The sequence below is a fragment of the Erythranthe guttata genome, chromosome 6 (assembly GCF_056151865.1).
Source record: "Erythranthe guttata isolate IM_541 chromosome 6, IM_541, whole genome shotgun sequence".
NCBI classification, from domain to species: domain Eukaryota; kingdom Viridiplantae; phylum Streptophyta; class Magnoliopsida; order Lamiales; family Phrymaceae; genus Erythranthe; species Erythranthe guttata.
The window spans coordinates 13,723,643-13,795,731 of record NC_142538.1 but is presented as its reverse complement, the minus strand read 5'-3'; the positions used below and the strand labels follow the sequence as shown (position 1 = coordinate 13,795,731).

Sequence of the window (72,089 nt, the reverse complement as noted above, 5' to 3'; positions counted from 1 at the left end):
TTCTTTAACAATAATAATTAACATAAAAAAAATAAAAGATAAACTCATTTTTTTTATTAAAATCCCAACTTTTATTTTGATTTATTAAAAAAAAAAAAAAACCGATTTTTTGCCGATTTTTGCCACCGAAGTTTGACCCGCCTAAAAGGTTTGACCGCCTCGGACCGCCTCAGACCGCCTCAAACCGCCTCACATGCAAAAATTGATTTTTCAAACCTTTCCACTAAAATCGTAAAGGTTTTGGACCCCCTCCGCCTCGGCGACCGATTAATTGGCCGCCTCGGCCGATTTTTAGAACACTGCTCTTATTGCGTACTTTGATGCCGATTGGGGTGGATGCCCTGACACTCGCCGATCCACTTCGGGCTATTGTGTCTTTCTAGGCGACAACCTTATCTCCTGGTCCTCTAAACGACAAGTGACAATTTCCCGCTCAAGTGCGGAGGCCGAATACCGGGCTGTAGATAATGCCATTGCTGAAACGACATGGGTGTGTAAGCTCCTAACCGAACTACTATGTCCACCGGCGAAAGCAACCATTGTCTATTGCGACAATATCAGTGCTGTCTATCTGTCCAACAACCCGGTTCAACATGCGTGCACCAAACACGTGGAACTTGACATACACTTTGTCCGGGACAAAGTTGCCTTGGGACATGTTCGTGTCCTCCACGTCCCGTCCGCATATCAGTTCGCTGACATCTTCACCAAAGGACTTCTGGCCCCTCTCTTTCGAGAATTTGTCTCCAGTCTGCACGTTCGCCCATCTCCCGTTTCGACTGCGGGGGTGTATTAGCCGTATATTTACTAATATATATATTATAGATAAATATTGTATTAAATATTGTATTATTGGTATGTATATCTCCTAGTTCCCTTGTGTAAAGGGTTAGGATTTTCACACATGTAATATATATATCACAATAAACGTGAGAGATAAGGATTCTCTCTTCTCTCCAAATATTCATCTTCTATCAATATCCATTCTCAACACATTGCTTTTTGGCCGTCCATTCATCATGGTATTTTTCGTCTACGTAATATTTTTTTTTTCAGCATAATATCTATGGTTTTTTTTTTTTTTTAAATTTAGTTGTTTCTCGAACCTACCAAAAATAATTTCGCTTTCTTTTCTTCCAAAAAAATTCTTTTAGTGGATATTTATAAGTATGAAAACAATTATACAACTACATTCTTTGAAAGATTCAAATTTCTTTCCTCACGCAAATGTTTTTTTGGTTTCGTTGCTTTTGTTTTCTCATGCAACTATTGGCTTGGATTGGTTATATATACATTTAATCTTAATCTTACTTCAATGTCATCAATGTGTTATGTTTTGGTTTCCCTCCTAATTCATGTAATTTTGGTGAATTAGCTCTATAAATAGGTGCTGATATAATACATTGTTTGTAATATTATTGTATCTCATGCGGCAATTCTTTTTTTTCTCTATCAAAATATAAGTCACAACGATTAAGAATCTATCCACTTCTTATTTTGTTTCAAAAGAAATTTATGACTTTAATCGAATGCAGGAAAAATAAAATTATAAAAGAAATCATAGGATATCAATAAAAAAAAAAAAAAAAAAAGACAGAAACACGCACTAATTTCTCAAAATCTCAATTAACACCAAACTAACATATTTGAGAATTTTGAGTTAGATAATGAGTTACGACTTAAAAGCAATATTTTTTATTAGAGCTTATACCTATTACTATATATTACTAAGACATAAAGTTGTTGAAAGAGTAGTATCTGCAAATAAAACTTAATATCTTATATTAGAAATTTTTTGGTATAGTTGAGTTCGAAAAGGTTGTTGTTTTCCTTTGACATTTTCTGAGCGGCTGAATTGAGATCGCTAAGTATTAGAAGCAACAATGTGCATTCTATTGGTGACAATTTGTAATATTATTTCTCCTATCTAATATATGTGTTTATTATTATATGCTTTCATTGAAATATGTAAACCCTAATTCATGTGTTTGTTATTGTATGCTTTCATTGAAATATGTAAATTTAATTAGTTGTGTAATTAAATAGAAAAAAATATCTAAATTTAATTAAGAGAATAGAGAAAAAAATAGAAATGAGTCAAAAACACATATTTAGAAAATGCTAGTACTTCACCCGTGCGATGTACGTGGATCAATTTTAAAATGAGAAAACAATAATAGTATATGTAATAAACTATATTATTTTAACAAATCGAATTCAAGTACACTATAATTTAAAAAAGATAAAATTTATCTGTTGATCCAGATTTATAACATATGAAGTGCAATTATATATTACAAAAAGAAAACAAAATCCCAAAACTTGAAACCACATGACATTATTTACAACAAATGGTACAAATATTCCTTGTAATGCAATTAAATCCACCACGTGAATCTTATGCAAAATAGCCGACTTTAGCAACGAACATTATAGCGGATAATTCAAGCAAAATAACTTGCAAGTTTATCATTAATATCATCACATCAGTGATGCACACTACTTAAATTAAATTAAAACTAGATTGCATATTTATTCATTAAAAAAAAAGTAATGTAAAAAATGGAAAAAAAAATCTTGGAGGGGCGGCTGCCCCCTACCCCTCGTTTGCTACGCCATTGGTCAAGCCGTTAACCAATTCCTAATATATAAATGGTTTTTATGGGATCATGAATAATGTTCCCTACCAATATAAACGGTATCAATTGGGGAAGAAATCAGATGAAATGTTAAGCCAAAATTACGTCCTACTAGAGTTGCTCTAATTGGTTGAAATTGAAATATAAGGGAAGCTATTAATTTGGACTTTGGAGTATACAAATTAAGTCTTTGTGTAAAGAAAAATGTGTATCAATTTTTTTTTTTTTTATATTTACTTTATTGTTTTTTTTCTGCACTAAATTTTATTTTTCGTTAATAATTATAGGATGATGTTTCGTGCAGAGAAAATGAAAACATAAAAGGATCATTGTGCAATTGTTTGTAATATATTGGAGCGAGACTCGACGCATATTTTGTTTCAACACATACAAAAGGACTTATGCAAGTTCTTTCTAAACTTAAACTCAGTCGGGCATTTGTCGTCTTAATTGACACCGGTAAAAAATCGACGGATGGGCAAAGAAAAATAAAACACATGGCAATTTTAAAACAATTAAATGAACATAAATAAAATTTGGTAGTTCTCCTTTAACACATGGGTTTGTGCTGGTTAACCAATTTAATTGTACTTGTGTCAAACAAATGCCAATTCCTTCTTCTTGTTTCTTCTTTTTTCAATAATAGTTATTTTACCAGAGTCAATTTTAGACCCAAATTTAAATATAATTTATTAAGTCGTCAAAGATTATACTTATGCCAAACAAATTGACTTTATCTTATGAATCTTTATGAGTTAAATTATGAACCTCATGTGACCACACTAAGTAGTAAAGACAAAACAAAAATAATGAAATTATATAATTGATATTGTTCGTTGGAAATTTCCAAATTTTTATTTTTTATTTTTTATTTTTTATTTTTTTTGTGTGTGTGTGTATTTTCGATTAGAAGTGTGGTCAAATGTCGATTAAAATATAATTTCAAAGTCACCTTAATCTTCCCGGCCTAATTACATATGCAAAACCACTTTATAGAGTGGTTGGGTTTTCACTATGCTCAGGGGCGGACCCAAGGTATGCCTTGGGGGGGCCTCCGCCCCTGCAGAAATTTTTTTTTTACCTTTTTTTTATGAAATTTTTAATATTTTATGTTATTTATCTATTAATTTATACCATTTAGCCCCCCCAAAGTTTAAATTTAGTAGCATTTTAGTCCAAAAAAAAAATTCTAGCCCCCCCACCCAATACTCCCTAGGTCCGCCCCTGACTATGCTAATGGAGTAGTTATTATGCCAACCTCATCTAGTCATCTAGACTCTTTAATTTCTTTTATTTATATATATACATATATAAATAAAATCTTGTGCTTCACATTCAGAATCATTGTATTTTTACATAGGAAATATTTAAAAAAAAAAAAAAGAAAAAAAAAGATGGGGTCTTTGATGCAAGATTTGAAGAGACAAGCTTCATTCTTCTTGAAGGAGAAAATAAAGACAGCAAGATTGGTTCTCACAGACGTTACGCCTATGCAGCTGTAAGCTCGTCTCCGATTAATCCAATTTTTTTTTATATATACGTAATAGTTTTATATATGTTAATAAAATTTTATTGAATTTTTTTTTTTGGAACAAGAAGATTGACGGAAGAAGTAACAAATGGAGATTCATTAGCACCGGATGCTCATGCCATGCGGCTCATATCTCGTGCCGCCTTTGAAGTCGATGATTACGAGAGGATTGTGCAAATTCTGCATCACAGGTTTGCTTCTCTTAATATATTTTTAAAAAGAATTTATTTCACACACAAAAAAAAAACAGTCGAAAGTTTTTAAATTTATTGAGTTTGTTTGAAGTCGAATTTTGAAGTTGATTGTTGAATGACCACTTCATCTAAAAGATTAAGCTGTCATTTATATTTGTATCTCCACTAGATATTCTAATTACATTCCAAATTCAAACACAAATATTTTCTATAAGATATATATTTTAAAAGGCAAATTACGGCCACCCCCGAGGTATGGCCAAGTTACGAAAAAAACCATGTTGTTTGGGTAATTATAGTCACCCCCTCCTTTTAAATATTTTTACATGAAATTTATGTAATTCGGTTATTTACTTAACCGAATCGTATATTTAGTTCAGTAAACGATATGAAATGTTGGCGAACCAAAATTTTTTGGTTCGATTTTACCGAATTAACATCCCTATATTTACCTTTGGAGGAGTCTTTTCGTAAGATAATACATAGTTGATGGGGGCGACTGTAATTACCCAAACAGGAGGGGGTTTTCGTAATTTGACCATAATTCAAGGCTGACCGTAATTTATCCTATATTTTTAAATGTGGTGATATAATAACATATATAAGATATATAGATGGTGTGTAATATTAATTAATTAATTAATTAATTAATTAATATGGTGTTGTAAACTAATTTGTACTGTTTGGTTAATAAGGTTGTCAAAGTTTGATGCATGGAACTGGAGAGGATGTTACAATGGTGTAGTGTTATTGGAGAATCTATTGACACATGGACCACAACGAATTGCAGAGGAATTTCAAAGTGATAGAGATACTATTCAAGACATGACAACTTTCCATTTTGTTGATCACAAAGGGTACGGTTGGTAATTCTTTCTTTCGGGCCGGGCCGGGCCGGGCCGGGCCGGGCTTGGCTTGAGAGTTGTTTCGTTTACCTCTTTAGAAGCTTCTCTTCCAAGTTAATTTTTTGGTCTAATGGTGAAGTGTATTTATTGTTGTATAAACAGGTTCAACTGGGGATTGAGTGTAAAGTTGAAAGCAGAAAGAGTAATGAAGCTTCTAGAAGATAAGACGTATCTGAAAGAAGAGAGAGCGAGAGCTAGAAAAATCACGGTTGGGATCAAAGGGTTTGGGAGTTTTAGCCAGCAGAGGAAAAATGATGTTGTGACTTCGGACGACGAAAATAGCGATAGATTTTTCAGATCAAAATCTATGTTTTTTGGTGCTCAGCATCAGCATCAGCGTCATGATTATGGATTGGAGAGTAAGCTATTGACATCAAATGACGACCAATTTAGCAACAAGATGATAGCTCAAGGTGACGATTTCAAAGGTTGGTCACATAAATACAATACTCATGAGTTTGTGATGGAGGATGATCATCCCTTTTGGGACAAGGACCAAAACACCAGAATCTCACTTCTATCATCCTAATACACACACACACACACACACACACACACACACACACACACACACACACAGAGTGTCATATATATATATATATATATATATATATATATATATATATATATATATATATATATATATATATATTATATTATATGTATAATAGTTTGTAAAGTTTGTCACATATATAACAATATTACTTTGATTTGAAGAATATAAATGATGGATAAAAAATGCTCACTACAGAGTTCAATCATCACACAAGGCAAAATGTAAAAGTAATTTAATAAAAGCTAAAGAAATGTTGTATAAAAAATGTTGTATAATTTAATAAAAAATGCTCACTACAGAGTTCAATCATCACATAGGTAAATATTGTAGCTAATGAGAAAATGCTTCAATATTTCTATACTGCACAATCTATGTAATGAAATACGCGTATATTCCTCATACGCAGCACATGGAAAAGTCGAAATATTGCGCTTGTTTTTATGCCAAAGGCTTCCAAGACAAACCGAACAAAATAAAATCATATGGCACAGTAATTCATAAGAATCAACACTCTTCTGCTGTTCTCGTTTCGAACATTCTTTATGTACTACAAACATGGTTTATTCATTCATTCAACTCAAAATATGTGAAGCACAATGAAAAACGAAAAGAAGAAAAAATGTTCAAAACCTATTAATCAATCAATTAAAAGTATAGAATAAGAACATCAAGAAACCAAACTTCTAGCCCCCCTCAAACTCATCAATCGAACACGAAAAAACAACAGATATCGGGAAAAAGATCGAGCTACAACTAAGGGAAGTACATTATGTTTCACAAGGGTTTTCGTCACTGCCCGATTAGAAGCACTTTCTATGCACAATCGACGGACCTGACTCATCGTATTCCGCCTTAGCAATCCACATCTGCACACCAAAAAAAAAACCATAAAAAAAAAATTAAATTTCTCGAAATAGTAAGAGCATCATCTTCAATACGAAAAATCAAGAAACGGACCTGTTGGAAAGTGCTGAGAGATGCCAAGATAGAACCTCCAATCCAGACACTGTACTTCCTCTCAGGCGGAGCAACAACCTTAATCTTCATGCTACTCGGGGCTAAAGCCGTAATTTCCTTACTCATTCGATCAGCAATACCGGGGAACATAGTGGACCCACCACTGAGCACAATATTACCGTAAAGATCCTTCCTAATATCCACGTCACACTTCATTATAGAGTTGTACGTAGTCTCGTGAACTCCAGCCGCTTCCATTCCAACCATTGAAGGCTGGAATAGAACCTCCGGGCATCGGAATCGCTCGTTGCCGATGGTAATGACCTGTCCGTCTGGCAATTCGTAGCTCTTCTCCACAGAGGAACTTGTTTTTGAAGTCTCGATTTCTTGCTCGTAGTCGAGAGCTATGTAGGATAATTTTTCCTTCACGTCTCTCACGATTTCTCGCTCCGCTGACGTGGTGAAGGAGTAACCACGCTCGGTGAGAATCTTCATTAGGTAGTCGGTGAGGTCGCGCCCAGCTAAGTCGAGACGGAGAATGGCGTGTGGGAGGGAGTACCCTTCGTAAATTGGGACTGTGTGACTAACTCCATCACCGGAATCCAACACAATACCTAATCAAGAACAGGATTAGTGAATAGTAATTAACATTAAAATTGGATTGTTAACTGAATTAGTGAGAAATTAGTAGCTGAGGATATCAATGGCAGTTTCGAGTATAGGGTCTTTGTAAGAAACACTTTCTTTAAACTACAATTTTTGGAATTTGTAAAAGCATAGCAGTGAAATTAGTTTGTGATTTCATTAACTTATAAGCTTCTAAATGTTGGGCACCAACAATCAAATTTAGGTGTGAAAAAAAGAAGGATTGGAAGGGAAGTATCACTTTCGAAAAAAAATCCGTATATTTCGTAAGTGAAAAACTAATTCCAATTCCGTTCAAAATACATTTGGGAAACCCGGAAATCGGAATTTCGAAAATTGCAATGAAAAAACTTGTTCCGGAATTGGAAATTTTTTTGTGTTCGATTTCGGAATAAGATCCATAATAATTTTGATATTACACATGCAATTTTCAGAAAAAATCGAAATTTTTGGAAATATTGTTTTAAATTAAAATCGGATAGGGAACCAGAATCTAATATGTATTCCAATTTTGTTCCAAAAATTTGGGAATAATTGGAAATCGGAATTAAAAATGTTTTCAAAAAAATTGGAATTTGGAATCAAAATTGGCGGAAATAGGAAATGTCGTTCAAATTGACACCCCTAGTCAAATAACTCGAATATTTGGAAATTTGAAATCGGAATTTTCCGAGATATCTTCAGAAGTTAAATGAGATCGGAAATCGGAATCAAACATGTATTCCAATTTCTTTCCAAAAAAAAATCGGAATTCGGGAATGAAAAATGTTATTCCAAAATTGGGATTATTCGGATCAAAATTAGCTTTACATCCCAAATCAAACAACTCGAATATATGGAAATAACAAAACAATTGACGTATAACAGAATGCTCACCAGTAGTACGGCCACTGGCATAGAGGGAAAGAACGGCCTGAATAGCAACATACATAGCCGGAGTATTGAATGTCTCGAACATAATCTGAGTCATCTTCTCCCTATTAGCCTTTGGGTTAAGCGGCGCTTCAGTCAAAAGTACAGGATGCTCTTCCGGTGCAACACGAAGCTCGTTATAGAAAGTGTGATGCCATATCTTTTCCATGTCGTCCCAGTTGCTCACAATCCCATGCTCGATTGGGTACTTCAGTGTTAAAATACCACGCTTCGATTGAGCTTCATCACCTACGTACGCATCCTTTTGGCCCATACCCACCATCACACCCGTGTGGCGTGGCCGCCCGACAATGCTTGGAAATACAGCTCTTGGAGCATCGTCTCCAGCAAATCCAGCCTGTAATAAATACGAGAAAAAAGTTTCTATTAAATTCGACAATTTTTAGAGATGGATTGTATAATTTGTGAACAAGGGATTTTTTTTATTTTATTTTTTTTATTTATACCTTCACCATTCCTGTGCCATTGTCGCACACGAGTGGCTGAATGTCCTCTGTTTCGGCCATCTTATATCAGTTCCTGCAGTGAAAATATAGCTTCGTTAAGCAAACGATTTTATTATTATTTTTATTTTACCGAGCTCGATAATGTTTTGGTTTGGCATTCAGATTTGTATCACAGCGTTTAACATGTAGCAAACTAGAAATCCGAGATCAGAATAGAGAACCACGATTTTGTAAAGATCTAAAAACATAAGCCAGCTATGATGGTATGGCAATGATGAAATTTTTCCCAATAAACATTCACAGATTTGCAATTTGGCTTTGGAAGCCTCAACTAGCCATTGGAAAAGGACACGACTCAAATAAAAAATCGCCAAGTACCGAAAACATGAAACGAAATAAATATTTAATGATCAAGATTACGTTTTCTTGGAAAAGTGCAAGTCAGCATTGGAAAATAGATGAACACCCTTAGTCGTCGGCACACTTGTTTAAATAATCTCTAACTATGAGTTTCTTGTAATTACAGAACACCTAGAAACACCGCACCAATCTACCATGCATGCTTATATTTTCTTTAGTTTATATAGCACCAATCATTAAATCATCAGAGATCAACAAACTAAAAACGAGGTACGCAACCGCATACACCAATCCATCTCGAATAGACATCATGTTAATTTACCCAAAAATAAATTAATTGACATCACAAATGACTATCAAAAAGGGTGTTCCCTAATCAATAACCGGTAAATGCGACGAACACGAAGCGTGTGAAGGCCTAAAAAGAAGTGAAAGAGTCCAATTTCAAACGTGGGAATTCAATGCAATTTATCAACAAAAAACAAAATCAAATTAAAAGTTCCATAAAAACAGCTAGCCCAAATCCAACTGGCGGTAAAATGCAGATCCGAACATAATTGCACCACCCAATTTCATTGATAACACAATGTACAGAATTATTCAGCATTTCCAAATTTCTTAATACATACACATTCATCGTAAGCACATAGCTCCAGTAATCCACACCAAAAAAAAAAAAGCAAACGAAATCAACAACATAGAAAATGGCGGGCAAATCAAACGAATAATTCAACAAAGAGATCCACAGAAAAATCGAAATTTAAATTCCGAGAACAGAATATTTTCAGAGAGAGAAGGAAAGAGAGAGAGAGAGAGAGAGAGAGAGAGAGAGAGAGAGAGAGAGAGAGAGAGAGAGACCTTTCGTTCTTCCTTCCAGGCTCAACTCTTTGGCTGAGTTTTTGTTTTGTGAATGGGTTTCAGTCTTCCAAATGGGAGATTGAAATGGGGGATTAAATGAAGGAGTTGGGGAGATCTGGACCGTTGGATTGAACCAGTCTGGATGTACGGTGGAGGGTGACACGTTGTGGGCCTCATCATTTCCTCTTTATATTTTCAATTTGTGCTGGCCACTCCAGTACACTCCTTCCCCTCTCTTTTCGCTTTTCCTCTCATTTTCTCTTCAATTAGGTAATTAATCCTTTTTTTTTTTTTTTTTTTTTATTATTATAATTTTTCTTGTTATAAACTTTGTTTGTAAGTAAAAAATCTAGGCCATTGATTTTTTTTTTTTTACTTGTGTGATCATAGTTCATGTATATTAATCTTGTGTAAGTTTTACTTTTCAATCTGCATTACAGTTTTTTACGACGCAATACAATTTTCAAAACCTCTAAAAATAAGAGTAAATAAAGTTTAAATACTTTTTAATAACTTCTAAGCAACAAACAAATTGTCTCAATCTTGGTAAATTTTACATTGTAATGTACATTGCGTAGATTTAGGAATTTGAAAAATCAAAAAAGTGAAACTCGAAAATTTGATCCGGTTCCCAACTATGAAGCCCCTAAACAACTATTTTCTTTATTTTTAAAATTTGGAAAAGATATATTTTTACAATTATAGACTCCGGCAACAATACTCGAATACTAGATCCGATAATGGGATACGAAACGATTAATAACTTGCTTACGCTAATGTTTGTTGTTTAATTAGTGTGTTGAAATGTTGTTGATTTATTAATGCAATTGTGTTATAGACAACTAATGAGGATTCAAAGATATCTGAGTTAATTTTGTTGATTTTACATTTGTATCAAACAAAATTATTTTGTAGGACCTCATACGTTATCAGTTGTCCTAAAATTAATTGATGTCAGGAAATGCGCACACTATAGTCTTATAGTGCATTCAACACACACAAACGCCCGCAACATTTCATTGTGGGGCGCCCATACCCGAGCCGCCCCACGTGGACAATTGCATAAATTGTTTTCTTTTAAAGGATGCATAAAATATTTTGTTAAAGGATGCATAAAATATATTTTTTTTGTTTTTTTTTTTTGTTTTTTTGTTTTTTGTTTATTTGGTGCATGATGAAAAAATAAAACTAGAGCAATGAATTTTATTTTTTCCAAGTAGTAAAAGGGGCTTGACGTGATTTTCTTTGAATCCAAGTAGTATAAGAAGCTTCACTTTCGGCAAATTATTTCATCTTGTAATAATGCTACTTAAAGATTTTAGGTAGCATAAAAACAAATTTGGGGAATACATCAACTTGACTTGTACGTCAAACTTTCGGTTTCTTATTTACTTTTTAATTTGGATTTTTATTCATCTATACTTTTCCCAATTATTAGTCTATCTATTGGCGCCTACCATTTTCTTTCCATCCAATTTTGCATACTTTACTTTAGATTTGAGACTTAGATATTCACGGTTGCATTTATTTTTAAGAATATGGGTTTCCATCCAATCTTCTAAGCTTTTATATTAGAGACCGTCCCCAAAAATCATTTGTAGCGATTTACAAAGGAAAATGAGTGAATCGAACGAGGATTAAAATACACGATCTAATGATGTAACATTTGTTCGTTTTTGTTCTATAAATCGGGAAAATGTGGCTCACGACCAAAATGGGTGCAGAATAATGATTTCCACGCCCCAACTGGACGCGCAAAAGACTGATCACGCCCGGTTTGTGCGCCCAACATTGTTTTCCGCGCCCGGTATGGGCGTGGACCACTTCTGCACTGTTTTTTTTTTTACTCTTGAACTTTATTTTGTTTTGTAATTATTTCAAGAAGAGCAACAAAAAAATTCTTCTACATTTGAAGTTGAACATAGTGAGCATTTTGTAATAAGAAAACTATTTAACTCGAGTGATGAGTTGATCAATTTGGACGATGCATTGGCGGGTAGACGTCGGGCGTGTGACATTCTAAGTAGTAGTTGATATATTTTCTTTGTATGTAGTTCTTGTGTTGTTTGATGTTTATTCCCACTCCCAAAATATGCGTGTGAAAGGGTAATTAAAATGGTGTTGTTTTGCAGGTGGTAATCAAATTGGGGTTGAGCGCCACTCCCCACGGCGGCACCGACAGGAGGCGCCACCTCCACTGGCGCCTTCAATCTAATTTTAATATTTTTATATATTTTAATATTTTAACGGTGTAGATACCCCAACCCAGTGGATGATCTGACGGCCAGAAGTGGAGCCAGCCGCTTCGGTGACCGTGCATTTAACCTGAAGACGCCACCACCACTGGCGCCTCCTGAAGAAGCACAAGCACGTTGGAGGAGAGAGAAAGGAGGCGCCAATGGTGGTGGCGTCTTCAGGAGGCGCTAGTGGTGGTGGCGTCTTCAGGTCAAATGCAAGGTCACCGAGGCGGCTGGTTCCACTTCTGGCCGTCAGATTATACACTGGGTTGGCCATCTACACCGTTAAAATATTAAAATATTAAAGTATTAAAATATAAAAATATTAAAATTAGATTGAAGGCTCTAGTGGAGGTGGCGCCTCCTGCCGGTGCCGCCGTGGGGAGTGGCGCTCAACTACAATCAAAACAACCCCATTTTAATTACCCGTTTCCAAAACAACACCAAAAAAAAATTGCCACCCTCTTTTCATATCCTCTCTTCTCTCCCTCTTCTCTCTCACACACATCTTAACAATAAATTATTAAATTATATTAATATTCACAATTTGTTTTTTCTTTTTTCTTAACATAACAGTTGTTTTTTTTTTAAATATTTTTTACGTCTTTGATAGAAAATAAAATTACTTCATGTAATAATTCATTGTTATTTTCAACTTTTTTTCTTAGAAACTAAACAAAAGTAAGGAAAATAATTTTCCACAAAGCCATTTCCATCACCATTTAATTTTACTTAGGAACCAAACACAAGTGAGATTTTAAAAGTCTTTGATTTTCTTTTCCTTTACATTTTCATTTTTCTTATTTTGAAATCCATGAACCAATCAGAGCCTAGTGTTTCATGTCCTACGTAGCTACAACAAATTCTTCCATCGATCTCACCTATAAATATATATGTGATTTAATTCACATGTAAATGTGTGTATTTTGTAAACAATTCTATAAATAATTTCAAAATATAATTAGTATTTGATTTATTGTTTTCTCTTTTTTCTTCTTAATTTTTGTTTTTTCTTTATCTTTCTTAGAAATCAAATATCTAAACACCAAATCTTCAAATCCTACTGACAATGAAAGAAATGTTGACGAAGAAGTGTAGACGACAATTGAAATATTGAATCACTTGAAAGCGACTAATATGGTAGTTTTTTTAGCGCACAAATTACTTATACAATACTACTCGGTGTACCGCTATGTACAATATAATTGTCTCCACACAAAGAAGTTTCTAAAAAGTTGATGTCAATTAAGTTTTACATTAAATTGATTTGTTATATTATATATTGAAAAATATTTGATGAAAAAATTGATTATATTGCACTAGTTTTAGTAGTAATTTAAGTTGTGCCTGAGAAATTAAAGTTGAAAGAGTAAAATTTCAATAAAGTCAAAGTGTACTATACATTTTAGGAGTCCGAGTAGTCATAATTTCAAATATCAATTATATATATTAAGTTCGACATAATTTATACTTACTCTTTTTACTTATCAAAAATAAAAAATTTATACTTACTCTAGATGCATTTTATACTTATTTCTGTGTTTGATGTGTATTAGTTACGTTGTCTCAATGAAATTAACATGCACTTGTTTTTACGTTGTAGCTCAAAATAACTTAGATCGACCAACTTATGCTTTCTAGTTGTGTTATATGCTAGCTTCTTGATACTTGCAATAATGAGTAAGTATACATTTCATAATTATTATCTTGAATAAAAATTAATTTTATTTCGATACAAAATTTATGAGGGCGTCCGTTTTGACCCCCTACGTTTTTAAAGTTTGCATTTGCTACTCAAAACCTTAAGAATGAGCCCAGTTCTAAAAATATTATGTTTTCAATAATACTAAAAGAGTTCCAGCACCAAATATTTATTTTTTCTTGCAAATTATTCATTTTTTTTAAATTTATTTATTTATTTTTGTTGATTTTATTTTATTTTTGTAGCAAAAACCCCTACAATTAACTAAATATGTGTATTGGATAAACCTTCACTCTCGAGAGGTGAAGTTAACCACATTAACATATACGTTACTTAGTGTCTTGTTTCAACTATTTCTCTTTGTATATACTTTTAATTGAATATTTGTTTGTTTTTCTTTTTAAGAATGTTTTGCATGATATATATCATCTAGTTATATTGAACTAATAAGTAAAAAATGTGATGAATATATAAAATATATTTCAACAATATATATGTTTTTTTTATTCTTTTAATTCTCATGTTTGTAGATCCAACTTATTTTTATTTAGCGATCCAACTTTTTTTTGCTTTTAAAGAAATGATGAAAATAAAGTAAATACGAGAGTGCAAATTTAAAAAAAAATCCAGATATCTAATTTTTATTTTACTAGAAAAAACCATCATTTCATTACGACTTCAAAACGAGCGACTTAGTACAAAGTTTAAAGGTACAACGTAACGATCAAAAGAATACAAAAGATCCTGCAGAAGGAGTTCACGCAAAAACATCCAAATACAAATATTTGAAAATGAATTGTGAAAATGAATTGAATTGCTCATCAAACAAATATTTGAAAATAAAAGAGTGATAATGATCTGAAAAGCTAATAAAAATATAACCTAAACTTTTGAATCAGTTATTCTTTTAGAAATTAAAAGTCCCAAACATATAAAATAAATTAATTAATCAATAATAAATTGTAAGTTGTATGAGTTGTCTTCTAGATCATATTAAGAGCTTTATGAGATTGAGATCATAAAGATTAATTGAAGCCATGTGTAGTGTGTGAAAAATAGATCCCCTTTTGGCTGGAAAATGTTCTTTACAAGCTATTATTTTACCCCACCACCTACATACAACATCTCATGCATGTGGAGCATCTATTACTACCTAAATTAATTAACCCTAACCTTTAAATTATTTAATTTGGGACCATTATGTTCAGCTTTTAGATTTATTAATGACATGATCACAATTATTAGATAATTATTAAATTATCGAGTTAATAATTTAACATGTTTTCATCGAGTCGGGACCGAGAGAAACTATTATTTAATCGAGGTTCTACTGTATGTTACAATGTATCCGGAAGCACATCTAGTAGAGTTTCTCCGGTACAAGCACACTCGCAGCTAAAGGCAACATTTTTCTACGAATGAAATGATAACCAAGACCTAATCGTAAAATTACTATGCATCATATGCCTGCAAAATGCCTAATATTGGAACGACAAGGATCGATTTAATCTCGATCAATTGGCCATAAGTGTCATTAGTTAAACGTATGTTCCAAGTGTAGGTCGAGTTGTGTATAAGGTCCAAAACTCAGTCCGAAAAGGCAGATGAAATTTGAAAAGCTGAGTTAAGGTCATAAGTGTCATTAGTTAATTAGACGTACATTGTAATAAAATCTATGTAACAAGTAAACATGATTAGTGTATTTAATTACTTTAAACCATTTTTTGACGAATGAGGAGTTAAGGTCCTAAGTATGGTATTTAAAATTAGAAATGTGGAGTAATAGAAGTGTCCACTTTGGAAAATGTTTTAGATTGACTATAATTAGCTTAATCATAGGGATAGCTTGAAAATAGAGATAGCTTAACTATAGGGATAGTAACTTGATTATTGTAGATTGATTTATATAATGGGGCAATTTGCTATAGGTTTTCCTATAAGAGATGTATGTGTATAAATTTAACTACTAATTTATTATTTTTATTAAATTTATTATTTTTTATTGAGTCTAAAATACCCTAACAAAATATGAATTATAAAAATCTCCAAATAATAGTCCACTTTATAGAGGTTTTAATCCCACTTTTTTTCTCCCGAAAAAACATCGTTGCAAATCTTCGAATCCCAAATTACGATTTTACATTCCTTTCATCTTTTCCTAAACGCAAAGGCAGAAAACGACAAAAATTGTTGTGCATTTGCTGTTTGTTTATTGTTCCTTTACTGTTTTGTCGCTTTTTAATTGAAATAAAAAAACTCTAGGTTTTTTTGTTTGTTGTTCGAATCACCACATAGGGTTCCAACAAAATCCTAGATTAAAAGTTTAGCTACTCATGTTCTCTACGAAAAACATAATAAAAATACGAAAATTCACAAGAGTCGAAAAGAAAAGTAAAGGAAGAACTATGATGAAGATTCGAGAAGTCTTCGTCTTCGTTTCTCCGTTCTCTTGCTCTATATTAGGGATAACCCCCTTGTTCATATTTTCTAATGAGGTAGATCCAATTTTTTTTCCCCTTTTTGAGATCGACCCAATTTTGCCAACTTGGCAAAATATATTATATAATTTTCCTTTAATACCCCTGTTTTATTTTTAAACGACATTTATTTCCTTTACTACGTGATTTGAGATTTACTGATACGTTGCGTAAAATCACGGAATAAAATTACGTGAGATCATTGGCCGTTATACCAAATCGTGTATAATATTTTTCGAAGGTTCTCTTCAGCGTTCCAGCGGTTTTTTATCGTCTTTGAAGATTTCTGCACCGTCGTGGAAATAGGATCGAATTTGAGCGTTCGTTGTTGGACGTTGTTAACCGGGTATGAATGTGTTATTCGTTTTTATTTTTCGCTCAATGTCTAGGATTGTCGATTACGGTGGTTAGAAATTTTTAAGAGTTGTGTTGATACTTGATTATATTAAGTAGAACGTTTTTTAACAAAATTATTCCGTCATATATACATCGTTATTTTTGGCGGATGATGTTTGTTTGGAAGAGGATTGACAGAGTTAGATGAGGATGGTTCACGCATATCGGACCAGAGTTGTTTTATATGAACATCGTAGTTGGTTTACGCATTAATTGAAATAACTGTCCGCTGTCGTGGAGTTCATGAGTCTGATCCCGGTCGATAGTTGGTTTATTTGTTTATAACAACGGATTTTAGGACGCTGGGTAGTACATTAAAATATACTTCGTAGTCTTTTTTAAGTTATCGTATGAATTTTGCATTTTAAGTTTATTTTTGATCATATTAATATATTTTTTAGTATTCTGCATTTTTAATGTCGTATCATGATTCAAGGTTTTTATCGATGGCGAATTTTGTATGGATTTTGTTGAGATTTGGTGGGTTGGTTGCTATAAAGAGGTGTTCGAATGGGTTTACTCGCGTTTCATTGGTTGCATTTGTTATTTCAAAGTGGCCACAACTCGATGGGTGGGATATAAGCATGACATATAGGCTGGAAGGCGTTGGTGAATGTATCTTGGCTGACGATGAGGACATGATTTCAATGTTTGAAATGTTGGCAGACCTCTCGTTGGATTGTATTGATGTTAACATTGATGGAAAACCAGTAGGGTTGCCTCGACCGAATGTATTATCTGCGGAGGTTGGTGGCTTCCCATTGGTGTTGTATGATGAAGGTGTGGTTGTTAATGAAGGCAATGTAGAGGGAGTGCGGGATAAGGTGAAAGGCAGAAGATTGATGAGTGCGGATTGGGCATATTTGATCAAGGATGTAGGTCAGGTTTTTGAAGGCGGTGTTAGTGAGTTCAGGAAATCGCTTATCAAATACTCTATTGAGATGGGATTCGAATTCTCGTATGTTAAGAATGAGACATCGAGAGTTACAGCGGTGTGTCGTTTCAAAAATGCTAGCCAATGTTCGTGGAGGATACACGCATCGGTGGATAAATCAAATGATCACTGCTATATTCGGTCGTTCAACAAACATCATCAATGTGGAATGTTTTTTGGAACAGCTAGTAAGAGAAGATTGAATTCAGTTGTCATTCTTGACCTGATTGAAAATGATATTCGTGCAATGCCGGCTATAACACCTGGAGAAATTCAGAACCAAGTGAAGGATAAATTTGGTGTTGACATAAGCTATTGGGTTGCGTGGATGGCTACTGATGCGGGAAGAAGAAGGATATTTGGGGACGAGACTTCTTCATATTCGTACCTTCCATCTTATCTTGATGAAGCGGGGAAGACAAATCCCGGTAGTATATTTCATCTTGATGTCGAGGCGGAGAAGCAGATTTTCCGACGGTGTTTTTTTGCATTTGCAGCGTGTTTAGATGGATTTAAGTTTTGTCGTCCTGTTGTCATGTTGGACGGCACCTTTTTGAAAGGTAGATACAAGGGAGTGTTTCTTAGTGCAGTGGGTAAAGATGCTGATGAAGGTAATGATAGTATAGCATTTGTGTTTAATAGTATCTTAACAGTTATGCCATAGTTAATTAAATGTCATATGATAGTACAATTGAGTTATTAGTAACTTGAACGGTTCAGATTACTGAAACAGTAAAAAAATGTTGTAGTGATTTTGGTTAAATTCGTATATGTGCAGGTCTGTTCCCTATTGCATTTGCAATTGTAAGTGAGGAGACTGATTCGAATTGGGCTTGGTTCTTGAGTAATTTTAGGGATGCTATTGGAAACGATAGGACGCTCAATTTCGTTTCGGATCGAAACCACGGTATCATTGAGGGTGTTAGGAACATTTTTCCTGACTATTTGCACACATATTGTTACAAACATTTGCAGAACAATTTGAAATACAGGTTCAGGGGTGTTCCAGCTGGCTTTCGTGAGACGGTGGTGCAACAATTTGCGGCGTGTGCTTATGCGACAACTAAGGAAGAATTTGATCGATGTCTTGACAAGCTGAAGACTACGGGTGGGACGAAAGTTTGCAATTTCTTAGATGATCTTCCAGAAGAGAAGTGGTCCAACGTTTACTGCGAGGGTCATAGGTACGGACAGATGACTTCTAATGGATGTGAGTCGTGGAATCATCAAATAAAGAAGCAACGTCACTTGCCGATAACTAGTCTGATTGATGACATAAGGTTGTTGTTAATGACGCAAATCTGTAACCGGCTATGTGATGGCAATAGATGGACTACTGTGCTGTGTGAAAAGACTGAGAAGAGATTGAAGGAGGCTGTTGACAAGGGGCGTTCATGGATATGCAAAAGATCGTCTATGCACGTGTTTGAAGTTTTTTCGTCGCCAAACGCTGTTCTTGATCTTCGAGAAAGGACATGCTCTTGTAGGCTGTGGCAAATCAACGGGTTTCCATGCGCACATGCTGCTGCTGTTATTTTTGTTGAACTTCGTTGTGGGCTTGCTGCGTATGATTATATCGATAGATGGTACCACAGATCAACATTTGAGGAGAGTTATTCGGGCTCAATTATACCATTTGTGAGACAAGTGTCAGATCTTCATGTTGCTGTAATTGGACCTCCTGAAGTTAAACCAACACGTGGTCGCCCAAAGAGGAAAAGGATTCCATCTCAGGGTGAGTGTGTCCCCCGGAAAATGACTTGTAGTCGTTGCAAAGCTCAAGGAAATCATAACAAGAAGACTTGTAGGAAGTGACTGTTTTAATTTATGTTTTTCCAGTACTTTTTAAGTTTGATGTCTTTTTCTTAAAATGATTTTATTTTCTGTTTTCGTACAATATTCTGGTTTTATTGGATTTTTCGAACGGCATGTTTAATATTCAGTTTTTAAGGGTTGTTGTTTATATTATCAAGCTTAGTATATTATGAGAACGTTATAGTTATTTACAATGATGCCAATAGTCGAATAAAATCTATGCAATAGTATATTGCTCCATGAAGTTGTGTTGTAGACTTTCATATCGTGTTGTCAGATTTTGACAAGATTTTCATTGTTAATCAATGTAACATTCAAGGATGGGGTCTATTAACACGTGGTTCTATAATTTCACAAAAAATGCCGAAATACGATGCGTAGTATAATTAGTTATAAACCGTAGTATAATAGTATCTAATCGATAGCAATCTAGTGTAGCTTACATAGTCAAATAGTTGTACGGTTTTTTTTTTTATATAACTGAAGAGTCGTACGTTTGATGAGTCGTCTGTATTCAAACCGCATAAGTTGAAAAGGCATGTATATGTAACGATGCGTTTGTAATTCGGGGAGACGCATCATATTGATCATAGGGTTTCATGATTATTTTTTTTTCACCTATATAAGCATATCAATGGAACGATACTTGTATATCTATAACATACTTTTATTAATAAAATAAGTTTTAGACAATATGGACAGAAAGTTGTGGATATAAACTGAGAGGGTTTTCGCTGAAGCAGACTGGAGGAGTGTTTTCGGAGATATTGCAATTCCAAGGTACGAGGAGGCATGGGCAATTATTGATGGGGATGATGGTGGTGTGGAGAACAGTGACAATTGTCGTAGGTCGAGGCACACGATGAAGTTTTACGATCTAATAGGCTGCAACATGTGTTGGTTTTGTTTGTATGTCGAGAATAACGGGTCGCCCCGAGTTCGTAATAGTAACGAAGGTGATGTTGCTCGTGACGCTGGAAGAGATGTCGTGGGTGAACGAGGTGGAGTCGTTGATGCCAGTGGAAGTGGGGCAGTGAATTCAGGCGTTGCGCAGGTTTCCGATGAAGAAGTGGATTGCATACCAGATGATAGCGACGAGGACATAAACTCAGTGAATTCAATTGATTCTGACGGGTGTTATTTTCCAAACTCTCCCTAAGAATTGATATGCTTGATTAATGCCGTGATTACTTAGTAATGGCAATGTAATAGTAGTTCAATTTGTAATAAATTTAGTTCACTATTTTGAATAATATGTGGTACTACCATTATCATATTAATTTACTATGATGTGATTATTAATGTACTAGAGTGTACTGAGTTAGTATCAGTAAATTGGTACGATGAATTTGAAGTTTTTATTTGATCATGTTGGAATTATTGTGCGTTAGTTTTGTTGTAAACGTTATTATTATGTTATCTTCACATATAGGTTTGTAGTATTATATTGATATGTTGTCTGTAAGGCATGTGCATACTACTTCAAGTGCCGTAATATGCTGTCACGGCATATACAATATACTATAATGAAGTAACTAATATACTATGATAAGAGTTGGTGTTCAATAATACGTTCGATTTGTTGTATGAGTTTTTTTATGTGAACTAATGTCATATGATAACCTTTGTGATAATTATTTCACGGATTGAAGTAATATGTTGTTTATCACATGGTTGTTGTTGGAGTGTTTTAAGTGTTGCACACAATTCCGTGATATAGGATGTACAATTCACTACTACATATATATTTGGGTACTATTGTTATGAACATAATATACTATTGGCATGCATGTAATATACTATGTGCTCATAACTTCATAAAATTCAAAAAATAAGTAGTGTGAATAAGTTAATACTAAAAACATCATATTACACATAATATTCAAAAATAAGTTTTGATTGGCCTACGCACACAGAAAATTAGTTGATATCATATCATCAGAAGGGTCACTGTCTTATGCATCATATTCATTGTTACCCCATTCCAAGAAAGTCTCCACGACTTCTCTGCGCATATTAGCCAAGTCATCACTTGCGCTGCTTGGGTCTATGGGTTGTTGGTGAAATATTTGCTTTATGCAGTACAGTACATGGACACCACAGTCGCGGCCATTGGTTTGTTGTGGGCAATCCTTGACGACTTCAATGTCAAAATCGAAATTGATGTCGATGTTGTATCTACTTGCAGTAGCTTGCATTGTTGTTTTCTGTTGTCATGGTAGCAAGGCAAATGTTATTAGTTATGTATGATTTTTATTTGAAGCTGGTGTGTTGGTCAAGAGTTTTATCATATCATGTGCATCGACCAAGTACTTGTCTGTTATATTCTCCCTTGGCAACAGCGAGTTGTAGAACTTCCAGCTCTCCTCTAACCGATCGAAAACACCGAGGGTGAAATGGTCTGCCACTTTGTTGGGATTTCTATCAAAATGGAGCGGGAACAACAGATAGCGATATGCATTTATGTTTGCAGGAGGATGGAAGGACCTGTCGGTGCTTTTTGGGTTCCTCGTTGCACTCTGCTCAGAATCAATGTGATTACATTAGTTTCAGGAGGTCAGCATTGCGAGAATGTAATACCTACTATTATTCACTTACCAGCAGCATGCATGGAAAACCATAGCTCGTTCCCTTCAACTCAGAATACTGCGTCTTGTTGAATTCTTTCATGGACTGTCTTATCATTAAGATCTCACAATATGCGTCAATTGTCTGTATAAGTATTGCCATTAAAGAGTAATGAATATTTGTAGACTTACAAGCGAGGATAATTCTCTGTGTGTAATGCTCTGCACCAAATCCTTGACACACACAAATTTTCTGCCATCTGGGCTTGTCCAAACTTTGGTGCTGCGGGCAAATTAGGGTAAATAAAATGTTTAGTTGGGGGCAAGTTAATTATATTAGTATTAAACAAAATATGGTGAAAGGATTTTTGTTGAAACTTAATATTCTTTGTTTGCAGCAGCCTCCACTGTGATGTCCAGTAGAGACCTGTTACTCTCCGACATGTTGCGATAGTTTTTGAATTTCCTGTACTTCCTTACAACCTTGGATACAGTTGTTGGTGTTACAGCAGGACGCTTAGACCGTGTTCTATCAAATATGGGTAGTATTTTTTCGATGCTCTCGGCATGTTCCGTGTTGGCATGCGGTAAGATCAATTTGTCAGCAGATATGTCCTCTGAGCCCTCATGACCTTCGTTGTTGGAGTCCATGATCCCCCCATCAATCTCGAAGGATACATTCATTTGTTCAGCTGAAATTTGAGGACAATTGCTAGTCTTTTTGGTACTAGATATTGTGTGCTTCAGCTGTTTGATTAATTCGCTTTGGTGGAGTATCGTCTGACTCTTCTCCTTATTGATGTCTTTCAGCAAGGTTACATCAGTAATGAGATCAACGAGCCGTATCTCAGTCTTGTCAACGTACGTCAGAGGTAAAGGATCATCGCGCTCTGCAGCTGTTTCATTAGGGTCAGGCTGCGTTTGTGAAAGCAATCGGAAAGATGGCATACTGTCTTCTGTGGGAGTTTTTGGAGTTGAGCCTGTCACTATGGAAGTGGTTGCCTTGCCAGCTGATTCGTGCAATTTGGTATTTGGTTCGTCACCGGAGTTCTGGAGTCCTGTTTTCGACTTCTTGCGGCTATTGTTGTCAGCGGTCAGGGCCTCTACATGTAGCTTCAACAGTGTTGTTGTTGCTTCCAAGTCATCGTACGACTGTTTCATAACTATCAGCTGTTCTTCGAGTGCGGCGCAACGTAATGTTTCGGCAGCTAACTTTGCTTCTGTTGTATGGTCTATGGGTTGGGCCGATCCCCCATGACTCGCTTCTGCAGCTGGTGCGTATTTGGCCAGGAGGTATTCCAGATGTTTGTTCTTCTCTCTCAGTATATGGGATTCAGTCTCGTACTGAAGTGCTAGCTTGGAAAGACGGCGATTTTCTGATGACTTCTCACGTAATTTAGTCATGAATTTTTCTGGGACATTGATATTCTGATCATTACCTCCTGTTTCAGAACTGGTGCATGTGTCATCTGTTTTGCCTTTCTTGTGCTCCTTATTTTTAATTGTTATTTTCCTTTTACTGCCTCTTTCTGCAGCAGATGTGTCCTTGTCGAAGAACACAGTTTCTTCTTCTGTCTGAGTGAGTGCTGACTCGTTCACTTCATCGTTGTGGATGTCTCTGATGACTTTATGCTCCAGCGCTGTCCCCAGTGTTTTCAAATTCCACTTCTGGAACCTTGGGAAAGCATCAGCGATGATTGGTTCAATGATATTTATCCTCTCGCACATCCAGAACTGCGGAAACAATCTAGTGTTAGGAATGGACTGCATGTTAGATATTAATATACTATTAAGATATTATAAATATCATATGAAGACAATATAAATATACTATCTAAACAAAATTAATATACTATTAGGTTACGGTACTATACTATATGGATAGAATGTACACTATGTTTCAAATCAATATACGAGCTTGCATATTACAAATGCATGTTAACTATGTGCACTAACAAAAATACTATTATGCAGAGTTGATCACAAGTTAATGGAGCTAATTGCAAATACCACCCCTGTGTTATCTCTAATTGCCAGATACCCCCATGTGAAAAAAAAACTCACCAACACCCCCTTGTGTTAACAAAGTCAAGGCATCGACACCCCTGGACACAAATCGTGTCACTCACTCGCGGGTTGTGCGATTTTTAATGGTATTTTTAGGGTGAAATGTCATAAATACCCCTTTATAAAATAAAAAATAATCTTGTTGGTTAAATTATGAATAATCTAAATTTATAGGACCAAATTGTAATTTCAAGAATTGCAAAATAAAATAATAATGCAGAAAAATATTATAAGAAAAAAAGAAGAAGAAGAAGACAGAACATCGTCTTCTTCCCCCTTTCCCCGTTCCCCACCCCCAAACCCCAACCCTGCCAAGAGAAGAAAAGTTCAGCAACACCACCCTATCTTCTACAATTCCCATACCAGACCCGAATCCGTACAACCCGAGGCTAATTAAGCCCCAATTACAGCAATGGTTATCTAAAATCTCCAAGTAATTTCTCTCGACGGCGACGATTTTAACAACGGCTAAACTTGCTAGGTCAAAATTGCGTCTTTTGGTTCTTTTCTCTTCTCTTTCTCTTTCTTATCGCCACCACCGCCGTCAAAATAAGAGATTGGGGGAAGGTTAGAGGCTCGTGTAAAGTAATTTGTTGGTGAAAACTAAAATTTCAATAAATTAAAATTTATGGGTGGGCGGCGGATCTAGAGAAGATGGTGGTGTTGGTGAAGGAGAGGTCAGATGGTGGTGAGCTGTGGCGGAGCCGAAGCGGCAACCCGGTGGAGATATGGTGGATGAGTGCTGAGAGTTGGGTAGGAGGGTGGGGAAGAAGAACGTTTTTCTTTTGTTTTTTTCTTTTCTTTTCTTTATTTAATATATAATGTAAAACTAAAAAAAATAGAAAACATATTAAAACTTTTAATGTTATAATATATATTTCATTCTCGTTTAAATATATTTTTTATTTTTAGTATTTACAAAATAAAAAACTACATAATATTTATAAAATTATAATATATTTTATTAATTGCTGAAAAAATCACAAGGGCATTTTTGTCACTTTACCTTCAGTCAAAGCCTAAAATCACAAAGGGTGCAGTGTGCTTCAAAAATGTTAACACAAGGGGGTGTTGGTAAGTTTTTTTTTCACAGGGGGGTATTTGGCAATTCGAGATAACACAGGGGTAGTATTTGCAATAAACTCCAAGTTAATGTATATATAACTATGCAAACATACCAACAATAGTGTTGTGCACCCACGGACTAATGATGGTTCTGTTTCCTGCACATATTTCATCAGGAATTCGACGATGTAACCTGCCCAATTGTAATCACTGAGTTTGTACAGTTCATCACACTGCTGTACCATCCACCAGTTGACTTGGTCTCCGGAAGTTGCAAAAAAACAGGATGTAAGTACATGGAGTATGATTATACGAACCACATCTTCGACATCCTCGTCATCCCTATTGTCAATGTATTCCAGCATCTTAGGCTTCAACATCCCCAACCATATTTTTTCTACGTCTCTAAATTTACGATTGGTTAGACCGAATTCTGGTTTGGTGGTTCTGCGAATACTTATGCTTTTTTCACCTGATTTGATGCCGAATATCAGATTGCAATCCTCCTCTGTGACATGCAATTCTCTTTCTCCAATCTTGAACACTCTGTCTTCTTTGTTGTATGTTTTCAATATGAGGACTGTGCCTATTTGTGTCCCTGTGACTTGCGAGATGGATCATGCTTGGCAAACGGTAAAATTAGCCGGTAGAATGGCGTTCTTTTGAGGCATTTGTAGTGCGCTTTTCGCAGACTGACATTTGCGAAGAAGTCTACTGTTGAGTGTAGGCTGGATCGGAATTGTCGGGTCCAGCTGCCTTGGTCTAGTTCTTTTTGTTCCATTAAGTTTGATTCGGCTGTAAATCACGTAAAATTGTGTAAATATGATAAACATAAAATACGCAACAAATATTGATAACAATTAAACATATCATAGGCATACATTTTCACAGCATACACATAACTACACAAGCATGCATAACTAAAACTGCAGTGTAGTTAATTGACCAACAATTCATTCTAAAGTAATGGTATATTAATACTCGTTCTACAATTTATATATAGATTTAGAACAACACAACGTTATATTAGCATACTATCTCAATTCATAACAACTCGGTCTGAATTTCTTCTAAATAATATCTCATTGTAACAACGAATTAACACAACATGCTGTCAGACTATTATAATATACTATCAGATTTATCAACCAAACATCACAAACACAATATAGTATATTGACAAAATGTAAAACAGCAAAATACCCATGAGATTAATTATACTACGGACAAACACCACGCTATCTAAGACACAGAACCGACTATTAATATCCTAATATACTACCGGACTTCATTAATCAACTATCTCATAGATTCGATTTAATCACAATGTATAACATGAATAAACCCATGAGAGTAATTACACTACGGACAAACAGCACGCTATCTAAAACACAGATCCGACTACTATTACCTTAATGTACTATCGAACTTCATTAACCAACTATCACATTCATCGATTTAATTACAATCTATAACATGAATAAACCCATGAGATTAATTACATTACGGACAAACAGCACGCTATCTAAAACACATATCCGATTATTGACGTTTTACTCGACTATACAATTTTCTGATATGTATCAATAGGGGATATCAATTGCTCACCCGCGTTTAGCAGCATAATGCCGTCTGCCATTTTCGCTGCTTCGATGACTGCAACATTTTACTGAGTGTGTTAGATAAGCAAATATATACAGATTATCCGAAAAAAAATCTCAAATAGACTATCACGTCGCAGTTAAACATAAACATAGTAATGGGTTACCTTTTTTGGTGGTTGTCCTGCCCATCAATTGTTGAAATATCAACGATTGAGTGCTCGAATTTGGTTATCGATTATAACAGATCTGCAATTATACAAACGTGATAGTCGATTTAGCCAAAACATATCAACAAATCGATGGACAATAGCGATGCAGCGAGCGGCGAAGACGTACCTATGGCGGCTTGCTCGGAGTGCACGTAGTCGTCGTTTCACGGCAGTGCAGAGATCTTCCGCGTTCAATCGGCTGTTTCGGGAAGTGGTTGTGGGAGGTTTTGCAGTTTATTTGATAGTGGGTTTGGGGTGATAGTGTTTTAACGGGAAAATAGGAAGGGATTTGATATTATTTCAAAAGATAAAGTAACGGAATTTGTGAGATTTGATTGAGGGTAATTATATAATTAAGAAAAGTTTGGGCTTTTATCAAAATGGCAAATTTAAGTTTGGGTCTACCCCTATTTTTTGAATGTTTAAGGGGGTTATATCTAATAGACCCCCTAGATTATGTGTCAAGTCCTCCAATTCGTGCTTGGTCTTTTCCCTTAAATATATGTCTCAACTTGGTAGAAGAATTAGGTTTCCTTGTGTGATTAGAAGTCCGAAATTTCTTCCAGCGTGTTTTCACACGGCCGCGCGAGAATCAGTACAATTCTCACACGGCTGTCTCAAATCCTGAAGCTTTCTGCCCAACTTCTGCAGTTGGCACGGGCGTGCAAAAAATAGGCTTATTTTCACACGGCCGTGCCAGGCCAATTTTCAGCTTCCAATTGTTTTCTTCCGTTTTGACCTTTTTTCGCTCGTTTCATCCTTAAAACTCCCAAATCTTCAAATGGTACCTAAAATACAACAAACCAAGAATTATGCACCATAAAATCAATAAAATTATGCAAAAATCCTCGTAGAAAAAAGTATATACTGAGTGTAAAATATACACTCAACACACCCCCAAACTTGAGCTTGTATTCAAGCAAAAACTAGCAACTTTCAAAGCAACTTTTTCAACAAACGCCTCTCATCACATAGATTAATGGTCAACTTCATGTTTTCAGAATTTGCAAATATCATGACAATTCTAAAAAATTTGCAAGGCCGTCATTCAAACCATGCTATCGCTTCAAGCATCCCATATTTGTAAATTAAAAATGGAGAAAATTTATAGTTACATAATAATATTCGACTCCAAAGACTCTCCAAATTTCTTTACTCGGTTAGTATCAAATAATTGAGCTCTTGGGATCACTAGAACTTTTTGGCTTTCAAATGTTGGGCTTTTGGTACAAGGTACAAAATATGGGTAAAAGTTGCTACGCTTCTCCTTTCATCTCACAGCTAGTCACTAAGAGTTTCACTTGACGGAATTTTTAGCTCTCGTTCTTGACGTGAGGTGTTTTCGCTAAGATTTAGCTTTTAGAATTATTCCTTCACCTCGAAGGACTTATTACCTAACTCGATCTGTTCAAGAGTACAAAAGTCTCTACTTTTGCTCTTAACATGATGGTTCGAGTTTTCTCTCTCTTTTTTTTTTCGAAGAAGGCAATAAATAAATAGACAACCGAAAAAATCCTAACACATGCAAACTAACAACAACTAAAGCACAATTAAAAATAACATACAAAAAATATCCACCCCAAACTTAAAATTCACATTGCCCTCTGTGTGATTCGTACAAAGTTTAAGGATAGAAAACACCTGATTAATCGTCTTGACCATTAACGGGTTGCTCTCCACCTCCGCCTTGCTCATGAGCATCACCGTCCTCCTCGTCCTCAAATAGCTCGGGTACCCGTTCAAGGATCGGTGCGGGCAAAGGTCCTGGCTCGGCACACTCGGGTGTACCGCATGCTAAATGGCGTACAATAGCTTGGAGCATCTTCCCCGACCACCGTTGAAGGGTTCGATTGTGCTAACTTTGAGCTCCACCGTGGCTAACCGATTGTGAGTAATCACCAACTCACGCTCCATCCGCTTTTGAAAGCGGCGATCTGAACTTGTGCTTGGGCCCTCGGGTAGGGCGACTTGTTGACCGCCGTAGACGGGTGTCTTGAACTAATGGGCCGCAAGGTTACTAATCGGCTTTCGGATTTGTGTGTCTATATCCGCCGCTTTGGTTGGAACCTTGGCTTTCTTGCATAGGCCGGTGACGAGGCAAGGGAAATAGAGTCCCTTGGATTTTTTGGTCATGGGTATCCAAAAGTGGTCGGATATGACTCTCCAATGTTGATCGGTGTGCCCTTTAAGATGAAATACGCAAGAACACACCTTTCATGGTTGAGTCAACGATCGGGTGGGTACGAGATTGACGCATATGAAAGTAAAGCACGCCTTGCCTAGTTGGTGGATGCATTTCCATTCTAACTCGTACTCCTCAACGTTGGAGAATTCGGACCAAATTGGGGGCTCATCACATAATGCCTCTCCGAGTTGGTCTTTTGTTACCTCGGTTCGCAATTGTTTCCAATTGCACACATCATGTTTGATGTTGTAGAACGAGTTAATGGCCTTGGCACTCCAATCCACTTTCTTCCCCCGAACCGTGCTCGTCATCCTATCCGAAGTTTTGTGGATACGGTGATTGACATGGAACTCACAAACTAAGGACAAGTTGATTGAATCGACCGGTTCTAACAACGAGTGCCACCCTCGTCTCACAAATTCTTGATTCAATGGTTCAAATTGTGGTAAGGTGACCGTGTATGCTCGCTCCGTTACGAGTTTCTTCACCGTTTGTTTGGCAAAAAAGGACTTTGGGGCCTTCAACACAAAATGCATCGTCATCGGGAGTTGGAATTTGAGCGGCCTTCTTTCCCTTTCCCTTGCTTTTCGAGGTGCCTTCTCCGTCTCATCCTTTTTTTCCCATGGTGTTGAGTATGCTTTTTGGAAGGGATTTGACATGAATTGGTGTGTAAAATTCCCCCAAACTTGACTCGGGCAAATCGTCGAACACCTTGTGGGCGTTCCTTGAGGAAGGTCACTTTTGAGAAATTGGCACCTTCTTGAACCCTCCCTGCAAAAATCCACAAGAATCCAAGTTTCTTAAGTGTTATGTGTATGTGGTTCGTGAATTTTAGGCAAAAGTTTGCAAGAAAAAGTGAAAAAAATTGAAAAAGTAAAGTTAGGGTTCGAAGTAGCAGAGAAGGGGAGGAGTTGGAATTGTGAGAATTATGTTGTGTTGGCCCCTTTTAAAAAAAACTCCTCTAGTTCGTTTCGCACGGCCGTGCGAGTTTTTGAACTGTTTTCGCACGGCCGTGCTAACACATGGATTTTACACTCTCTTTTGAACTGGCACGGCTGTCCGGATAAAAGCACTGATTTTCGGACGGCCGAGCGAATTGCAACTTTTGGGCAGTAGCTATTCCTGCTTTCCACACGGCCGTGTGAAATTATAGCTAAATTTTCGCGTGGCCGTTCGAAAAGTGAAAATTGGGCAGTAGCTTCCCAGATTTTCCTGACGGCCGTACGAGTTTCTAGTTCAATTTTCATGCGGCCGTGTGAATTGAAAAATCATACAATAGCTTTTTCTGCCTTCCACACGGCCGTGTGAGATTATAGGTCAATTTTGGAACGGCCGTGTGGTACTCTAAGTGGCGTTGTTTACTCCTGAAAAAAAAATTGTTGAGTTCATTAGTTTGCACGTTTCAATAAAAATAAAATAAAAATAATAACAAAAACTAAAAACTAAAACTAAAAACTAAAAACTAAAACTAAAAACTAAAAAAAACGCTAAGTTTACAGTCTTAAGCCAGACTTGGTCTGCTTCTTTGCTCCCGAGAAGCGCTAAGTTTACAGTCTTAAGCCAGACTTGGTCTGCTTCTTTGCTCAACCTAAAGTGACCGAAGTCACTTGGCGATTGAATTCTCCTCCCTAATAATGCTTGAGGCGCTGCCCATTGACTTTGAAAGATTTTCCGGTTCGGAATCCAATAACTTGACTGCGCCATGCAGAAATACTTCGAGTATAGTAAACGGTCCGGACTATCTTGACTTGAGTTTTCCCGGAAATAACTTGAGACGGGAGTTGAAAAGTAGTACCAATTGACCCTTGTGAAATTCGCGATGCAATATTTTATTGTCGTGCCATCTCTTGGTTTTTTCTTTGTAAACACGATTGCTTTCATAGGCATTCAATCGCAATTCATCGAGCTCGTTGAGTTGCATCATTCATTTCTCCTTGCATGCCTCACGATCAAAATTTAACTTCTTAATCGCCCAAAACGCATTATGCTCCAATTCAACCAGTAAATGAGATGCTTTGCCATAAATCAATCGAAACAGTGTCATGCCAAGTGGAGTTTTGTAAGTTGTACAATATGACCAAATTGCATCGTCTAATTTTTTCGATCAGGGTGATAGGCCAATGCGACCTTATGCTTTACACCATACTTGGCCAAGAGTGCCTCGAATTGTTTATTGGAAAAGTGAGTGCCTCCATCACTAATAATTGCTCGCGGTGTTCCAAATCGAGTGAATATATGTATTTTCAAGAAAGTACAAACCACTGTCGAATCATTAGTAGGAAAGGCGGCCGTCTCAACCCATTTAGATACATAATCGACGGCCACTAAGATGTATAGGTTATTGAATGATGGGACAAAAGGGCCCATAAAATCTATTTCCCATACATTGAAGGGTTCTACTTCGATCATTGTATTTAATGGGAGTCCGTGCCTCCTAGAAATATTACCTACCCGCTGGCATCTATCGCAACTCGATACAAATTTATAGTAATCATTAAATAGAGTTGGTCAAAAGAAACCTGACTGAAGTACTTTTCTCGTTGTTCGCTCACCTCCATAATGCCCCGCATAAATCGAGCCATGGCAATAAAAAAGTATATCTCTTTGCTCGTTTTTCGGTACACATCTTCGAATGACTAAATCACTGCATTGTCTAAACAAAAATGGTTCTTCCCAAAAGTAGAAATTCACATCATGTAAAAACTTTTTTCGTTGATGAAAAGTGAGCTCAGGTGGAAGTATATGGCTAACTAAATAATTTAAAAAATCTGCATACCATGGTACTTTTTGATCATCCACAACAAGTAGATGTTCATCTGGAAAGTTTTCATTAATGCAAATTTTATCTTCTAGTTCCGTTTCTAGCCTAGAAAAATGATCGGCTACTTGGTTCTCGCTACCCTTACGATCACGAATTTTCAAGTCAAATTCTTGCAGCAGTAAGACCCATCTAATAAGTCTAGGTTTTGCCTCTTTTTTTTCTATCAAATATTTCAAGGCCGAATGACCTTGGTGCCTATGATATGATATCTAAATTTTTCGAATGCAAAAACAACTGCTAACAACTCTTTTTCAGTAGTTGTATTGTTCAATTGCACATCGTTTAGAGGTTAACTAGCATAGTAAATTGAATGAAAAATTTTATTCTTTCTTTGGCCCAACACTGCACCTACCGCATAATCACTGGCATCACACATAAGTTCAAAGGGCTCATCCCAATTAGGGACAACATTAATAGGTGCGGTTACTAGCCTTGTTTTCAATTCGTCGAAGGCTTTGAGGCATTCATCAAGTCAAATTTGACGTCCTTATCCAACAAATTGCACAATGGTTTGGCAACCTTAGAAAAATCTTTAATGAACCGCCTATAAAAACTTGCATGTCCCAAAACTACGAATTCCCTTTACTAAAATTGGTGGTGGTAATTTCTCGATTGTTTCGATTTTGGCTCGATTGACTTCTAAATCTTTCTTTGACACCTTGTGTCCTAGCACAATCCCTTCTTGCACCATAAAGTGACACTTTTCCCAGTTGAGCACAAATTTTTTCTCCTCACACATGCGAAGAACCTTAGCCAGTATTTGGAGACAAGTGTCACATGTATCACCGAAAACGGAAAAATCATCCATAAATATCTCAAGACCACATTCAACCATGTCTGTGAAAATTGCCATCAGACAACGTTGAAAAGTGGCAAGAGCATTGCATAAACCGAATGGCATACGTCTAAAGGCGATTTGGTTATAACCGGAATACCCATTTAAAAAACAATAAAATTCTTGACAAGCTAGCCTATCAAGCATTTGATCAATAAAAGACAAGGGGAAGTGGTCTTTTCGGGTGGCCTTGTTCAATTTTCTATAATCCATGAAAATTCGCCAACCCGTTACTGTCCAAGAAGGGATTAATTCATTTTTTTCATTTTTTATAACAGTCATCCCCCCTTTCTTAGGTACACATTTTACCGGACTAACCCACGCACTATCGGAGATAGGAAAAATAATACCTGGGTCTAACCACTTGATGATTTCTTTCTTCACAACTTCCTTCATGATTGGGTTTAATCGCCTCTGCTGCTCAACTGAAGATTATGTCTCTCCTCCAAGATGATCTTGTGCATGCAAAAAGTTGGACTTATGCCATTGATGTCGAAAATTGTCCATCCAAGTGCTAGCTTGTGCTCTCGCAAGACATCTAAAAGTCTTCTTCCTGTAAACCTGTCAAAGATGCAGAAATAATAATAGGTAAGGTATCATGAGCTCCAAGGTACACATATTTTAGATGAGAGGTAAAATTTTAAGCTCAAGTTTTGGAGGTTCGATCACTGAAGGTTTAAAAGTGACAGAGAGTGGGAGTTTCGTCTCCAAACTTTCAAAATGTGGCTTTGACAACAGCTTTGCCGAATCCAACCAACATAGTTGTTCAATCACTGCTTCTTCCTCTATTGATGTTCCTGCACTCAACGATTCTTCCAACGGATCCACAATTAAAGGTTCAATAAAATCAAAATTCAATTGATCTAACACATCAAACGCAAAACATTCATCACCCTCTTGAGGATGCTTCATTGTACGGAAAACATCAAATTTAATCGTTTCATCCCCCAAAGACATACATAAAACACCATTATACATATCATTTATAGTTCTACCCGTTCTCAAAAAAGGTCTCCCCAAAATCAAAGGAATTACTTTATCTTCTTCCATATCAAGAACTACAAAATCTGCAGGAAAGATGAATTTATCTACCTTGACTAACACATCGTCTACTATTCCTTTTGTGTATATGAGTGATCTATCGGCTAACTATAAAGTAAGAATACCAATTTTATATCTCCAATCCCAAACTTTGAAAAATCCGAGAAAGGCATGAGATTAATACTAGCTCATAAATCTATGAGAGATTTTGCATAGAACTTACCTTCGATCGCGACTGGAATTGTAAACTTACCCGGGTCTCCAAGCTTTGGTGGGATTGGGCGAGTGAGAATGTCACTGCATTGTTCGGTTAAAGCTATCATCTCATGTTCACCGAATTTCCGTTTCTTAGATACCATATCTTACAAAAAATTTACCCAATGAGGCATTAGTTCAAGAGCTCGAGTAAAAGGATTATTAATATGTAACTCATTCAGTTGTTCAAGAAAAAAATTGTAATACGACTCATTCTTTGCTTTTATCAAGCGTTGAGGATAAGGTACCTGTGGGGTCGGCTTAGGCGCAACGACCCTTTTCTCATCTGGGTCATCTGTCAGAATCTCAACCTCCCTTTCTTCGTGCTCTCCGCTATCCTTGCTTGTTGCCTTTTTCGTTACTTCTTCCAATTGTCTCCCATTCCTCAAACTTACAGCTTTGCATTACTCGTTAGTGCCCTTTCGAGGATCTTCCATATTTGACTGCAGTGCACCAACTGGTCTGGTGCTTAGTTGGGTTGCGAATCGGCCCATCTGTGTTTCCAAGTTTCTGATGGATGCTTGAGTCGATGTCATGAATTGAGCTAGGAACGTAGCAAGATGTGCTCCTTGGGCTGGGGCTTGAGGTGGCTTTTGAAATCCGGGAGCTGGCGGAGGTCGTGGTTGACGTTGACCTTGAGATGGCGCTTGACCTTGATTTTGTTGATTTCCTCCCCATCCAAAATTGGGGTGGTCTTTCCATCCCGGATTATAAGTATTAGAGTATGGGTTCCTCTGCTGTCGATTTGTGCTATTTACGTAATTTAGAGACTCCGTTTCTTCTATGATTGGGTCGGAATTTTGGACTACATGAGCTTGCTGGGTTTGTAGACTTGCCACTTATTTTGATAATTTCTCTAATTGGGCAGTTATAGTTGTGACTTCATCTACCTCTAAAAGCCCTCCCATCTTCTTGCTTCCACTGTTTGACCTGTCCGAAGCTCGCATGTATTTGTTCCTTGCGATTCGCTCTAAAAGTTCATGCGCTTCATCATAGGTTAAACTCATGAACATTTCGCCTGCTGCTGAATCGAGTACCGTTCTAGAATTATCTTGCATTCCGTCGTAAAATATTTGAAGTTGACGCCACTCTTGTAAACCGTGATTGGGGCATCTTCTGGTAAGCTGTTTAAAGCGCTCCCAAGTTTCGAAAAGTGCTTCGTCTGACTCTTGCAGGAAGATTTGTATTTCTCTCCGAATTTTTTGAGTTTTGGTTGGGGAGTTGTATCTGTTCATGAAGAGTTGTGCTAGCTGAGGCCAAGACGAGATGGAGTGCGGTGCACACATTTGTAACCATTCGCGGGCTGCCCCTTGTAAGGAGTGCTTGAAAAGGCGTAGTTGCAGTGTTTCAGGTGAGGCCCCGTTCATCTTTTGCAAATCGCACGTCTCGAGAAAGTTAACCAAGTGGAGATGCGGATCTTCATGAGCTAATCCGCTGAACAAGCCATTGTTTTGGAGCATAGTGAGGAGTCCACTCGAAATTTAAAATTATTGGCTTCAATGGGAGGCTGTTGGATGCTTGATTGAAAATCATTGAGTGTCGGAATGGTGTACTCAGGCAATGCTCGTTGACGAGGTGGTGGATTAATGAGCTGAAATTGCTCTTGCTCGTTGATTATATTTCCTTCCGCATCTAGTAAGCGTCCTTGATGGTCTCGCCTGCAATTATTTTCTCCTTCCATTGTTGCGAGAATGTTTTGAGCTAACCGTTGATTTCTCCTGACGTACCTAAATGTTTGCTCAATTTCGGGATCAAAAGGTAGCAAGTTCCTGTCATGTCCTCTTCGCATAAAAAGTACCTAAAACAAAAATAATAAAAATAATAAAATAAGCAAATAAAATAATTAATTAAATGAAATAAATAAAAATGGTAAGAAAAATTGCTCAAATTTGATATTAGAATAAATAGATAATTTAGCTGTATTCCCCTGCAACGACGCCAAAAACTTGTTGGGCTAAATATCTAACAGCAAGTGCACGTATCGTAAACAAGTAGTAAAAGTAGAATCGTGAGAGACAGATATCGATCCCACATGGAATACTCAAATTACCTAATCCTAAGTACAAAATTCTAACAATTATGATTTTTATCCAGCCTTCACAAGGTTGTCCAATTTAACCAACTAAATAATTAAACTAATTATGAAAGCCAATAATCACGAGAAAGTATCAATATAAAAACGAATCTAGGATTTTATCTTCCCCCTACGCAATAAATCGTCACCCAATTAAACCTCTATCATGCAAGTTACGATTCCCCATTATTAACCCGAGACACTCATTTACTCATAACCCGCTATCGCGTGTATTATGAATCTATTATTTATAACCGATTCACTATATGTCTATGCAAACCAATTATGAATAAAATATTAAATAATAAGTCTCGTAAACGGCTACCTAAGGTATTATTCGTATGTCTACGATATTACATGCAATTAACACACTCATCCGGTGAAAACTACTCGAATGTTCTTCTATCCATGTTCTAATTATTAAAACGATATGTCAATCAATTCTAACAATAACACATAGCAACATAAATTAGCTAGGTCGTTCATGCGCTAAATAAGATCAAATACAAGAAATATTCATGGAATTTAAACTTGCATAATATTACAAAAATAGGTTCGAATCACCACATAGGGTTCGAACAAAATCCTAAATTAAAAGCTTAGCTACACATGTTCTCTACGAAAAACATAATAAAAATACAAAAAATCATAAAAGTTGAAAAGAAAAGTAAAGGAAGAACTATGATGAAGATTCGTCAAGTCTTTGTCTTCGTTTCTCCATTCTCTTGCTCCTAGATTATGTGTCAAGTCCTCCAATTCGTGATTGGTCTTTGCTCTTCAATAGATGTCTCAACTTGGTAGAAGAATTAGGCTTCCTTGTGATTAAAAGTCCAAAATTTCTTCCAGCGTGTTTTCACACGGCCATCTAAAATCCCGAAGCTTTCTGCCCAAATTCTGCAGTTGGCACGGCCGTGCCAAAAATAGGCTTATTTTCACACGGCCGTGACAGGCCAATTTTCAGCTTCCAATTGTTTTCTTCCGTTTTTTCCCGTTTTTGCCCTTTTTTCGCTCGTTTCATCCTTAAGACTCCCAAATTTTCAAATTGAACCTAAAATACAGAAACCAATAATTAAGCACCATAAAATCAATAAAATTGTACAAAAATCTTCGTAAAAAAAAGTATATATTGAGTGTAAAATATACACTCAACAACTATAATTAGCTTAATCATAGGGATAGCTTGAATATAGAGATAGCTTAACTATAGGGATAGTAACTTGATTATTTCATATGTTATCTAGATTGATTTATACAATGGTGCAATTTGCTATAGGTTTTACTGTTTTGTTGCTTTTTAATTGAAATAAAAAAATTGTAGGTTTTTTTGTTTGTTGTTTGTCATCGCTTCATAACGCTAAATCGGTGAACCTCAATAGCAACGACATGGTCCAGAAAACATAAAAGTTCGGGTAATTAATTCCTTTTTATTTCTCTCATTTTTTAGATGATTTAATGACCCATTGTTGATATTTTTATCTCAGCGGAAAAAAGTTGTTGATATTTGGAGCATCGATCACTAGAAATTATTCACACATTTTAAAAGCTTCGATTTATATTTTGTATAGTTGTTTTACCGTATTTTTTATATTGTTGTTTGTATTATTTTTTCACTCGGTTGTTGATGTTTATTTGTTGTCGTTTGTGTTGTTATTTGAAATTTGCATTTTATTGTGCATTATTGAAACATTGTGTTTTTGGTTTTTGTTGTTTTTATAGTCTGCATTTTGTTGCTCTTGTTTTCTTTATTTTGTTGATGATCATGTGGTCTGCTATTTGTTTACAGTTTGTTACTTGTTTTCAATCAAACCGAGTTTTCAGTTGCTTGTCAAACTTTGGATTTCTCACTTGCATTTTCAATTTGAAATTTTCCTATTTACAGTTCCTTGTTTACACTTTGAATTTTTTGTTTGTAACTGCAGCTATTGTTTGCAATTTGCTATTTTTTGTTCATGTTTTGCAATTTATTGTTTGCAACTGAAAGTCTTATTTAGTTTTATTTTGTGTGTGCTCAAATAGCTACGTCAAAGAAAAAAAAAAGAACAAGGCATTAAATGACTCTTCAACGTCTTTCGTAGGGGGAAAAACAAGAGCAAATCAAACTACAAACAAAGTCCTCACAGAGCAAGTTCTTACAGAAGATCCTTCAATCCAACAATATTCGATCAAACCTCGTTTCACTTGTTCACATCTTCAACCGACATAAATTCAAAGAACACCACATTAAATGTGTTCAGAGACGTTGTATCTTGAAGTATTTTGTACTTAACGTACTAATTTGCTATTAAACAAAAAATAGATTTTTTGTGTTTGTTAAAACATCTTTTATTTTGTATTTCGTGTTTTGAAACTATTTCATATTGCTCGAGTAAAACATACACTAGGGGCTGTGTTGTTTGTTGTTTGTGTATGTGTCTACTACGTTTTTTGTTTATTGTTTGTGCTTGCCGTTTACTGTTTGATGTTTATTCTTTGCTTTGTTGTTTATTGTTTGTGTTATTTTAAGTTTAAAGTTGCAGTTTTCTGATATATTGCAAATTTATTTTGTTTTGTAAAAAAAATGTTAATACTACCGAGAACATACGAAATAACAATTAATATTCAAAATATATGGTGTCAAGAAAGTTGATAAGTGAAGATTGCTATAAGATATTGATGAAAATAAAATTAATTTTTTTTTTACAAGAAATGAAAAATAAATTTCACAATAACTAGAGGCTTGACATAGAGAGAGAAGAAAAAAAGGAGGAATAGGCGTGGGGGAGAGAAATATATATGACCGTGAGTATAAGAGAGATAAAGAGATCTTCGGGATTTGTTCCCTCAATTTCCAAAATAACTATTTATATATAAATATTAATTGAGAGTTATTTATGTATATCCACTATAACTTTATTTTATATTATTATTCAAAGGACCTACAAATGTATTCATTTAATAGAATGGATCTCCACTCATATAAGTCTAAATAAGGGTTGTCTAGCCAATTTTCCACTATATAATATTATATATATACACCAATCTAAATTATAAGTGTAAATGAGTTGAGCTAGTTTGATGAAACTTATAATTATTTTAGATATATAATTTACAAAAACCTTTCAATAAATATATATATATATATATTCTACAACAAAAATCACTTATTGGGAATAGATCCCAATATATACTCTATTGAGGCATTTATACATTTAGGGGCAAGAAAAATATATGTCGCTTAGTTGTGTGTCGCATTAGGTCATGGGACACTTAATATATGCCCCGTAAATTAATTCTTTTCGAGACACTTGTATATGTCAAAATAAAGTGTTTTTGAGGCACAAGTATATGACTTGTAACTATATCATTTATGTTACACAAATCATTTTTTGAGGCACTTAGTGTAGATTAGAGGACATTTATAATTGTCCCACATATACTTATAAGGACATTTTTACTATCATGTAAAAGTCTTTTTCGAGACATTTTTTGTCGCAATTAATATTTAGGATATCCTAAATCTAATAATTTGCAAGCCAAAATTTCCAGCTCATATACACGGACCAAATAGTTCATCACCATACACTTAAGAAATACATGAAAACTAAAACTTTAGATACCAAATCATCATACATAACAACATTCTGAACTTTTATTCATCAAAATTTCAAGTGCATTTGATCAACAAAGTCAACAAGTACTATGACCAATCTCCTCTTTCCAGCTAACAACATCAAATCACATTTCAGAAACATAAGATTACATTATCTCGTACTTGCATAAGTTTTCTAGCAAAAACAAAACGAGAGAACATCTTGAACAAAATTCGATTATCTCTAACACTATAGATTCTAAAAGTATTGTCCAGCTTCCGTCATATTGTAGATTGCATCAACAATAAAATCCATTAGAGATACCTGCATAAATTAGCAACAAGATAACAAGTTTAAAAACTTGCACATGGCTTGACATATCGAAAGCATTATCTGCACGGAACTTTAACATTAAAATATGGATAACTTTTCATAGCATTGGATGGAAAAATGGGAAGTGACATATTGAACAGCCACAAGGTCTTAGATGAAGAAATAATAATAAACAAAAAATCCAATCAAACCAAGCATACCGGTTTATCAGCATTGACCATCCAACCATCAATAACCTTGACTTTCTCATCAGAATCAATAATTTGAAAGCCTCATGGTACATGTTACCATATTCAGCTAATTGTTATGTAAATTATACCCATACTAAGATGCAATAGGGAATTTTATGCAATTTGATGAGCATTATGATGACAAAAACATGTAGACTATTTTACATAATAAAAATGTAAAGCTTCTGCCATAAAATATACCATTTTACTATCTCCAACAATTTGCAGTCAGTTGCAGAAAAGTTAATGAGTTCTTCAGTTGTTCAATGGAAGAACTTCAATCGGATTACTTGGAAGATAATCATAGTATAATCACTATAATAAAAAAATCAGACAAACCAAATATATTTTCTTTAACAAGTGCACAATCATGGTTAAATATTAAAATTCTTAATGCTAAAATAGATTTCTTTACTAACCTTTCATTAAACAAATTTTTTGCCATATTCTTCTTCTCCATCTTGCCGGACGAGCAATGTGCGGTGTTCTTGTATTAAACAAAAACGATATAGTTATTTGAATATCCTTCTCACAATTTATATTTTTACGAATTGTTTCCAAACTTTATAAGAAATAATAGAGGCAATATTGAGAAAAGAACAACTAATACTTGGGCCGATTATTGTAATTAGAAATTAGAACAAAGAAAACCTAATACATATTGTAATCATTAAACGGCAAATAATGGTATGAATACTACACCCGCCCGAAAGAAACAGTTCTTTTGCATTTGAAATCCATTTATATGTGAGCTTTTGCTGACTTTATTTTGAAGGCATTAGGAGGATCCCTATACATATTTCGAAATAATACAAATTAGATAATCAAAATTAAAGAGAAAACCATTCATGGAATCGTATATCCAAGAGCAATTATATTGAGTTTCACTATATTGAAGACAAATCGTACATCCATTCACAATTAGTCCAACCTAAAACAACAAAAAAAGAAAAAAGGAAAAAGAAAAGGGTGAAAATAAAATACCCCAATGAATTGAAACAGTACGGAAGAATTGTTCCAAAACAATAAATCCATACTCATGGGCGAAACTCGACGCTCTAATTCTCCGGCGATCTTCTGCCATATTCTTGTCGTTGTTGGGAAGAAAAAAGACTAATAGATTTTTATGTGAAGTAGCGTTGAGTAGGGAAGTGAAAATTGGGCTGAGCCAAAGTTTTAAAAAAACAAGAAAGGAAAGGAAGAAAAAAAACAAACCCAGCCAGAATAAAACTATAAGCGTAGTGTTCCTATAAATTTGTAAAATAGGTAAAATTTTAAGTGCCCTAATAAATAATAAATGAGGCAGTTATAAAAGGGCGAATGGCAAAGACCCATGACATGGGACTTAAATGCATTTTGGTCCACAAAAAAAACAGTCTATCAATTAAACCCATCCTCATGTATTTAGTCTAAAATACCCTCCATAATATAATTCTTATCAATTCCACCCATTATTCTCTAACTTCCTTAATATTACACATTGACCCCGAATTTAAACAAATATATCACATTAACCCCCAATTTTTTTTTCAGAAAATAATTTTTTTTCTGAAATGTTTTTATTTCCGGCAAGATTTCCGGCGTTGACCGTCGGAGACCGCCGGTCTCCGGCGTTGAATTTTTTTTTTTTTTTTTTTTAAACTTTTTTTTTCCTGAAATGTTTTTCCGGCCGGTCAACCACCGTTGACCGCCGGTCTCCGGCGTTGACTTTTTTTCTTTTTTTTTGAATTTTTTTTTTCTTAGAAAAAAAATATTTTAATTAATATTACTGTCTTGCCTACTAAATTACTGTCTCAGAAAGTAATATTACTGTTTGGGGCAGTAATAATATGAATATTATTTTCCCAGACAGTAATATTATTAATATTATTGTCTAAGACAGTTAAATTACTATTGGAGACAGTAATTTAGCATCCAAGGCAGTAATATTAATTAAAATAATTCTTTTAAAGAAAACAAATAAAAAAAAATAAAAAATCAACTAACAGTTAAATTACTGTCTCCGACAGTTAAATAACTGCTGGAGACAGTAATTTAGCAACGAATACAGTAATATTAATTAATTTTTTTTTTTAAGAATAAAAAAGTCAATTAACAGTTAAATTACTGTCTCCGACAGTTAAATAACTGCTGGAGACAGTAATTTAGCAAACAAATACAGTAATATTAATTAAAAATATTTTTTTTTAAGAATAAAAAAGTCAATTAACAGTTAAATCACTGTCTCCAACAGTTAAATAACTGTTGGAGACAGTAATTTAGCAACGAATATAGTAATAGTAATTAAAATATTTTTAAGGAAAAAAAAAAGTCAATTAACAGTTAAATTACTGTCTCCGACAGTTAAATAACTGCCGGAGACAGTAATTTAGCAGCCCAGACAGTAATATTAATTAAAAATTTTTTTAAGAAAAAACAAAAAAAAAAAAAAAAATCAACGCCGGAGACCCGGCGGTCAATGGCAGTTGATCGGCCGGAAAAAAATTTCAGGAAAAAAAAAGTTTTTCAAAAAGAAAAAGAAAAAGAAAAAAGTCAACGCCAGAGACCGGCGTTCTCCGGCGGTCAACGCCGGAATCTGGCCGGAATCTGGCTGGAATCTGGCCGGAAAAAAATATTTCAGCAAAAAAATTATTTTCGGAAAAAAAAAGTTTTGGGGGTTAATGTGCTATATTTGTTTAAATCCGGGGTCAATGTGTAATATTAAAGAAGTTAGAGCATAATGGGTGAATTGATAAGAATTAAGGTTAAAATTGGGGTCAAAATTGAAATTAGGGTTAAAATTGGTTAATTGATGAAATTAGGCTAAATTGGGGTGTAAATCATGAAATTGGAGTTGAATTGGGTTTCAATGAATTGGGGGTGCTTTTGGTATATATAAAAGGATTTTCCTTATTTGCATATAAGTTTGAATGGGCTGGATTTATTTGAATGACAAAAAAATTGGATGTCCCTCTTTTAATTAAGTGCCCTTGTCATGGGTTTTTTTGTGATTACCCCTTTATAAAAATATGTCCGAAAAACTTAAATGCCCTAGAGCATATAAATAAGAAAATTTTAGCAAGTGCTCCAAAAAACTATATTTGAGGTATTTATAAAATAATGTCTCTAAAAAAAAGTGTCGCAATATATATATATATATATATATATATATATATATATATAAATATATTTATCATAGAAAGAGGTCCTATAAAAAGGATAGTAATTTTCTTAGCAAAATTGTTTGCAGAAAATGTGGTAGAACAGGTCACTATGCTAATCAATGTTATGCTAAAGATAATTAAAAATCTTGATATTGATGATAATTTAAAAGAAACCCTTTATAAAATTGTCATGAATTCTGAGGATGATACAGATTCTAATAGATCTGATTCCTCTCAAGAATCGGATTTTTCCGATGATATCTCTACTAAGAGTAATGAATGTAATAATTGTGCTCTTGGTAACAAGATAATCGTGTTGAAGATGAATATTAATATATATATATATATATATATATATATATATATATATATATATATATATATATATATATATATATATATATATATATATATATATATATATTAATTAGACAAAAATCATTCCATTTGATTTAAATACCGGATAAAATAAAATAATTGATAATAAAACATTAAATAAGGAAATGGATATTAAAAATATGATACATCATTATATAGAAATGTTGCAACTATCTCGACCAACATACTCGCGTCCTTCATGCAAAATTTAGTTATCAAAATGGGGTTTGAAAGCGAGTAACTTGCACATTGTAAATTTTTCATATACAGAGCTACACATTACTAAAACATAAATCATCTAAAAGTATAATAAATAAATATAATTTATATTAAATTAACTTGATAAAAAAATACTTCATCAAAGTCCATAGTAAAATTATCATAAATTATATCAGGCTAATTTACCTTAAATGTTGCTTTATATCATTACCATATAATACAAACTTAAAATCCAAACAATATGTTTTAGTATTACAATTAGCATTTCAAATTATGCATATGCTTTTCCATTTTATTATTAAAATATACCTTCATTAATCAAATGATGTATAATTATATTACCAAAAAAAAGTTAAAACGAATTCAAATCAAATATATCACATTTGTTTAAAGAAAAATTCAAATCAGACATTAATTAAATTTCGAATTTTAAATGCAAAAAGTAAGAAAAAAGGAAAGACACATGGTAATTATTAGGATCATTAACTATAATGAAATAAAAATAAAAATTCGCCACTGTCTATAAGAAAATAAAATAAATCAACATTACAGAATTATGAATCATTGACTTACAATATAACCGATTTTGTCTAGTTAAAAATAGCAAATGAAATTCCACGTAGGCAATACGTAGGACGACACATAGACATTCCACATGGGGATTCTAGGATGGGACAAATGTCATGTACGACACGACACACAAACAATACTGATGTAGATTCTACGACGAGAGAAATGTCATATTCTTAGGCCATTAGTATGACGATGGAGTTTAAATTTATATATCATATAAATAGTTCGAATTTTTATTTTTATTTTTATTTTTTAAATAAAAAGTAGTCATATATTTACATATCAAAGCAAGGGAGCGACTTTGTCACGGACTTGAACCTCGATCAAGTAGAGTGCGGTGAATAATTACAAATAATTGAGACTACCCCAATTTATACAACTCCACCTTCTCAATGGATGGTGGTGATCATTTTCATCTAATGGCCAACGATCTCCTACCAAATATATACAAAGGAAGATCTTATAAGGATGTCTACATTAAATAGAGGATTCTAGAAAATTTCTATAATTCTCTAAGTATCTCTACAATTGGGCCTAGTTGGGTCATCTTCCATTGAGTTTGGTTGGAAGATCAACGTTAGCCCCTTCACTTCATGAAAAGATGGGTGTCCCGTGACAAACTACAAGGTTTCATAGTACATCTAGAGTAGTTTAACGACAAATCCTTACACAAAAGATCCTTAGGAAACAGAGGGCTAGAATCAAATAACAAAAAGGTATCTGCTTCCAAAGTTGCGCCCTTCTTAGTTTAAGTAGTCAGCCGCGCTATTAAGCTTCCGATACCAAAAGTTCATTGTGACTTTCTCAAAGCTAGCCAACATTCTCCACGAATCTACCATTAGAGTTTGGAGGCTGTTGTGATGTTGATCATTTTTGTTCATAGGGAATAAGAAAGCTAGAATCAGTTTCAATTACAAGTTTATTAATTGCAAGTTCCTTTACAATTTTAAGACTTTCACATAAAGCTCAAACTTCGGCTTTATTATTCGTAGCAAATCCAATATTTTTCAAGAAGGCAATGATCATATCTCATTTACAGTCGCGTATCGCACCACCAATTCTTAAATTAATTTGATATAGCAGAACCGTCAATTCATGTTCAATTTAAACAATTCGTTAGGGGGTGGTTGCCAAGTTAAAGCGTAGATGGAGCGTCAACAACTTTCTCCCTTTTAACGATGTATTGATCAACATTGTTCCGTATAATATAAGTATATGTAGGAGTATGTTTAAGATAAAATTATTGGTGAAGTTCCATATTTTCTAAAACAACACAACCATTTTATTACACAGATCAGATTCGTTAGTATTTATTTAAAAGGACGCAGAAGTTTGTATTATCTTTTTTGGAATATTAGGGAGTTTATTTCAAATTGGTTGACAGACAAGGCAAGGCAATGTTGGAATTGAAAACACAAAAGTGTATTTTGTATTTGTCAAAATTTAAAGTGAATAAGAATTTGAACAAAGGCTACCTCTAGTTTTGGTAGACACTTTTCTTATTACTATTTCTTAATTAAAAATATGATTACATGGAGTCTCTTTATATAGAGAACTTACGTAATACCAAAAGACATTCTTGAGAAAACAAAGACATATTCAAAGATAATAAATATCCAATTTTCCAGGATATAGAATTTTTAATTTCTAGAAAATATAATTTCAAAGCATTAATATTATCAGACAATGGAGAGAAAAATGGAAATTAATTTAAGGATTTATTTTGCAGATAGGGCAGACATTCTGAGTCCAAAGCATGACGTTTAAATACAAAATCAGCTGTAGGGAATTTTATGATGGCCAACTACCATATAAAGAATTTAAGTTTTGGAATTACACTGAGTTTCCAATACACTGATACATAAGAGTTGGATACTATTGAGGTTTTGGGAGCTCAAGAGCCATAAATAAGCACTCTTGAGAGAAAACTGGTCAGTATTCGTTCATACCGGTTGAATCGAGTCATCACATTCATTTCGATGTATGTCGATCGGTGGCATAATTTTATTTATTTATAATAAAATGCGGAAAAAATGTCTAAATGTTATCTATATTCCAGGTTTTTTGAGCTATGGTTGATGAGATTAACATTAAAAATTTCTCAATCCATTCGTACCACACATTATTTTCCAAAACAAAAAACAACAATTTTTATAGAAGTATCGAATACGACATTTTTTTTTTCGTAGGGAAGAAGAGTCACTAATTAAGAATATGGAGATTTTTAACCCCTAGTTCACCATCAGTAGGTTGGCAAACCAGGTTCCATCTCATTAAACTTTTCTGATATGCCTAATTAGGTCAGTTCAATGGGCCTACAATTTATTTATCTAATGGGCCGTGAGCCTTATTTAGAAGACTATTACTACGAAAACTTAATCACCTTCAAATAAGGTTTGTGCCTGACTATTTAACCTCGGCCCAATCGACAAAGTATAAATAACGGTTTAATTCATTTGTTAAGGGTACGTCCTATTATCTGAGCAAGACGAAAATTTGTATTCTCTCAACTACCTCTACTATCCGCACGTCTGACTTGAGCATCGGAGGGGTTTCCGGCAGGTCAACCACCGATCTAGTTCATGTGTTCTCTGTTCGCAGGTATCTTAGGATCATATAACTCGTGAGCCAGTGATCCACTTTGCTTCCCAGTTCATCCTACATCAATTACTTAAGGTGATATAATTATAGCATCATTATTTTCCTTTTAGAAATTATTTATACTTATTATCATAGTAGTTAAACTCGCGAGATACCGCGATATATATCGCGAGACGGTACGGTCCCAATCAAAACGATACAACTCATAATATGTATCGGCTATGCATAAATACCATTGAATATCGCGAGATATCGTATCGTATCGCCATATCACGATACGATACGATATTTAGGATATTAGTCAAAATATTAAAAAAAATTAAAAAAAAAAATAAAAAAAGGTTAAAAATCAAAAAATAAAAGAAAAAAAGAAGAAAATGAAATATTCACATTATCAGAGCTTGAAAATGAATTTCAATATTATTTAATATTTTTTTTTACATATATTAGATCCAAGAAATTTACTCACCAAGTTTTATATTGATAAGAGAAAATAGAAAAATGCCAAAGTTGGAGTTGATGAAGTTGAAGAGATTGATGAACATGAGGATGAAGACACTCGTTTGAAATTGGTGTATGAAAAAAATTTAAGTTACATTGATCTTGAAGATTATGAGTGATAGATTAGTTTTTTACAAATTAGCGATCAAAATTTGAACTTTGTTGATGTTATTTTTATGAGCAGTTATGACTTCTGTCCTATTTTATGATATATTTTATGATAGATTATTTTTTTTAAGAAATTAGGAATGAGTGGTTTGATTTTAAAACATTAAATTTTACATTTTTATAGTATTTTTATTATGTAGATATATATATTTTATTATTTTTAATAGTTGGTTAAATATCGTACGATACGATAACGATACGATACGATACACGGAGGAAAACGATACGCCGATATTTTCCGATTCGATAACCATGCTTATTATACATATAAAATAGAAAACCAAACTTGCTTGCATTGGTGATCAAAAGCTCGTGTGAGACAAGGTGATGAGCTTGAGCTTCAACAAATATAGGCTCACATGAGCTCGGCTAGAGCTCGAGCTCATAGAAATTTACTTGAGCTCGAGCGTACCCGACTCAAGCTCGACTCGTTTACACACACCATACATGTACATTATAACCACCCACTCTTAAACACCCACGTGCATATATGTCTTAGATTGTGTATTTCACCAGGTTTAGGATCTATAAAACCATGAATCAGTTGAACGAGAATTAATCATTTTAGTAGTTATTATTTATATTAAATTCAAGCAACTACTTAAAGATGTCGATCGCCTCCTCAACACAGAAAAATTAGAAACTATGAAGAGCAAATCAACAATTACCAGGACAAATAAAAAATACAAGCTTAGCCAAATAATTTTTTTTTCCATGACAACAACTCCATAACAAGAAATCTTAAGAAGATCCAAATGTAATATACTGACCGATAAATAAGAATCAAATTGTTTCAACCGTTTTACTTGATTAAAAAAGAGAAGCACCGAATCCAATAATCAAAGCATTGCTTCTACAGGAATGGTGGGAGTATCACCCATCGTCGAGGATATCTCGGTCTTCCATCTTTCCCATCAAATAGCTGCAACAAATTATACCAAACGTCAACTACGAAAAAAAAAATACTTTCCAATGTTTATGAGTACAGACTGCAGATAATACATACATATATATATATATATATATATATATATATATATATATATATATATATAGGAGCGGCTAAAACAAATACCATTTTTTTCTCACTTCAATACCATCAACATAAAAAATTAAAATAAATAGGTAGTGACATTATTACCATTAATGAAAATCAATACCACAAAATTTGTGTGGTATTGATTTTATCAAGGGTATTAAAATCATTACCTATTTATTTTCTATTTTTTCTGTTGGTGGTATTGAAGTAAGAAAGAAACGGTATTTGTTTTAGCCGTCCCCTATATGTATATATATATATATGTGTGTGTGTTACCTTCTTGAGACGACGGTGTTTGGCGAGGGCCCAGTTAGTCATAATGGCAGCAGCGACAGCCATGAAAACGTAACCTGCAACAGTCTGCGTGGCAACATTGAAGCCAAGCCACTGATAAATCTCGGTAGTATAATTCGCGCACGTAACAACGTTGAACAAGAATCCACGCGGGATTTGGTACCCACCCCCCTCACTGCCCCGAAGATTCCTCAACAAAATGTGGCAATAGAAATTCGAAACTTGGCAAAGAACCCCCAAACCAAATCCAATCTTCATTTGCAGATCGCTCACGGGCGTGTAGAGCGGATGGTTCACGTAGTAAGCAATCCACGCGCCGAAAGTCCAGTAGTAAGCGCAGTTCCGAAACACATTCGAAAGCGGTGACGTGGCGTGGCTGAAACGGTGCACGAAAAACGTCTCCATTATACGCTTGAAGTAGTGGAAGCACCAGTAGTAAAGGGCGTACGTTTGAACCGGGTGGATTGTCGCGCGCTCTCCTTTGTATCCGAAAAAGTTGTACACCGGGTAATAGTAATAGAAGATGGGATAGAGAAGAAGCGGGCCCAAATACTCAAAGAAGAAAAGAGTGCTGTAGTTGACTTGTGTGCCGAGGTCTTTGAAAACTACGGTTAGCTCGTCTGCGTTTCCGTCGGTATATTCCTTGAGATTCTTTTTGTAGTTGAGGACAGTTGGCCTTTGCTTCGATCCAGGTGGCAGAGGAAGTGTTAGTCGCTGTCTCGAGGGATAGAATTTTTTGGCTGTAGACAGATTTTTTAAAGAAAAAAATATGATCATCTGTCGTGTATGCATAGTGGATGAACGACAAAATCAAGAAATAAATAAGGACGAACAATTTGAATCAAGATTGTACACATGATTGTTTTAGTTCATACCAACAGCTTCTGTAATTGATAGGAATGGTGAATTCTTAGAGTGGGTCGTGTAATAATTAAGGAAAATATATTTCCTAATTAATTAAGACGAGAAATTGTCTGATTTAAAGTCTAAAGAGAAGATAAACGACAAACGCAATTGATTAAGAATCTAGTAAAGGGCATATTTTCTGCTCGAAATTTACGCTATAAGATAAAGATTTATGCGGAGCAAATTTAAACTTCAAAAAGAATTTCTCGAAAGTGAAAAAGCTACTCAAGAAAGACTCACAGAAACTATCTTTTATGCAATATGTAGTATTGCTAAGGAAGTGTCAAATGATTGAAACACACAGTTCAAATTACTTATCGCTTTACTGCAAATTAATTGACGATTTTATGTACGAACCATAAATAAACCGATGTTCCCTACCCATATCCAACAATCGAAAAATCGTATTTCGGCATTTATAAAATAAAGCCCACAAAGTCTCTAATCTGACACGTCACAGGTGCTTGGTGTACCACAAGTCACAATTAATCTAATAATCAATTGGTATTTTTGGTGAAAAGTTACTGTAGCAGTCATATTCGAGAATAATCTCAGAGTTCGCATTGCTCATCATTCGATAACTACTTACTAAAAACCACGTACAACAATTAGTAGACGCTTCTAAATGCTTTCAATTGTAGGAAGCTATCATCATCGTAAGTTTTTTAAAGATGACATCGAGTGTTTTACACTATTGTTCCGAACCTCAACTTTACGACCCCTTGTTCGTCCAATTGCCCATAGTTCATTGTACATTAAAGGCCCGATTGTCCATCTTGACTTGTACCAAACATATGATGAAATCATGTTTCGAAAACAAAAATTCCCATGAAATCTTTCTTAGATTTACTGTAGGTAAAAATTCCCTTGTGTTTCTCAGAGCTAATCTTTTTGGACATTTTTTTTAGTAAACAAATCCACTTACTAAATCATTAAACATAAACACGAGCAAAAAACATTGGCTGATAGCTGATGTTAATAAACAAATGCACCTTGTACTCGTAAATGCGGAACAAGACGATAAGATTCAACTCTCCAAATGAATCGACAAAAAAAAAATAAAAAAATTATAACTTACTCCGCTTATGAATGGCGTCCTGCAGATCAGCCACAGAAGCCTGCAAAATAAAACCAAATCACAATCTAAATCACAGAATCCAACAAAAGTAGCAAAATCCGCAGTTCAAACCCAGGCGTGTAAAAAACATACGGAATCGAATTTAAGAAAAAAAAAAAAAAAAACATACGGAATCGGTGAGGTTGAGGCCGCCCTTGATGAGTTCTCGGCCGCTACGAGTGGTGACGAGAACCTTCATCTTTGTTCTTCGTCTTCTTGTTGAGCTTCAAGATCTATAGCTATGAGAAGAAGAAAAAAACGAGATGGATGGGGTTTATGATTTAAATTATAAACTATAGAGCAATTAATATGGGGGTTGGGTTGGGTTGGGTTGGATTGTAGTTGGGGGTTAGATGAGCCTAATTATTTTGATTTTTGTACCGATAAACCACCACTACCTTACTATCTAATCTATCACTCTCTACATTATTCAATTCTCTCTACACCGGCTCTTTTTATTTATGACCTTTGTAACCGATAATAATTTCCCTAACTATCAATTGTTCAAACATCCCTCTTCTGGTAAACCATTAAAATTTTAACTTTATTACTCCGAATGTGCAGTTATATTAGTACACTTATGAGTTCTTTTTATTTTTCCCAAAATCTAATCTTCGTACTGCCCCAACTATTGGCGGAGCCATAATTTTATATTAGGGTGGGGCTAAAGTTTACGGGTATTCGGGGGCAGTGTCCCACATTTATATTTAGAAGCTAGTCATAAAATACATCACAAAATAAATAAATATAATGGTCAAGATGTAATTATTGTAGCTCGTTGAACTACGATTGGGTGGGCTAAAAATGAGTTGATTGGCTATTCGATTAAACAACATTAAAATAGCAGTAAAAAATATTGAGTGTGTGTGGGGCTTCAGCCCACCCAACACTCTACATAGCTCCGCCCCTGCCCCCAACTCATCGTTTTCTTCACGTTGCTTATGAGATAACCAGTTTCGATTCTCCGGGATATCATATATATCATTACAAAACTGACTCTCCCAGCAAAAGGAAATCTCTGAAAAAGTGATAGCAAAAAGATAAAAATAATATATATTTTATTTCTCCAAAATCAACTCCTCCGGATTGAAAAGAAACGAGAATCGAGTGAAGTCTAATTTTGGACAACTAATCAACTCTTGATGCAAAATAATCCTCCAAAAAAGGAAGAAAATAATAAACAAGTTGTTGTGATAATGGAGATGATGATGAGTGATGTGATACCTATTTTATTAACTAAATAAAAATATAAAACTAATACTTTACTATATAAATAAGTTAAAAAAAGTAAATGAAAATATTTTGTGCTACATTTATCCCTCAAACAATTTTTTTATCGTAAATATCTCTTAAATTTTATTGGATTGAATAATTGAAAAATAATTCAATTAATTTATCAATATTTTTCGATTTCTCTCTCTCTCTCTCTCTCTGAACAACATCAGTAACATAAGTATAGTCATATTCGAATATGACTATTGTTGAATATGACTGTAGTCATATTCGAATATGTTCTATCTTATTGTTTCATGTTGACTTGTAATAACAAGATTCAAATTATGATTTTGTGTGTGAATGTTGATTGGATTGTTTTCGTCAATCTTCGTTGTCGTTTTTTTTCTTTCTAGATAGAACAACAGCAGTAACATGACTCTAGTCATATTCAAATGTAACTATTGTTGAATATGATTGTAGTCATATTCAAATATGTTCTATCTTATCGTTTCAAGTTGACTTGTAATAATAAGATTCAAATTGTGATTTTTTGTGTGGATGTTGATTGGATTGTTTCGTAAATAATAGGCAATCCTCGTTCTTTTATATAATTTGGTAAACATGACTATACACACTATATAATCCAATTTTTTTAAGTTGAAAATGTAAAAAAACGCAATATACAGAGAGAATATGACTACAGTTGATATAGTCATATTCAACTATAGTCATATTCGGCGTAGTAAACCTGTCGAGGAATTTTTTTTTCAATTTTTTGCTTAATAAAGTTAAAAAAATATTTTTTTTAAAAAATTATTAAAAAAAAATGCTAAATAATATCCGAAATAATAAAAATAAAAAATAAAAAAATCAATTTTTTTTTATTTGGTAGCAGATTTTTAGGAATTAGGAAAAAAAAAAAAGAATAATTGAGACAAAATGTACTAATTAATATAAGGGTAGTATTGGGAGTAAAATTTCTAGAGAGTTATTACATAGAAAGATTTAAGGGCGAGACATATCATCATTTATTAGCGATAGAAGGGGCTTATCGCTAATGAACCCTTTTATCAATCCACTTTATTACTTGAAGATAATATGTGCACTTGTGTGCTGATATTTGCTCCAACAATGTTCAACAACAACAAGATATTATATCATACTCTCTTGTCTTTCTTGAGCACAACGTACACGTTCGATCGAAGTAAAAGACCGAAGATCTGATTTGTCGGAATTTATCAATCACACTAAGGCCTCATTTTTGTGCTAAGATAAGATTAACCAAGATAAAATTAAATAAAATCTAATGAAATTCAATTATATTATTGGACATTCGACGATCCAATAAAAAACATACCTAGAAGGCAAGATTGATAACATAATATTTGCGGTTCGACCCGACAAGTTATTGAGGATATCAAACATCCAATTATTTAGGTAATCATGACTATTCTCTCCAACCAAATGAGACCTAAGAGTATAATATTTATATTAATCATTTAACAAGATGACGATGGGCATAAATATACGTGGATCGATTCAGTACTGTAATACGATGTGCACATCTCGAAATTCAAAATGAATCAAGGACAAAAGAAGCACTCTAAACTGTTCGATTCAATTTCATCAAATGAAACGAAACGAAAATTACATTTCGATATGAATGTCAACTCAGTTAAAATAGAAAAAAAAAAGATTATTTTTTTTTTAATTCGTCACTTTTATACTTATTCTAATTGTTAAAAAATTCCTCATATTATTTTTTGTAGCAAAACCCCCCATATATATGATTCATTTTTTAAACAAACCAACCCTAAAAACTCCCAATATAATTTAGAGGAACGTGCGTTAAAAAAAAATGTACGACAAAGAAAAAAATGAAAAACGAAAAACAATAACACAAGAGTATTTTTTTTCAATTCACTCTTACAAAAGACGTTGGTCACATTCTTGAGACAAAAGAATGTTGTGCTTAGATAGAGAACATAAAAATTAGGGTCTCTTGGGGATCAGGGCAAATGAGGAAAACACAGATGAGACTGCCGAGAAAACGAATGCGAAGAAGAGAAGGCTTGCCGATCCATTCGCCTTGTTTAGAAAACCCGAATAACGGCCCGACGAATGATTCAAATCCACCGTCAGTCCAAAACCTGCCGCTGCTCCTGTTGCCAACATGTAAGATAATACCTGCATCGATCGCGTGCAAACATATTTATATATTTTCTGTTTATGTTTTCACAAGTAAAAAAAATCCTTACGAGTGACGACAACAAAAAAGAACTATTAGTGTATTATAAACTTTAAGTGATATATTTTAATATAACATTCCATTTTATTTTTCATAATTTAGATATTTGAAAGGCAAAAAAAAATTAAATTTTGTGTACCTTGTCACCATAGAAGTCAATGAGAAGCCACCCATCAAGGCCAGATTGATATCCAGCGGTCAGATGAGATATTTTGAATCCAATTTGAGTGAATGTATATATGATTCCAATTATACCACTGGCAAACATGTAGCTGCATGCACGTATACAGTACACCAAAACAAACACAAATTAATTATATCGATGTTGTCTTTTTATTTTGTCTATTTAATTTTAATTTAATTTTCAATTATACTTTAAATGTTAATTTGGACGATAAATATCTATTCGCACCTGTAAGCAGAGAAGTCGTTGAACTTGTAGCCCCGGATAGTGTTGGTACCGATTAAGATGACAGAAATGAGTAGGGCAAGAAATGTAAGCACCCGAAGGACAAGTGCAATTACCGGCGACGGTGGAGTCTCTCCGGTGGATGGTCGGGCGGCGGCGGCGGTTGTGGTTGGTAGGCCGGCGGCTGGGGTCGGTGGCGGGGCCATTCTCCAATTAGACGACGGATGGTAGTTTTGTATTTGTATATATATCTCGGTAGGTATATATATGTGCTGATTAATAATTGTGTTGGTTGGTTAATTATATATTTCGGTAGCTCTATTTATAGAGAGTTATTTGTTTAGGTACTTTTGGATATAACCTGGTTTAGGACTAATATCCATACTAGGAAGAACTCAACTAGAATGTGGGGATGGTTTACTTTGAATATTTCTCCCAACTATATAGTATATACATACAAGTGAGTGAGTGGGTGGCATGCAAGGCTTTTGCTGGGGTAAATTGCAAATACCACCCCTGTATTATCTCTAATTGTCAAATACCCCCCTGTGAAGAAAAAAACTCTCAAATACCCCCTTGTGTTATCGAAGTCAGAGCATCGAGACCCCTAGAGGCAAATCGTGTCACTCACTCGCGGATTGTGCGATTTTTAATAGTATTTTTAGGGTGAAATATCATAAATACCCCTTTATAAAATAAAAAATAACCTTGTTGGTTAAATTATGAATAACCTAAATTTATAGGACCAAATTGTAATTTCCAGAATTCAAAATAATAATTTGAACAAATATTATATGTCATTAAAAAAAAGAAAAAAGGAAAAAAAAATCATTGTCTTCTTCCCGTTCCCCACCCCCCAAACCCCAACCCCGACCCCAAGTTCAGCACCATCACCTCCTCTTCTGCAATCCACATACCAGACCCGAATCCGCACAACCCGAGGCTAACCCCAGCCCCAATTACAGCAACGGCCTACCTACAACATCTTCAAACGATTTCTCTCGATGGTGACGAGTTTGACGGTCGAACCTGCTAGTCCAGCAATTGCATCTTTTTGTTCTTTTCTCTTCTCTTGCTCGCCTTGTGGCCGCCACCGCCGTCAAAATAGGACATTGTGTGAAGGTTTGGGGCACGTGTAAAGTTTATTGATGGAAACTAAAATTTCAAAGATGTTGTGGGCGATAGATCTGGAGAAGATGATGGTGGTGGTGAAGGAGGGGTGAGATGGTGGTGGTGGTGAAGGAGGGGTGAGATGGTGGTGAGCAGCGATAGATCTACAATTATATTTTATTTTGGTTTAAATATATTTTTTTATTTTTAATATTTACAAAATAAAAAAATATATAATATCTATAAAATTATAATATAATTTATTAATTGCTGAAAAACTCCTTAGGGTATTTTTGTCATTTTATCTTCAGTCAATGCCTAAAATCACAAAAGGTGCAGTGTGCTTCGAAAATATTAACACAATAGGGTATTTGTAAATTTTTTTTTCACAGGGAGGTATTTGACAATTAGAGATAACACAGGGGTGGTATTTGCAATTAGCTCCTTTTGCTGAATTACTTTATATGTTTATGGGAAATTCTATGCTACACCTGGTATAAACTCAATGGGATATGCTCCTATCATCGTTAATTTTGCAAGATTAAATCTCGACCCTAGGAAAATAACATAAATAGTGTTACAATTAATGAATCATTTACCAAATTAGCCTTGGATTATTTTTTTATAAAACCAATATAAAGATTAACATTAAATAGTCTAATTTACCCCTAACTATATTTTAGTGAATAATTAATTTAAATATGTTTTAAAATTCGAGCCGGGTCAACTCAGTAACCCAATTTCATTTGATGAATAATTGCCCAAAATTACATCAGCTGGGAGATGAACTTTGGACAACTTGGGCACATTAACTTATAAAATCACTTGTAACAATCATTTTATATATTGGTAAGACACAATATAAATTATTAATAAATATAAGTATTTAAACAATGTTAAATAGAATATTAAATGTGATGTCATTATTATTAAATAATATTGAATAAATTATTAACAAACTTAATATAATAAAATTTAAAAAATGTAACGAACTGCAGTTCAATATCTCAAAACATCTATTATTAATTATATAATAATAATAAACTTCACTATTGAAAAGTATAAAGAATACTCAATTAAATATAAACATATGCATCGCTTAATACAAGCTCACTTAGGTTATTAAATCAATAGTGTGACAAATCCGAATAAAAAGTAAAATAAGATGTTTATTTAGGAAAACATAGATCTAACTCAATGCAATTAGTTTTCTTACTTTAAAATAAAATTATATACTCAAAATACTATATTGTGATTTTTTTTTAATATTTAGTTTAACCAAATAGTAAGATTTGAATTGATTAAGCTCAAATCCTTTCAATTAGTAAACATTAATAAAAGATTTGAATCAATTAAGCTCAAGGTTCTAAAAAGCTCTTATCGGGTTCACGACGGTTAGGGACCGCCACACAATTAAGTTTAGTGTAATATATTTCTAAATATTATTTGTAAATACTCAATATATATATATATATATATATATATATATATATATATATATATATATATATATATATATATATATATATATATATATATATATATATAAACTATTTAAACATGATTCTATTCTATCATTTATATATTATTATATTCTAATTACTCATCACATAACAAAAATTTAAAAATAATAAGATCATAATACAATAAAAGATTTTTGCAAAGTACAAATACTATGCAAATCTTTCGCATCAACAATTAAAATAAATATAATAAAGCATAAACTCATGTTTTTGGTTATCGCCAAATTCTTCCTTCTTTCGAGTTACGAGTTTTGCGGTAGTACTTGGTTTGGAAGCTGAAAGAATTGGAAAAAATAAAAAAGAAAACCTAGTTTCATTTTAATTTAAACTTAAATTAAAAAAGAAAAACCAATTTATTGACCGATATATCGGTTTGACACGCCACAAATTAAACTACCTTGTTGTCCAAAAACCGATATTCCAAACCGCCTCAAAATAAATCGTAAAGGTTTGTAACCAATAGCAATATGGCGGCCGATATATCGACCGCCACAACCGTTATTTAGAACACTGATTAAGCTTAATAATTGACAAGAATATATATATTAATTAAAGTAACTATTTATAATTAAATTCTAATATCTTTTACTTCAGTTTTATCATAAAAAATAATAAATTTAATTCCTAATATAAGTAAGAATCAAATCGTAAGATTTGAATCGATTAAGATGAAGTCCGTTCAATTTGTAAATATTTTTCAAAGATTTGAATCGATTAAATTCAACCATTGACAAGAACGTATTAACCGAGTTAACTATTTATAATTAAAGTCTAATATCCTTTAAATTAATTTTAACAAATATTAAAAATAAATTTAATTGGCAAAAATAGTAAGAATCAAATCGTAAAGCGTGCGATTTAATCTAACCATAATATTTGAATCGATTAAATCTTACGAGTTTTACAAATTAAATTTTATTATTTTTAATGATAAATTTGAATGAAAAAATACTAAACTTTAACTATACATAGTTACTTCGATTAATACGTTATTGTAAATTGTTGCGTTTAACCGATTCAAATATTTGAATATTGTCTACGAATTGAAATGACTTGAGCTTAATCATTTCAAATCTTTGAATATTGTTTTCGAACACATGAGCTTATTGATTCAAATCTTAAGATTTAATTAGGTCTTACAATTTATGATTCAATCAAATTTCAAATTCTTTTAAAATTCATTTTTAAAATACACGAGTTGATCCGCATTTTCTTAGATTTTTAAAATTTATTATATATAGATTTGTTAATATAGGATATTTTTTTGGGATTATTTTAGATACCCCTCATATAAAAATTATATATAACTAACTATCAATGGGATTACACCCTAGTGCAAATCCCCTCCATTTTGAAATTAATTTGACATACCCCCCTCGCCCACCCTGAAGTACCTAAAATGCCATTTTAAAATTATTCCTTCTAAAATTTGAGATGTTAACAATATTATAACTATCAATTATATTGAGCAAGTTATAGTTGATAGGGGAATTAGTTGATAGAATCTCACTTTAGCCTATATAGGCTATATAGGCTAAGCCCATATATATATATATATATATATATATATATATATATATATATAACTATTTAAACATGATTCTATTCTATCATTTATATATTATTATATTATAATTACTCATCACATAACAAAAATTTAAAAATAATAAGATCATAATACAATAAAAGATTTTTGCAAAGTACAAATACTATGCAAATCTTTCGCATCAACAATTAAAATAAATATAATAAAGCATAAACTCATGTTTTTGGTTATCGCCAAATTCTTCCTTCTTTCGAGTTACGAGTTTTGCGGTAGTACTTGGTTTGGAAGCTGAAAGAATTGGAAAAAATAAAAAAGAAAACCTAGTTTCATTTTAATTTAAACTTAAATTAAAAAAAAAAAACCAATTTATTGACCGATATATCGGTTTGACACGCCACAAATTAAACTACCTTGTTGTCCAAAAACCGATATTCCAAACCGCCTCAAAATAAATCGTAAAGGTTTGTAACCAATAGCAATATGGCGGCCGATATATCGACCGCCACAACCGTTATTTAGAACACTGATTAAGCTTAATAATTGACAAGAATATATATATTAATTAAAGTAACTATTTATAATTAAATTCTAATATCTTTTACTTCAGTTTTATCATAAAAAATAATAAATTTAATTCCTAATATAAGTAAGAATCAAATCGTAAGATTTGAATCGATTAAGATGAAGTCCGTTCAATTTGTAAATATTTTTCAAAGATTTGAATCGATTAAATTCAACCATTGACAAGAACGTATTAACCGAGTTAACTATTTATAATTAAAGTCTAATATCCTTTAAATTAATTTTAACAAATATTAAAAATAAATTTAATTGGCAAAAATAGTACGAATCAAATCGTAAAGCGTACGATTTAATCTAACCATAATATTTGAATCGATTAAATTTATTATTTTTAATGATAAATTTGAATGAAAAAATACTAAACTTTAACTATACATAGTTACTTCGATTAATACGTTATTGTAAATTGTTGAGTTTAACCGATCAAATATTTGAATATTGTCTACGAATTGAAATGACTTGAGCTTAATCATTTCAAATCTTTGAATATTGTTTTCGAACACATGAACTTAATTGATTCAAATCTTAAGATTTAATTAGGTCTTACAATTTATGATTCAATCAAATTTCAAATTCTTTTAAAATTCATTTTTAAAATACACGAGTTGATCCGCATTTCCTTAGATTTTTAAAATTTATTATATATAGATTTGTTAATATAGGATATTTTTTGGGATTATTTTAGATACCCCTCATATAAAAATTATATATAACTAACTATCAATGGGATTACACCCTAGTGCAAATCCCCTCCATTTTGAAATTAATTTGACAGACCCCCCTCGCCCACCCTGAAGTACCTAAAATGCCATTTTAAAATTATTTTTAAACCCTAGCCAACTCACAGCCGTCTTTCTCTTTCTCTCTCACTCTCAGATTCAATCCGCCCCCACAGATCTCCAACCGGCGATATTGCTTCCTGGAGCCATAAATCTCTCTGCGGTGGTCAAAATTTGATTAACTGTCGTTGGATTCCTCTCGTCGAGCTCTTTTTTTTCTTCTTAGTGGTGATTTCATTCAGTTCGGAGTACTCGATCTATTTCTGCAATTGTTTTACCAGCGAAGTGTATTTCGACGACGGTGGGTCTTGCCGAACGGGTAGTTTGTGTTTCGACAGTCAGAATTTGACAGGCTACCCACCGTTGGATTCCTCTCGTCGATATCTTCTTTTTTTATGGTAATTTTGTTCAATTTTTCATTGTGAGATTTGATTGAGTAATGTTTTTCATTGCATGTGCGGAACATTGGGTGGTTGGCGGCGGCTAGGGTTTTGGTAGGAGGTGCTTGAGGTGAAGAGTGCGGTTTGGTCTAAAATTCGTACAATTTCGCATCTATGGCCTCTCTTTCTCTCTATCTCTCAAATCTCTTAGTGTTTGTCAATTTTTGAGTGTCTTGATTTTTCTTCCATTTTTGTTTATTTGCACTAAAATAATTTTTTTGTTTGTTTTGATTTTGCAATTGCAGATTAATGAAAGCCGTTGATCCTATCCTTGAAGGTGTCAAAAAATTTGGTTGATGTTACATATGTTTCAAGTTACAGCGGTCTACAGACTGTATTTACACTACTGTACATTACTATAAATTACTAGTTACAGATAGTAACATGTAGTTACATATGCATATATTTGTGTATTTTCGATTTGTATTTGTTGTTTATGACGTGATTTATTATATAAATATTGAAATTGTAAATTTTTGTTGTTCGGGTTTATGAATTTCTTTTGTATAAGCCGATATTCGTGTGTGCATAATTGGTAGACTAAAAATTTGGGGTAAAAAGAAAGAACATAACTACGAATGACTATAGTTTACTACAGTTACATGTAGTTATTTTTCAGTACAATAAACATATCGATTTTGAAAAAAAATAAACAAAAAATAAAAAAAAAGGTTGTAAAAAAAATAAAAATAAAATAAAATAATATAAATAAATAAATCAGTGGAAATGCTAAATGCAGGCCAGAAATGCTGAATGCAGTTTGGCCAAAAATTGCATATAAGAGCATTATAGTACTTTCGCCTCTTCAGGGGTATGCCCAAGGATGGTTTTCCTTTGGGATTATCCCTACTTTATTAGACACCTAGGGGGTTGTATAAAATAAGTCCATATTTTTAATATGTAATAATAATTATACGAGAATTAGTAATTTATTTAACATTATTTATATATTTTTTATAATCATTATACATTGTAGCGTTGTAATACATATGCTAATGGTTAGGTATTTTCAAATAATGTGTTGTGTCTTAATGGTAAAATATTTGTGTATGCTTGAAGTGGATTACAAGATCGAATGCTAGAGAATGCATTTTTTTATGGGTGGTTCAATGATTTTTACGAATAATGGTATAATTGACTTTACAAATTCAGCAATAATAAATTTAAAATTTATAAAATAAAAGGGGTACAAAAGACATATTGCATAAAATTTATTAGTTATATTTTTAAATATTAAAAATTTGTAATAAATTTAAGAGACATATCTCATATAAGTTGTGTTGTTGGAATCTCACCCTAAACAAACAGTAATATTATATATGGTGTTTATTAGGGATGACAATAGGGCGGGTATGGGGCGGGTTTTGCAATCCCCATCCCCGCCCCGCTATGAAAATCCCCATCCCCGTCCCCGTAAAAAATCCCCACGGGTATTAAAAGAATCCCCATACCCGCCCCATAAAATCCCCACGGGTATCGAGGCGGGTTAGAATCCCCGTCTATTTTTTTTTTCTTTTTTTTTAATAGATAAATATGCAATTTAATGATTTATTTCAACAAATAAATCAATATTTAATTATAATACTAATATTTAATTATATAATGCAAACCTAAAAATCCCCATTTTAACTAATATTTAATATATTCCTACTATTTAATTATTTATATTTAATATAATAATTAAAAAATATATTATATATATATAAATAACGCGGAACGGGTACGGGGACGGGTACGGGGCGGGTCTACGGGGCGGGTATAGGCAAACCCATCCCCGTACCCGTACCCGGTCAAAAAAAAATTTCAATCCCCATACCCGCCCCATTTTTTTTCGGGGCGGGTAATACCCGAAAATTTCGGGGCGGGGCGGGCCGGGGATCCGTCGGGGCGGGTCAAATTGCCATCCCTAGTGTTTATATTATCATAAATAAAATAATATATATAAAGGTAATTAAGTGATTTGTGCGGATAATGACTCGTTTGAAAATATAAATCAGATTAATGGGCAAATGACAAATATTTACAAGAACACTTAATTAAGAAATATGACATTCAACTTTTTTTCTTCCAAATAAAGCTTACTCATTCAAATTTATTTCCAAATAAGGAAAATCCTTTTATATTGACAAAAATTACCCCCAACTCCTTAAAACTCTATTCCAACTCAAATTTTATGATTTACACTCCAATTTAGCCTAATTTCACCAATTCACCAATTTTGACCCTAATTTTGACCGCCACCGCCGAAGAAAGCCAGTCTGCGGCGTTGATTTTTTTTTTTTTTTTTTTTTTTTTTTTTTCTTTTGGTCTTGGCAATGGTAAGCAATTAACTATCTTTGAATTTTAAGCTTGTGGATTTTCGAGAAGTGTCATGACAATTGCAAGTTCTGAAAATGTGAAGTTGACCATATTAATCTATGTGAAGTTTATCATCTTTCTTCTTTACTAGCAGCACATGGGAGACAAATGGACTGTTGCTAACTTGGACAACTCCATATTTTCAATCTGTCTCATCTGCAGATAAGGATATATGTGTGGTTGAGACTTGAATCACACAACTTCTGGTTTGAGTTTGATGTGGCGTTCAAACCTTCTATGATCTAGTCAACTTGCCATCAAATTTGGAAAAAATCTACCCTTAGAATTATTTGTTCATTATGTCTGCATGGGTTAAGAACAAACAACTTGAGCTCCAGGAAAGATAAAGTTAAGCTACTTTAACCTAACTTAGCCAAACTACTAGTTACACAGAAAAAGCTTGCAGGTAAAACGGCAGAAACCGTGTTTTTTTGCAGCTTTGGCAATGGGAAGATGACCCAGTCATCACGTTCTTGTGAGCCTTCCATGCAGCTGTACGTTGAAACGATGTCGTTATACCCTCTCCTTTATTTAATTAAAAATGCGGAATAACTTAAAGAAATGCATAATACTTCTTCCCCGCTCCAAACGACATAGTTCCATTTTATATAAAATAAAATGTCATGTATTTAATTATTTATCAAGTTCCCATAAAATGTTGAAACTATTTATAATCAAATTCATACTTAAGATTAATAAATGAGATTCATAACTTGATATATTGATGAATTGATTTAATAATTTGTGTATTGGAAGATCAAATCCTACATTTATAGATATTTATTTACTGTCGTCGTAGATTGTTAGGGTTGGTTCTAGTTGAGAGAAGGAAGATCAAGATGGAAAGTAGGAAGAACACATGCAATGCACGTGGGAAAAGAAGAAGTTGAAGCTGACAAGAGTTGGGTGCAATATGGAATTCTTGGGTGACTTGGAAACAACTATCTTGAAGCCCACGTAATCAGCTAGGAATATTTTATGCACCAAAAAGCGAAATCCCTCGCCCCTAGGGCCCCAATCCCTTGGCCCGACAAGGATTGATGGAGGAATGTAAATCATGGTAACTCAACGGCCCGTTAAGGTAGTAGACCCGGACCTGGTGCCCACAAGGAACCAACCCTCATTGGAGTTGAAATTCCCACACTGCGGCTGCCAGGATTCGATCCTAGGACCTTGCACCAACTTACCACCTCCGGAACCAGTTGAGCTACACCCATGCGAGCGCTAGGAATATTTTATGTATATATGTCGCTTGGTGCAAAGAGTAACATATATATAGAGTTGTTATTCATCTTGAAAAGTGAGAGGATAGAACGTGTAAATATAAAAACTCCATCGAGAAGAGTTAGGGTTTTCTGCAGAAGTTTGACAATGAGAAGTATAATGACAAAGGAGAAGTTTCCATGGCTTCTGATGGCTACGATTCTGCGGATTTGTTGTTGGTATAATTATATAACAATCAGCGTAAACGAAAAATACTTACTTGTTTGTCGAAAAGAGGAATTGTGAAAACCACAAAGAACGATCGAGGCTTGCCAAAGCAATTCCCTTAAGACCATATTTCCGGGCTGTCAACGGTGCACAGTCTCTTCCCGGTAGTCTCCCAAGGTACAACGATCGGTTGTCGAATATTTGCACGAATATTCGACCCACGGCGAACTTGAACAACGAACGGAACTTTGACGAAGAGAAAGAAAAATGAAGAACTATCTCTCAATTGCCGATTAAATTCAGTACAGAATTGGCCAGATTCTGCCTTTATTTATAGGTTGTAGAGATCCTTTCACAGAGGGTTGCAATGGTTGGAAAAGAAGCAGAAGGTTGTGTCTCTTCTTTTTTACGAGTTAAAAAAAACGTAGGAAAATTAATTGGTCATGGGCCAATTAATTAATTTGGTTTGGTACAAGTATTTTATTATTTGTATTTTGGTTCAAATAATTTGATTAACTACTAAATGTCCCCAAAAGTAATATTTGTGGACATCTAAACCCAAACTAGTCCTATCACTCGATCACATCGAGCGCACATCTTTTGAACTTTAACCATTTACTCAAGACAATTTTCATTCACTTTACTTCATGATTATGATCAAGTAAATAAATGAAATTAATCTTTACATAATTTAATTAATATTACTCAATATTAATTATTGGAAATCATGAAAATTCCAACAATCCCCCACATGAATAAAATTGTTCTTCCAATCTTATCGCATAAGATTTATTTGTCAAAATTCCTTAGTGAATAGTACATCATCGGGATAGGTGAAATATTTCATCTTGAACCTTCCCTAGTTAAAGCTTATCGGATTTACTTAGCCAATCGGTGAATTATTTCATCTTGAACCGTCGGCTGTTTGTGTAAACCAAGACAATAAACTTAACACCATACTAAACGAACTTGTTCAAGTTCTCGGTTGTGTTCGTTTTGGCCCTGAACATCCTCGGGTTCTGCGAGTGCTTTAGAGAATTCCAGCCTTTAAGAATTCTCAACGAGCCGACCCAGCTCACACTAACATAGGTGACCGCATCTATAAAGAGTATCCTACTATACCCCACTTGTAATTTACAAGATATAGACGTCATTAAAAGCAATAGCTTAACTTTTTGAACGTCGTAGGTTGCACTTATTGCATCATAGGAATAAGATGGAGTTAAAACTCCTAAGTGCTCCATTCATTTAAGTTACATAGAACTGGTTGTCCTATTGAACTTGGTCCGTGGGATCTCCAGTCGCCAAGTTAGGTTTCCGTATAAGGTAACTTAGTTATTTAGGCTTTAAACTTATTCCCCTCGACGCACATTTAACTCTCTCGCTAGATAAACCTTATTAAATGGATCCGCTAGGTTATCTTTAGATTTTTCAAAATCAATGGAAATTTATTCCATTAGAGAGTAAATGTATCACTTTATATGTCTACAACGAATATGTCGAGACTTACTATAGTAAATTATGAGAGCAATTTGTTAATTGATTATTTTAAAATCAAATATCTAATTATATTGCTTCGCTATATCCCCCAAGGACATATACAAATATATTTAACTTGTAGTCAAATACCCCCACATTTTGAGATATTTATAGCTCAATTATATATATTTCCATAACTCATAAGGAATGTTCATCTTGTGTGAAACTCTATTAGACATACCAGGAGTTTCCCCCACAAGTTGTTCGGTAAACTCAAGTTTAATTGTGTCTTTAACCCATGATTTTCCATTTGATTACCCCATTCAATGTGAATAGGGTGCAATGATTTTTCCATGCACAAATAAGTTACTCATATTATCCGCTCTATCGGATTTAAGAAGTTATCTTCTTATTTTGTATTTCACAAATACGCATTTGCTACCTTTTTATTAAACTCAAAATTTTAAGAATTTTATATTTTATTTAGAAAATACTCACAATATGATTGGACAAAATCATATTGCACCGTTTAAATCAAGAACTAACTTATAAAAGTTTTGAAAACAAAGAAATCAAACACCCCTCATGAGTGCTTATTTGAAGTATAAATAAATATTGATTATGCCCAAATTCAACCAAGTCATTGGATTGAAAAATATATTTTTTTTTTTTCAAAAGAAAGAATAAAATATTTATATGATCTAATAATTTTAAATTTCATACAGACTCATAGGGCAATTTCTTAAAAAATATACTAGTCAAAAACTTGTATAATAAAACCTTGTTTTACACACGACATTTTCCAACACAATAAATTCTTACAACTCTTATCACACAATGCAAATAAACCATATAAACTAAAAATTATTAATATAAATTAAGTAGCTTATTTCTTGCCGATAACGGCTACGTTCGCCTCAAAGAGACCATCACATAGGTACCCTTTTTCCACGTAGAACCCTCCTTTGGTTAGCACAAATTTGTCCGACTCAAAAACCAACTTGAAACCTTTCTTGGTTAGTATAGAACCACTGATTAAGTTCTTCCTAATATCCGGAACGTGTAGCACATCGTTCAAGGTAACCTCCTTTCCGGAAGTGAATTTTAGGATCACTTGTCCTTGTCCTTCAACCACCGAATAAGCATCATTTCCCATGAAAAGCTTTTGTTCTTGTTCCAACTTTTTATAGGAGGAGAACATGCTCTTGTCATAGCAAATGTGACGAGTTGCCCCGGTGTCTACCCACCATCCTTGAGTATCGCTCAATAGGTATGCCTCTTGTTACAACTGCCGAAAGGTGCATGTTGTCGTTCTCGGAAGTAGCTAAGTCCACGGTGACATTTGCTTCATTTTTATTCTTTTTTTTTTGCGGTGGCGGAAATCCTTCGCAAGGTGTCCATTCTTTCCACAAACAAAGCACGCTCCGGTGAACCTCTTATTTTTCTTGTTGTTTGGTCCTTTGTTAAATGAAGGACCCTTTCGCTTGTTGCTCTGCTTCGAGCTCTCCACTACGTGTGCCTTAGCCACGTATTGACCACCCTTGTCGGTAATTTTATTATCCTCCTCGGTCTTGAGCCTTGCTATGAGTTCCTCCATCGTCCATTTGGCAACCGATTTCTTGTGCCTTAGGTAGTGTTTGAACTCCGTCCAACTCGGTGGAAACTTTCCAATTATGGAAGCCACTTGATAGGATTCGCTCACCTCATGACCCTCGGCGAGAATATCGTAGATCATGAGTTGGAGTTCATTCACTTGCTCACTCACAGTTTTGCTATCGACCATTCGATAAAATTGGAATTTGTCTACTATGAATTTCCTATATCCCGCATCTTCAGACTTGTATTTCTTGGACAAACTATCCCACAAAAGTTTAGCAGTCTTTATAGGACTATAAACTTTGTACAACGGTTCGTCCAAGCAATTCAAGATGTAGTTACGGCATAGGAAATCAGAGTGACTCCACACATCGATGGCTAGGAAGACTTCCTTGTTATTTTCGGGAGTTTCTCCTTCCTTCGCCTTAGGTGCCTCCTCGTTGAGAAATTTAGCCAAATGCATGGTAGTAAGGTAGAAGAACATTTTGTTCTTCCAAGTAGCAAAGTCTATACCCGTGAACTTGTTTGGTTTTTCGGCCGCGCCGACGACCTTAGGGGTGGTATCATTGATTGAAGCCATCTACACAAATTTATTGCAATGTGAAACTGAATTTATTTTTTAATCTCAAAATTTTAGTTTTGAAAAACACTGAACTGAGACAATAAATTCAAGATGTAATATGGTATGCAGAAAATTCAAGAAATTCTCTACGCAGTTTGGATTCAATACAAAAGTTGAACTAAAATTAATTTCAGACATTATGCAATTGCTTACTGTCAGATTTTGGATTCTAATACAAATTCTATAAACAAATTAATTCATGATGTGCACTTACAAAATGCAGAAGTATGATTGCATACAGAAGTGCACTTATAAAATAATAATTTTAAACATTAGAAGTCTAAATATTTTGGCATAAAAAATTCCTTTTTTTACCAATTATCACGACCGGAAATTTCGGCACACACATTTGCAAATAAACAATTTTTTTTTTTATTTTTTTTTTTTATAAATCTCTACAGAAACTTTGAAATCAATGTTTCGTTTCCTTTTCTTCGCAAATCACTCAAGCATATACAATATATACACGCATATATTGTGAGAAAAAACAATCAACGTATTTAAACATGTAATAAAGCAGATTTAAAAAATCTTATGAGTCTTAACACAAGTTTCGAAAAACAGAATACCATTAACGCAGAACTTATAAAAACTTAATAATAGTTATTGTCTTAAGATTGTTGGTATAATTATATAACAATCTGCGTAAACGAAAAATACTTACTTGTTTGTCGAAAAGAGGAATTGTGAAAACCACAAAGAACGATCGAGGCTTGCCAAAGCAATTCCCTTAAGACCATATTTCCGGGCTGTCAACGGTGCACAGTCTCTTCCCGGTAGTCTCCCAAGGTACAACGATCGGTTGTCGAATATTTGCACGAATATTCGACCCACGGCGAACTTGAACAACGAACGGAACTTTGACGAAGAGAAAGAAAAATGAAGAACTATCTCTCAATTGCCGATTAAATTCAGTACAGAATTGGCCAGATTCTGCCTTTATTTATAGGTTATAGAGATCCTTTCACAGAGGGTTGCAATGGTTGGAAAAGAAGCAGAAGGTTGTGTCTCTTCTTTTTTACGAGTTCAAAAAAGCGTAGGAAAATTAATTGGTCATGGGCCAATTAATTAATTTGGTTTGGGCCAAGTATTTTATTATTTGTATTTTGGTTCAAATAATTTGATTAACTACTAAATGTCCCCAAAAGTAATATTTGTGGACATCTAAACCCAAACTAGTCCTATCACTCGATCACATCGAGCGCACATCTTTTGAACTTTAACCATTTACTCAAGACAATTTTCATTCACTTTACTTCATGATTATAATCAAGTAAATAAATGAAATTAATCTTTACATAATTTAATTAATATTACTCAATATTAATTATTGGATATCATGAAAATTCCAACATTTGTTGCTAGCATCTACTGTTGGGAAATAGAATTCCCAGGAGTGCGTCATTGATGGATTCGTATGAGATTCGTTATTACGGTTTTAAATTTTATCTGGCATGTGTTTCGTGTGAAATTCAAGATTAATAATTGCGGAATAAAAATGATATAGAACTTACAATGTGATCCGGATACGATCCCAAAACGCCTTCTTCAATTCAGCAATGGCATGAATCTTCTTCAATTTTAGCTAATAATAGCTAAATTATTCCCCAATTTTCATTCATCTTATTTAATTCTATTTTCTTAATTAATTAGAAAATTCGCTGGGCTACAATAAGGACAAAGAAGAAAACATAATCCAGGAAACTAACAAATTATATCCAAACTCTGAAAAGAATTTATTTAGTTAACCATTAAATAATTATTTATTTTCCACGACCAAATAATTATTGACTTCCGTTTATAGTCTCAAAAAATTATATTTGAACTCCAGTTTATCATTACTTAGATTCTTCTCAGGGTATTCCAACAACCACCAAATAATTTAATCACTTGTCAAATAAATTAAGTGGCATATTTTATTTAGTCTTATCCGCTTAAACTATTTGAGTATGTCGGATACGAAATCCAATTGGCCAAGTTTTATTCATAAACAAAACTCATAAGCTATTCAATTATCAAAAAAAAAAAAAAAAACTCATAAGCTATTCACGTGTTGTATCAATCTCATTTTTCAAAGATGTGAATTCCTTTTAATAACTAATTTCCACCTATTAATTCTTAGTGTTTCTAAATACGTCGGGACTCATTTGACTCAATATAGGAATCTCTCCCATTGTGACATTAAAGTAGAAATTACGAATTAAATATGTACGTTAATTATATAGGGATTAAGTGAGTAAATAATTTGTTGTAAACTAGAAATAATGCAGTTTCATATTTAAACAATGATGAAACAATTATTTCACTTTGTCCGGTTCAAGACATGCCGAGTGTGCTAGTACAATAAATCAAAACAATAACCACAAAAGTTATTATATATTTACTGTGATCAAGATTATTCACTTAAATATTGTGCTACAATATTTTACTAATGGTTAGTCCACTTCCATCTAGATTGTGAACGTTTATCTTTATTTTCTAAACAAACTTTCGAAATGATCTTGTGTGCGCTGTAGCACACCATTTCGAATACTATTTGAATATTACATTTATGAAATTAATTAAAAAATTAATTAAGTGCATTGAATACCCTTGTGCAGATTCTCAACAAATGATATATCTTATTTTATTGAATCAATAATAAAATCACGTAGCTAAAAGTGAGACTTTTAGTCTACTATTCCAACATCTACCTCAATTGGTGAATTATAATGGGTGATTGACTCAGGTTTTCCTTCTCACTTAACTTCAAACAAGCATTACTTTGAAAAACTAGGGAGGATCAGTCATTGTTGGGAATTGCATACCTAGAAAGAGAAAGATAGTCAGATTTTCTACTGAATCCATACTTCAAAGGAAGTCTTGAATTATTTTCACTCAACCTTGCTTGTGGGGACCTTCCGAAAATCATACAATGGGAGGAGCAAGGATTTTATCTCTATCATAGATGATTACTCAAGAATAGTTTGGGTTATGCTACTGAAAACCCCCTTCTAGTCGGGCGATAAATCGAACCGGTTTATTGGAATACTTATTTAGATAGCGGAAGCAAAATGACCTCTTTGTGATTTTTAAAACCTTAGAGAAGGACTAAAATGTAATTACTAAAAAATCTCTTTTTTAAGATATTTGAAACCCTTAAGAATTTCGAGCAACTTTCTTAGGGTCATTTATCAGTTCAAAATAGTTAATATCAATTCGATAAAAAATATAATTCTAAATTTCAAACTAATTCCAAAAAATCACATTCCAGTTTATGCTGGAAGATTTATGTCTAATTTTTTACTTATTGATTTGTTTTGTTCAATTTAAAAATCTAACTATTTTGATAATTCCATACCCACTTAAATAAATCACACCTTTTATTTTAGA

At 33.9% G+C, this 72,089-nt stretch overlaps 6 protein-coding genes and 1 non-coding gene across 7 annotated transcripts; 2 read left to right on the top strand and 5 right to left on the bottom strand.

Annotated features, from left to right (window-relative positions):
- The first annotated feature begins 3,992 nt into the window (after nucleotides 1-3,992).
- Nucleotides 3,993-5,848, top strand: LOC105962689 (ENTH domain-containing protein C794.11c). Its single transcript, XM_012987004.2, has 4 exons — nucleotides 3,993-4,137; nucleotides 4,239-4,361; nucleotides 5,060-5,221; nucleotides 5,372-5,848. Exons 1-4 carry the CDS (start codon nucleotides 4,034-4,036, stop codon nucleotides 5,796-5,798), a joined length of 816 nt encoding a protein of 271 aa, XP_012842458.2. The 5' UTR covers nucleotides 3,993-4,033; the 3' UTR covers nucleotides 5,799-5,848.
- Nucleotides 5,849-6,370: 522 nt separating this feature from the next.
- Nucleotides 6,371-10,185, bottom strand: LOC105962733 (actin-11). The gene is made up of 5 exons (XM_012987058.2): nucleotides 10,025-10,185; nucleotides 8,807-8,879; nucleotides 8,304-8,697; nucleotides 6,783-7,396; nucleotides 6,371-6,691 (listed from the first exon to the last, which is right to left on the bottom strand). Exons 2-5 carry the CDS (start codon nucleotides 8,864-8,866, stop codon nucleotides 6,626-6,628), a joined length of 1,134 nt encoding a protein of 377 aa, XP_012842512.1. The 5' UTR covers nucleotides 8,867-8,879; nucleotides 10,025-10,185; the 3' UTR covers nucleotides 6,371-6,625.
- Nucleotides 10,186-22,373: 12,188 nt separating this feature from the next.
- LOC105964531 (uncharacterized) lies at nucleotides 22,374-25,896 on the bottom strand. The gene is made up of 2 exons (XM_088819878.1): nucleotides 25,398-25,896; nucleotides 22,374-23,886 (listed from the first exon to the last, which is right to left on the bottom strand). Exons 1-2 carry the CDS (start codon nucleotides 25,662-25,664, stop codon nucleotides 22,531-22,533), a joined length of 1,623 nt encoding a protein of 540 aa, XP_088676004.1. The 5' UTR covers nucleotides 25,665-25,896; the 3' UTR covers nucleotides 22,374-22,530.
- Nucleotides 25,897-35,329: 9,433 nt separating this feature from the next.
- Nucleotides 35,330-35,435, top strand: LOC148770203 (small nucleolar RNA R71). Its single transcript, XR_016031954.1, has one exon. It is a non-coding gene; the product is annotated as a small nucleolar RNA R71 (small nucleolar RNA).
- A 13,236-nt stretch (nucleotides 35,436-48,671) lies between these two features.
- CER10 (3-oxo-5-alpha-steroid 4-dehydrogenase family protein) lies at nucleotides 48,672-51,816 on the bottom strand. Its single transcript, XM_012987059.2, has 4 exons — nucleotides 51,510-51,816; nucleotides 51,341-51,380; nucleotides 49,339-50,096; nucleotides 48,672-48,945 (listed from the first exon to the last, which is right to left on the bottom strand). Exons 1-4 carry the CDS (start codon nucleotides 51,576-51,578, stop codon nucleotides 48,877-48,879), a joined length of 936 nt encoding a protein of 311 aa, XP_012842513.2. The 5' UTR covers nucleotides 51,579-51,816; the 3' UTR covers nucleotides 48,672-48,876.
- Nucleotides 51,817-54,426: 2,610 nt separating this feature from the next.
- Nucleotides 54,427-55,535, bottom strand: LOC148770202 (CASP-like protein PIMP1). The gene is made up of 3 exons (XM_088818931.1): nucleotides 55,255-55,535; nucleotides 54,982-55,114; nucleotides 54,427-54,781 (listed from the first exon to the last, which is right to left on the bottom strand). Exons 1-3 carry the CDS (start codon nucleotides 55,455-55,457, stop codon nucleotides 54,587-54,589), a joined length of 531 nt encoding a protein of 176 aa, XP_088675057.1. The 5' UTR covers nucleotides 55,458-55,535; the 3' UTR covers nucleotides 54,427-54,586.
- An 11,850-nt stretch (nucleotides 55,536-67,385) lies between these two features.
- LOC148770201 (uncharacterized) lies at nucleotides 67,386-68,675 on the bottom strand. The gene is made up of 2 exons (XM_088819044.1): nucleotides 67,914-68,675; nucleotides 67,386-67,679 (listed from the first exon to the last, which is right to left on the bottom strand). Exons 1-2 carry the CDS (start codon nucleotides 68,673-68,675, stop codon nucleotides 67,386-67,388), a joined length of 1,056 nt encoding a protein of 351 aa, XP_088675170.1.
- Nucleotides 68,676-72,089: the final 3,414 nt, after the last annotated feature.

Coding starts and splice junctions, on each gene's coding strand:
- LOC105962733 (XM_012987058.2), bottom strand. CDS start 8,866: ATGGCCGAAACAGAGGACATTCAGCCACTCGTGTGCGACAATGGCACA. Junction 7,397..8,303: donor TGCCAGTGGCCGTACTACTG/GTGAGCATTCTG, acceptor GTTCTTGATTAG/GTATTGTGTTGGATTCCGGT. Junction 6,692..6,782: donor CTCTCAGCACTTTCCAACAG/GTCCGTTTCTTG, acceptor TTTGGTGTGCAG/ATGTGGATTGCTAAGGCGGA.
- LOC105964531 (XM_088819878.1), bottom strand. CDS start 25,664: ATGTTGAAGCCTAAGATGCTGGAATACATTGACAATAGGGATGACGAG. Junction 23,887..25,397: donor GGTGCACAACACTATTGTTG/GTATGTTTGCAT, acceptor TTGTTTCCGCAG/TTCTGGATGTGCGAGAGGAT.
- LOC105962689 (XM_012987004.2), top strand. CDS start 4,034: ATGGGGTCTTTGATGCAAGATTTGAAGAGACAAGCTTCATTCTTCTTG. Junction 4,138..4,238: donor GACGTTACGCCTATGCAGCT/GTAAGCTCGTCT, acceptor TGGAACAAGAAG/ATTGACGGAAGAAGTAACAA. Junction 5,222..5,371: donor CATTTTGTTGATCACAAAGG/GTACGGTTGGTA, acceptor TTGTATAAACAG/GTTCAACTGGGGATTGAGTG.
- CER10 (XM_012987059.2), bottom strand. CDS start 51,578: ATGAAGGTTCTCGTCACCACTCGTAGCGGCCGAGAACTCATCAAGGGC. Junction 50,097..51,340: donor GGACGCCATTCATAAGCGGA/GTAAGTTATAAT, acceptor ATCTGTCTACAG/CCAAAAAATTCTATCCCTCG. Junction 48,946..49,338: donor AACACCGTCGTCTCAAGAAG/GTAACACACACA, acceptor AATTTGTTGCAG/CTATTTGATGGGAAAGATGG.
- LOC148770201 (XM_088819044.1), bottom strand. CDS start 68,675: ATGGCTTCAATCAATGATACCACCCCTAAGGTCGTCGGCGCGGCCGAA. Junction 67,680..67,913: donor GGTTCACCGGAGCGTGCTTT/GTTTGTGGAAAG, acceptor TCCTATAAAAAG/TTGGAACAAGAACAAAAGCT.
- LOC148770202 (XM_088818931.1), bottom strand. CDS start 55,457: ATGGCCCCGCCACCGACCCCAGCCGCCGGCCTACCAACCACAACCGCC. Junction 55,115..55,254: donor AACGACTTCTCTGCTTACAG/GTGCGAATAGAT, acceptor ACGTGCATGCAG/CTACATGTTTGCCAGTGGTA. Junction 54,782..54,981: donor TTGACTTCTATGGTGACAAG/GTACACAAAATT, acceptor CGATCGATGCAG/GTATTATCTTACATGTTGGC.